The following is a 72,089-nucleotide window of genomic DNA, read 5'->3' on the forward strand; positions in this document are numbered from 1 at the left end:
TGTGTTTTTGTGATGATAACATGAAAATCTTAGTGAAGTCTTGATAAAACCCTTTTCATGCTAAGTGATCATCTAGATATAACTTATTATAGGCTTGCATGTCAATTTCATGGTAATATATATTTAGAAAACATGTTGCTTTGATTGGTAAAACTCGAAGACATGCATGCATGTAAATTTCTCTTGGAATATTGGAAGATTTTGATCATTTGGAAAGATTTTGTTAGTAAGATTTAATTTCAGTAGGAATAAGGTGTTAATATTGATTAATGCTCCTTGATACATGGTAATAATTCTTGGTTATCTTTTATAAAAATGTATATCTTGTTGTTTCAAAAACTTGATGATTTGTGAGTTGTGAAGTGTAGTTTCTTTTGTTTTGCCATAATTGCACCTTAGGTAAGGATGATCTCCACCAAAGTTATTTTGAGAATAAGGGAGTTATTTCAGTAGATCACCATGATTAAGTCTTGGTTTGGGTATTGGGTTGTTGGTAGTTGAGTTTGTCAAGTCAAAACCTTGAAGAAATGATAGTTATAATTTCTGCAGAAAATCAGTTTAGTACCCTGAGGTTTAGAGTGAGTTTTGACCATGTCATTGATGTGCACTTTGAGGCCCAAGCCACCATAAGTTATTATTGGGAGTATATAAAAGGTTTTAGGTGTTGGTTGGAGGTTTGCATGTCATTTGGTTAGGTGCACAAGTAGAATAACAAAATATGTCCAGCAGGGGACAGTTTTGTTGCAACTTAGAAATAGGGAGATTTGACCATGTCATGGGTAGGCCCTCATTAGGCCCTGTTGGGCCTTTGTTAGAGGGAGTGTCAGAGAAGTTTTTCCAACCATAGTTCATAGGATGTGAGTTAGAACCATGTGTCACAAGTTAATTCAAGTCAGGGCGTTTTCTGCACAGAAAAACAGGGGAACCTTGGCATTTTAACTTAGGCCCAAGAAGGCCCCAAGTCAGGCCCTTGAGCCACATCAAGTTTGGGAGATGCCCTTAGGTCAGGAGAGTCTTGTGTAAAAGTTTTAAAGGAAAAATTGTAGTTTAAGAGTGTCTAATGCACTCAAGAAACCATAGTAGTCATTCTGAAATTTGCACCAGTGAGCACTTTCACTTATCACATAGTTTTAGAACACTTAGGAATGAGATTTAAGTTGACCACCATAGTTGTAGGATAGTATAAGGTTAAATGAAGTTCAATTTTTGGGACATGTCATTGGAAATGAAGGAGTTAAAGTAGATCCATCAAAGATTGAGGCGATTATGAGTTGGGAGAGGCCAAAGACACCTACAGAAGTGCGAAGTTTTCTAGAATTGGCAGAGTATTATAGAAGGTTTTTCAAGGATTTTTCGAAAATCACCACGCCATTTACTAAGTTAACCAGGAAGAATCAGAAGTTCGAATGGAGTGCAGAATGTGAGGATAGCTTTCAAGAGTTGAAACAGAGATTGGTAACAGCTCCGGTGTTAGTACTACCAGATGACCAAGGAAACTTCATGATTTTTAGCGACGCTTCACGTAAAGGATTGGGCTGTGTGCTAATGCAACACAATAAGGTGATCGCGTATGCATCAAGATAGTTAAAACCACATGAATTAAAGTACTCGACGCATGATTTGGAACTAGCCGCCATAGTGTTCACACTTAAGATTTGGAGACATTACCTCTACGGAGAAAAGTGTAAAATCTACACGGATCACAAGAGTTTAAAGTACATTTTCACTCAGAAGGAGCTCAATATGAGGCAAAGGAGATGGTTGGAATTGATCAAGGACTACAATTGTTCAATAAATTATCATCTTGGAAAAGCGAATGTTGTAGCCGATGCTTTAAGTAGGAAGGAGAGATTGTATATGATATCAACACCAAAAGAATTGTCTGAAGTGATTAAGAGATTTGGATTGGAACTTTGTGATTGTGGAATAGTTGAAGAAGTTTGTCGTGCAATGACTTTTCAGCCAACACTAGTGGAAAAGATAAGGAAATGTCAGGAAGAGGTAATGGAGAAAGAGAAGAATCAGCTAACTGGAGAAGAGATTGGTACTCAAAAGGATGAGCAAGGTATACTAAGGTTTTCCTTAAGAGTTTGGATTCCTCATGTACCTGAATTGAAGAATGAAATCCTGCAAGAAGCCCACAATTCAAGATTTTCAATCCATCCAGGAAGCACCAAGATGTACCGGGACTTAAAGCAGAACTTTTTGGTGGCCAAATATGAAGCGAGAAGTGACATAATGGGTTGCAAAGCGTTATACTTGTCAGAAAGTGAAGGCAGAACATCAACGACCAAGCGGATTAATTCAGCCCCTAAAGATTCCAGAATGGAAATGGGAAAATATTACTATGGACTTTATAGTGGGACTACCGCGAACGAAATCCGGACATGACACTATATGGGTTATAGTTGATCGCCTTACGAAGTCGGCGCATTTCCTTCCAATTAATGAGAAGTCGTCATTGGACAAATTGGTTCATCTGTACGTGCGTGAAATCGTACTAAGGCATGGAGTACCCGTATCGATAGTTTCAGACATAGATCCCCGATTTAACTCGAGATTCTGGAAGAAATTTCAAGAAAGTCTTGGCACGAAGTTGAACATGAGTACGGCGTACCACCGGCATACTGATGGTCAGAGCGAAAGGACAATTCAAACAATCGAAGAAATGTTGCGCAGTTGTGCAATCGATTTTGCAGGAAGTTGGGATGACCACTTGCCATTGATAGAATTCTCTTACAATAACAGCTATCACTCCAGTATTAGCATGCCACCATACGAAGCTTTGTACGGACGAAAATCTAGATCACCGACAAGTTGGGGTGAAGTAGGAGAAGGAAGGATTCTAGTCTCGGAATTGGTACAACAGTTGCATGAGACAGTCAAATTAATTCAGAGAAGGTTACTTGCTGCTCAAGATAGACAGAGGAAGTATGCGGATCCAACGCGTAAGGATGTTCGATTCCAAGTAGGCGAAGCCATTTTGTTGAAGGTGTCACCAAGAAAAGGGTTGTCTAGATTTGGCAAGAAAGGGAAGTTAACACCTAGATATATAGGTCCTTTTGAAATTTTGAGTCAAGTGAGGAAGGTGGCCTACAAGTTAGCCTTACCACCTTAGTATCAGCATGTGCATAATGTGTTTCATGTGTCGTTGCTTAAGAAGTACAATCCTGATGCCAGCCATGTGATAGAATATAAACCTATAGAAATTCAGGCAAACCTGTCATTTGTGGAGCAACCTGTCAAATTACTCGACTGGCAAGTAAAGAGTCTTAGGAATAAGTCGGTAAAGTTAGTGAAAGTACTTTGGAGGAACCCCAAGGTCGAAGAATCAACTTGGGAGTTAGAGTTTAATATGCGTTCCCGGTATCCTCATCTGTTCTCTTAGATTCCGGGGATAGGATCCCTTAAGGGGGAGATGATGTTACGACCGGCATTTTCGTGTAATATTATTTGTGAATTTGGTATAATTTTAAAGCCGAATGCAAATATATTTAATTATTGTACGTTTGTGTAAATGAAAATTTCTGCATTTTAAATTTGCTTTATATAGTATATGATTTTTCAAAGCAAAAGTTTATTTATTTCCTTTATTTTTGATTTATAAGGAATATTCTAAACCTTGGAGAAATTTTCTTTTAAAAGTTATATTGTTCACAAATTTCGAAAGTGATTTTATAAAATTTCTGAAAATCCAAGTTATTTTATGGTATAAATTTTATAATTTTTGAACTTGTATTTTATTTTATAAAAATAAATCTTTACAAATTTTAGTTGTAATAATTAGCAAATTACAAGGAAGCCCTTACATGCAAACCACCCTTCTATTCTCTTCAAGGACAAAGAAGACATTTCTAAACCCACTAACTCATGATTTATTAGCCAAATTACCTCATTGACCTTGCATGCAAGATAGCCTAACTCTAGATAGAAGGTTACTCTTGTCATATCCCAAACCCACTCACATTATAGTCAAATCAAGACATAAAAACAAATCAAAGAGTGATCACCACTCCACTTTCACGCCACCACTTCACTCTCCTCTTCTTCTCCTCCCTCCCTCTCGGCTTTCTCTCCCTCCCTCTCGGCCCTTCTAAAACCGAGGCCCCCATTCCCTTCTTTCTTCATTTTTTCACTCAAATAATCATCCCATAAACAAGTAATCTTACTCCCTACATGTTGTTCATGTATATCTCAAGAGTTTAGAGTAGAAAACTTATGTGTTGACTTTGCATGGTGGTGTGTTGCACTTATGCAAATGTTGTTTTCACCCTAATCCATTCGGCCATGACTTGATAGGAGCCGAATGGATGGTGTTTTGGTTGTTTTGTTTCATTTTGTGTGTTTTTGTGATAATAGCATGAAAATCTTAGTGAAATTTTGGTAAAAACCTTTGCATGCTAGGTGGTCATTTAGATATAATCCATGATAGGCTTGCATGTTGAATTAAAATGAAAATTTATTTGGAAAGCATGTTGTTTTGGTTTGTAAGACTCGAAGTCATGCATGCATGTAGATTTCTCTTGAATTTTGGAAGTTCTTAATCATTCAGATTGATATTTTGTTAGTAAACCTTAATTTTAGTTAAGTTAAGATACTAATTAAGAATTGTGCTTCTTAAAATGTGATGTTATTTCATTTATATTTATCATGAAAGTTAAAGTTGTCGTCCTTGAAAACTTGATGACTTGTAATTTGTGTAATGTGATTTCCTTTGTTTTGCTATATTGCACCTTAGGTAAGGATGATCTCCACTAAGCCTATTTTGAGTGTAAGGGAGTTAGTTCAGTAGATAACCATATTTAATTTATGGTTTGGGTATTTTGGTTGTTGGTGGTTGGGTTTGTTAAGTGAGAACCTTGGAGAAAGGAGAGTCTTAGTTTCTGCAGAAAATCAGTTTGGTCCCCTGAGGTTTAGAGTGAGTTTTGACCATGTCATTGTTGTGCACTTTGAGGCCCAAGCCACCGAAAGCTAGCACTAGGATTATATAAAAGGTTTTAGGTGTTTGTTGGAGTTTTATAAGTCGTTTGGTTAGGTGCACGAGTGGAATCACAAAATCTGTCCAGCATGGGACAGTTTTGTTCCAACCTAGAAATAGGAAGTTTTGACCATGTCACGGGTAGGCCCTCATTAGGCCCTGTTGGGCCTTAGTTAGATGGAGTGTCAGAGGAGTTTTTACAACCATAGTTCATAGGATTTGAGTTAGAACCATGTGTCGCAAGTTAGTTCAAGTCAGGGCGTTTTCTGCCCAGAAAAACAGGGGAACCATGGACTTTAAGCTTAGGCCCAAGGAGGCCCAAGCTAGGCCCTTGAGCCACATCAAGTTTGGGAGATGCCTTATGGTCAGAAGAGTCTAGTGTAGAAGTTTTGGAGGTAAACCTGTAGTTTAAGAGTGTCTAATGTACTCAAGAAACCATAGATGTCATTCTGAAATTTACTCCAGTGAGCACTTTCACATACCACATAGTTTTAGAGCACTTATGAGTGAGACCTAGGTTGACCACTATGGTTGCAAGATAGTATAAAGCCATTAGAGTTAAAGGCCCAAGTGAGGGTCAATAGGTTTTGGATAGTTTAGTAAAGGCACATCGAGTTAGGAAGCCAAAATTTGGAGACTTTGTCTAGTTTAGCGATCAAGTGACTTAAGTTGGGGATTGAGATCATCCAAGCCTAGTGTTGCATTATGGTGTGTGTGATATTATTTGATATTAAAATATGATATGTGATTATATGTGGCTATGTGGACTATGGTAATTATAAGGTGATTATAAATTGAGTGCATATAGGTCTAAGTGCCATTTGTGTTTAATTTCGGGTTGTAAATAGGTTGAGTTGGTGAGAATATATTATAATGAGGTTATTATTATTTATTTAGGATCTCGAGACGAGGGTAAACTTTCCATAAAGGTCGAGTAAAGCTTCCAGTTGCTCCTACCAGCCAGACCAGACCAGCCTTTCTCAAGGCAAGTGATTCAACCTTTTTTTCGTTTACACTGCAAAATGTGTGTTAATTACTTCATATATTGATGCGAGTATCCTGAGTAATCTTGATATACTTGAACCGAGTGATACTTAAATCTATCTTTGTATTATATAGAAATGCCATGAACCCTCAAGTACTTATTGATATTGCAACATTCGTATCACGCTAGTATATCAAAGTAATTAGAATGTCATGATAAGATAAAGATTTGATATAATACTAGATTGATCCTCTTGATTAACATGCTATTGATTCCTAAAATATTGACATCTCACCCTAATGCTTAAACCTCAATAGAAACTTTCCCTTGATACCTAAAAGCCAGATATTCTTCAAAGTTGTTCTTAATTGATTGATAACCCTTTTTCTTACCCTGAAGATTGACAATCCTGATATACCTTGAGCTAAAAATCATTTCTTCATAACTTAACACCTCTAGTATTCATGAAGCTTAACTTCTTGATGTTCTAGTACTTGTACCTTGTCGAAAACCATTGCTTTAAGCCTAATTTGGCATTACTCTTTCATATTATCCAAGAGCCTTGCTAAATCTCCTTGTCAAAGTTCTTGAATATGGAAACCTTTCAATTACCCTAATATAGTGAAGTCTAGTGGATCACGGCCCTGAAATTTGGTGACATATTCCCAGTGTTTCAAAGTTGATCTATAATCCCTTGATAAAAATGCTTACTAATTAAGAGATTTTATTATAAATCGGCATCAGCTTTTGAAATGATTAAAATATGGATTTTCAGTCCCAAAGGGGGATAAATGTTTTCTTTGAATGGTGGATCTGGACTAAGATGCGAGTCCCTTCCACACTTATGTTGTAGGCTTAAAAGTTGCCTAGGGATCCCATTAATGTTTTAGAACCCAACGAGATTCGGGATTACTTCGCGGCTGATCACCGGCTGTAATCCGTAGCGTCATAAAATAATTTTGACTAAGTTATGATTTTGAAAATGTTTTGATTCAAGAAAATGATGCCATCACCCAAAATTTCATTTCTTGTTATTATTAGTTATATCTTCACATTGTCATTCTTTAATTTATATCTCGATTTATGTTTCGCATCGTACTGTTTAGCAATTGTTGAGCATTTGGCTCACTCCTTGCTTTACCATAATATTACAACTAGCAGCTATGGTTAGATTCAAGCAGACAACACGTAAGACATGTGACGCCGATGCGTATGTCCGAGCTCAGGTAGAATAAGAGATAGTTTTATGTGAGGACTCGATATAAAAAAAAATTACTTGTAATAGATGGTAGTGTTGGGCTGTTCCAAACCCTAAACTATAAGACCTTGGATTCGGTTATGTCTACTTCCTTTTAAATATTGTAATAGTTATTTATTTTGTTTGTTAAGTTGGGGGTGTGACATCAAGGGCTCCCCTTGGATTCCCACCCTCACACACTCACCTTCACCATCTAAGGTCGGACTCCTCTCACTCACTGTTGCCATGATGGAAGAAATAACATGCATTTGGTCACTCTTTTCCTCTCCTTTTTCCTGAGAGAAACTCAGCCTCTCACTCAGTTCACTCCCTTCCCTCAATCCTAATATTGATTGAATAATCATTAAGTCATCTATACTTGTAACATTTATAGAAATTTCAAGTTGTGTAGAGACTTCTAACGGATTAGGAATATCCGTCGAAATAGTAGTTGTGAATGTTGACGGATAATTGCTATGAAGCTTATCCGTCGAGAGACAATCACTAGTCGACGGATGAGGAATATCCGTCGAGAGAGTAGAAATGACAAAGTTAGGAGTTGAAACTACTATAGAATCTGTGGTGATTAATTTGAGATTATGAACATATTTCTCAGTAGAATCAGAAAGAAATGGCAAGTGAGACAACAAATCATCTATAAGATAATGCTCGCTTGCTTTGGATTTTGGCTCCTCCATGAGTGTCAAAAATGGAGAATCAGGGATTGATGTGTTTATCATATCCACACCCAGTGAGTTTGTGTGAGAATTGTGTGTAAGAGGTGGTTCAATTATGAGAGATTTTGGCCGTGACTCCATATTTATTGGAGCCACATCAACCTGACTTTGTGATTGTTCAATAACTGAGTCTTGGACTGCAGTTGGCAATGTGTGTGCACCCTGTGACTCCCCCATAGGTTTAGATTTCTTCTTTCTTATGTAAGTTTGAGGTTGGTCTGTAGCCCTTCCCTTTTTGGCCTGTGCTCTTGGATGAGAGCTTATTTCAATAATCACATCCTTTTGGGAGGATGCAACTAGTAATGAGCTTATTTCCTTATTAAGCACTACATTATATTGGGAGACTGTAGTGTGGATGGTTTGGGCCACACAAACCTCACCCTTCTTGTCCTCAGGGTTTCTTTATTTTTCACCATGTCCCTCACTTGTCACATCACCCTTCAAACTCACCTCTTGTGTTTTTGTTATTTTTGAAACTAGTTTCTTTTTAGAGGAACTAAAGTGGGGTTTCTTTGACTTGGATTTAGAAATTTTGGATTTTGTGGCTTGGGTAGGCATTTATTTGGTCATTGTCACAGAAGCCATAACCACAGAAATTTGCAATGAAACTTGAGGTTGGGAAATAGCAGAGAAAGAAACATTTACCTCACTTACCTGAGCTGCCTCCATGATTGGCAAGTAATTGAGAGGTACCTCACTGTGGAGATTGTTCCTATTAAGATCAGCAAGAACCCTCTTTTCTTGGACCCGACAATCAAGCTTATTTGTTGGGTTCTCAATTAAGAGGTCTTAGACACATGGTTTGTTATCATCATAATAAATATATTATAGTATATGTTCTTAGACATCTTCTTAATGTCTCCTAGCTTAAACCCTAGTTCATACATGACAGAACTAATGAAATCGAAGTACTTGTCACTTAAAATCCTATAAAGCATGTTAACCATAGAATATGTAATGGCATCAACATTGCTAATATTTCCCGAAGATGCTTTGATAGAAGATTCACAGAGAAAGCTCCACTCTTTTCTAAGGCCCATTCTCCTAACCTCACCTAATTTGGAAAAATTAAGAGAATAACTCATAAATACAAGCATAATGCTAACATATGTTTCTATGTGTGGGACAAGTGTGTTGTTTTTAGGCAATTTAAAGCATGCTTGAATTTTATCACAGTTAATGCAATAGTCATTACCTTTGAGAGAGAAGGCAATGGTCTTATCTTTAGAGTTGTACAGTGCAGTAGTCCAAATCTCCTCCATAACTTCGCAGTAGATGACTGAAGATTCAATCATAGCATAACTTAGTTTACAACTTCGAATGAAGTCCATCATCTTGTGATAGTCCTCGGAAGCATCAATATCTTTATTCACCAGTGCTACAAAGTCGTTCTTTTCATACACAAATCCATATTGAGACATGATTTTTACTACAGGTGCCACTGTTGTGATTGATAGTAGTTACAGAGAAAGGGGTTTTTGCTTTGGAGACGAAGAGAGTAAAAATGATTTGAGAAAGATAAAAGTAAAATGGAAAAAGAAATAGGCCTTTTATACTTTCTCATAAATAAACAAGTAAAAATTAAGAAGTACAATAAAGTACCCAATGGAATTTGCCCAAAATAGCCATTTAAAAATAAAATAAATTGTATAAATTTTAGAGATCAACCATCGACATGTACTCACATACTGTAAGTAAATTCAACGGATAAGGAATATAATTAATGGGTATGATTAAAGCAATTAAACGGATATAGATTAAACTGACATTCGTCGAGATGTAAAGTACCTAGAAAAATATTTGATTTTCAACAGATAATGAAATTCAACGGATATTCATTTTCAATGGATAATGAACGTCTCTCGAGATGTAAATTTTGACTTAGCCAAAATTTCATCTTTTTAGGAAAATTCAAATTTGTTTCTGGCTTCATTACAAACTTCATAGACATCAAAACAATTTAGGTATAATTAAGCATACCTAAATCACTTACCAACCTAGTAAAGGTGGACTCATCAAGAGGCTTGGTAAAGATGTCTGCAAGTTGCTTCTCACTTGGAACAAAATGAAGTTCCACTGTACCATTCATGACATATTCTCAAATAAAGTGGTACTTGATGTCAATGTGCTTGGTCCTTGAATGCTGCACAGGATTTTCAATAATAGCAATGACACTTCTGTTGTCACAGAAAATTGGGATCTTGTCCGCATGTAGACCATAGTCCAATAGTTGGTTTTTCATCCATAAAATATGTGCACAACAACTACCAGCAACAATATATTTAGCCTCGGTTGTAGAAGTAGAGAGTGAATTTTATTTCTTACTAAACCAGGACACTAGCTTGTTTCCTAGAAATTGACAGGTTCTTGTTATACTTTTTCTATCAATTTTACAACCTGCATAATCTGCATCTGAATAACCAATTAAATCAAAACCAGAATCTCTAGGATACCAAAATGCCAAGTTTTGGTGTTCCTTTGAGATATCTGAAAAATTCTCTTAATAGCTATGAAATGAGATTCTCTAGGATCAGCTTGAAATCTAGCACAAAGAAAAGTAGCAAACATTATATCTGGCCTACTAGCTGTTAAATATAAAAGTGAGCCAACCATACTTCTATAGCTTGAAATGTCCACAAACTTTTCAGTAGTGTTCAATTCAAGTTTATTGGCAGAGGCCATGGGAGTTTTTGCAGATGTGCAATCCATTTGACTAAGATCATAAATATATTTGGTTTGACTAATGAATATTCCATCACTAACTTACTTAACTTGTAAACCAAGAAAGTAAGTCAGTTAACCCATAATGTTTATTTCATATTTACTTTGCATCAATTTGGTAAACTTTTTGCAAAGTTTCTCTTCTGTAGAGCCAAATATAATATCATCTACATAAATCTGAACAAATATAAAAGAGTCGCCATTAACATTTCTAAAGAAAAGGGTTTTGTCAATAGTATCTCTTTTGAAATGATTTTGTGAAAGAAACTTTGACAAGGTGTCATACCAGGCTCTAAGTGCTTCCTTTAACCCAAACAGTGCTTTCAAAAGATAGTAGACATATTTTGCAAAGTTGGGGTCTTCAAAACCAGGAGGCTGAATAACATAGACTTCCTCCTCCAAATCTCTATTCAGAAATGCACTTTTAACATCCATTTGATAAATCTTGAAATTGGCATGGGCTGCACAGGCTAGACAAATTTTGATGGCTTCAAGTCTTAAAATAAGAGCAAATGTCTCATCAAAATCTATTCCTTTTTGTTAACAATAGCCCTTAGCAACCAATCTAGCTTTGTTCCTGACTACTATGCCATTTTCATCAATCTTGCTTCTAAATACCCATTTGGTGTCAATAGGATTCTTGCCTTTAGGTTTGGGTACCAGCTTCCAAACCTTATTCTTTTCAAATTGGTTTAGCTCTTCCTGCATAGCTAAAACCCAATCAGGATCCAACAAAGCTTTCTTTACCTTCTTTGGCTCTTCCTGATATAGGAAGCTGTTGTATAGACATTCTTCTTGAGTTTCTTTTCTAGTTGGCACTCTTGAAATGCATCACCAATAATTAGTTCAAATGGGTGATCTCTAGTCCATTTTCTCTGTTGTGGTAGATTAGCTCTAGATGAAGAGGCCTCAAAGTTGTCTTTATGTGTGACCGAGTTTTGATTAGAAGAAACCCCCCCGAGTTTGTGAATCTTTGACTTGAAGTTGGGGTCCTTTCTATGTGTGATCTATTTTAACTTTCAACTCCTATTGATGGCTCAACGGATGTTAAATTTTTCCTCTCGACGGATGATACAGTTTGTCTTTCAACGGATGATGCACCTTATCTTTCAACGGATGTGGAATTATGTTCTTCATTTGTTGCTGACTTTTCAGCACTATCCTTAGAGATTGTTTCTTGATCACTATCATCATCACTATCATCACAGTTCATCTCAACATTTTCAAATTTGAGGCTTTCATGGAAACCTTCATCTTGCAGTCCTTCAATCTTCTTATCATTAAACACAACATGTACAGATTCTATAAAAATGTTGGTTCTTAGATTGAAGACTCTTTATGCTTTTCCAACTGCATACCCAACAAAAATACCTTCATCTGCTTTGGCATCAAACTTTCCATGCTGCTCAGTTTGATTTCTTAGAATATAGCATTTGCAGCCAAAAACATGAAGAAAGTTTAGTGTTGGCTTCTTGTTCTTGAATAATTGATAGGGAGTCATGCATTTTGCTTAATTGACCAAAGCAATATTTTGAGTGTAGCATACAGTATTTACAGCTTCTACCCAAAAGTAAGTTAACAACTTTGATTCTTCTATCATTGTCCTTGCAGCTACAATAAGAGATCTGTTCTTTCTTTTTACTACTCCATTTTGTTGTGGAGTCCTTGTTGCTGAAAACTCATGCATGATCCCATTTTCTTCACACAAAAAAAATCTCATTATAGAATTCTTGAACTCAGTTCCATTATCATTCCTGATTCTTCTAACTTTGAGATCAGGATGATTATTGACTTGCCTTATATGATTGATAATGATTTCAGTAGATTCATCTTTAGATTTGAGAAAATATGTTCAAGTGAACTTTGAGAAACCATCCACAATCACTAGGCAATATCTTTTTTTAGATTGCCGACACATTGACTGGTCCAAACAAGTCCATGTGTAATAGTTCTAATGGTTCTTCAATTGTAGATTCAAGCTTTTTTTTGAATGATGCCTTGATTTGTTTTCCTTTCTGATAGGCATCACACAGTCCATTCTTTGAGAACTCAACTTGAGGAATGCCTCTTACAAGATCTTTCCTGACTAATTCATTTATAGTCTTGAAGTTCGGATGGGACAGTTTCTTATGCCACAGCCAACTTTCATCTTGACTTGCTTTGCTAAAAAGCAAGTGATGGAATTTGCACTTGATGAGTTGAAGTCATCTAGATACACATTTCCTTTTCTCAATTCAGTGAGAACCACTTTGTTGTTCTTTTTATCTGTAACAACACAGACTTCTGAATTAAATGTTACTGAGTTACCCTTGTCATAAAGCTGGCTGACACTCAAAAGATTATGTTTGAGTCCATCCACTAGAGCAACTTCTTCAATGATGACATTATCTTTAGAAAACAATCCATATCCCATAGTATATCCTTTTCTGTCATCTCCAAAAGTAATACTTGGGCCAGCTCTCTCCTTGAACTCCGTGAGCAAGGTAGAATCTCCAGTCATGTGCCTTGAGCACCCACTATCCAAATACCAAAGAATATTTCCGTTTCACTACACACAACAAAATTAAATTAAGTTGATTTTGGTACCCAAGTTTCCTTGGGTCGTGCTTTGTTAGCCTTTTTCTTAGGTTTCTTAGGCTTTTTCTCATTTGACTTAGGAGATTGAAATTCAACCTTAGTCATTCGAGTAGGGATTTGAAAACCATTCATAATTGTAGAATTATCATGCACATGTTGGTTAACATATTATGTACAAAAATGTTATTCCAGTATGGCATGCTAAATGACATTGAGGCATACTGAATGCAGCATAGTAAGGATTTTATGTAAATGGCATATTAGCAAATTGTGCATTCAAATTTTGTGCAGGCATAACATTCATAGGCATTGTGGGCATGTTGGGAAATGAGGGAGGTGTACACATGGGTGCAGACATAGCAGATTTGCAATTATCAAACAACTGATTAACACTACCACACTTAACAGATTTTTCTTGGTGCATATTTATTAGGTGTGTTGTTATATTTGTTAATTCCTAATTTCCATTCATGTTATTTTTCCTTTTGGAGTCTGCTTTGACCTCAATTTTCTCCAATATGTCACTCAGTTTCTTTATTGACAGATGCCCCAAATTGACTCTTTTGTTTTCCATGACTTGACTTGATTCACCTGTAACAAAGTTCTTGGAAACTGATCCATATTTCTCATTGAGTTTGAATATCTTAGCTTTGCTAATTGGTTTTATCTCATTTGACGGATGTGGTTTTTTTTCTTTCGATGGATAATTCCTTTTATTTTTCGACGGATAATCTTCATTATTCGTCAAATCCACATCCGTTGAAAGTCCTTCTACCAAACCAGGATCCAGTTTCTCCTTGCTCTTTTTCCAGGCTTCTTCACAAAATGATTTTATACCTTGAACTTTAGAAATTTGGGTATGAACATCTCTTGATGACTTCCAAGCCTTGATTACCTCTTGCTCTCGTTCAAGCTGCTTTCTTAAAATCTCCTCTTTTTTTAAGGATTCTGTCAGTTCTTCCTTTGCAATTCTACACTCTATTTTCAGTTTCTCAAAATCAACAAATTGAGTTTCTAACACAGTATTTCTTTCACTTAAAAACAAATTATTTTCCTTAATTTAGTGAGAGATTTAGGTGTAACACGCAAGTGATATAATTTTGGTGACATGTCATTTATAGCATCATTACACTCATACTTAGAAAGATGTGCTAGATTGGTAGTCATTACTTGATTGCTTGAAGAACTGACTTCTGTTTCATCTAATTTAGCCATCAGGTCTAGGTGGACATAGCTTGGTTCCTCATCTTCATCTTCCCCATCTGCTGCCCAGACATTTTCTTGGGTCAAGAAAGCCCTTTATTTCTGTTTAAGAAATTCAAAGTATTTCTTCTTATAGTCAACTGGCTCAAACTTCTCTTTCTCAAGATTAGCCTTTCTGCATTCATTTGCAAAATGACCACTCAAGCCAAATTTGAAACACTTGAATTTGGATTTATCCACCATGTTTCTATTTGGCTTGGATGCACCAAAATTCTTTTTGAATTTGAGCTTGGAAAACTTCCTTGACAGAAAAGCTAGATGTTTATCTATGTCTTTCATTTCATCTTGGCTTAGATGATCTTCATGCTCATCCACTTGCCCTTTTCCTTTGCCTTCACAAACCCTAGAGTTTAGTGCAGATTCCACAGCTTCAACCTTCATCTCTTTCACTCTCTCTTGTTCAACCACCAAAGCTATAGATCCTCCCTTTTTCCTTCCTTTCTCTATTTGTTCATCTTTTTCCAACTCAAGCTCATAAGTTTTTAGAATTCTATACAGTCTCTCAAAAGTAAATTCCTTGTAATCTTGAGAATTTTTAAGAGAGACAGTCATGGGCTTCCATTCTTTTGGTAGAGATCTAAGGAATTTCAGGTTTGAATCCTTTTTCTGATAGACTCTTCCATGCAGCTTTAGTGCATTTAGTAGTTTTTGAAATCTACTAAAGATATCACTCAAAGATTCCCTTACGGGAATCACAAACTAAATCAGATACGTAATGGATATGTGAAGACAGCTGATCAGGCTATCAACACCAGACGGCTCCAACTGCCATCCCATAAGCCTGTTCCGAAACTCAGAGACTAGCTAGGTCTCTGACCTGCTAGACTAATCGATTATGTAATGTGCGCAACCGAGTTAGCCTCTTATGCCACCTCAATAGGCCACTCTGGCCCCTATGTATCCAATATATGATCGTTTTATCCAGTTTTCAAATCATTTATACCTATCTCAGTTTGAAATCGTTCATTAAAAGCACGCGTAAAAACTGGTTCACAAATCATTATCATTCGAGATAGGTACCTTTCGAAATTACTTTTCCCTAAAACAGATTTAAAATAATGAGTTATAATTACGGGGATACGAAACTTAAAATGTTTATGTTCCTGTATGAGAATAAAATAATAGTTTATCCATATATACTGAACCATAAAAGAATGGTCAGGGTACTTGCCTTGCAATGCTTTACAGAAACCCTAGGTAGCTTTTACGCTAACTTCGGTCCTTGCGAGACTCGACTGGGATCTACAGTAACCGAATTGTTGGAATTATATCGCAGCGGAGGCATGGTAAAACACTTTTACACATATAAAATCCAAATAAAAGCATATAAATCGTGGTAAAAACATAGGGATCGATTACTAACCTTTAATATGCGATCCAAAAGTAACGATCGGAGATCCTTAGCAGCTGCTCCTCAAACGTGAAGCACTCCACCGGTATCCCCCAAGAAAACGACGTTAGGGAGGAGAAGGTGGAGAGAATTAGGTTTTATAAAATTTTTTGGGGTTTTGGGTTAGAATAAAAATAGGGTTTATAATAGTATATTTATAGACAAAATTTTCAGCTGAAATTTTTCCATAAATATTATTATTATTATCCCATTTATTATTCTCATTAATAATTAAAACACCTTTTAATTATTAATCCTTTTTCTAAACACTTTAGAAATAATTTTCTCTCTTGATTTAATTTCCAAAAAATTAAATCCTTAATTAATAATATTAAGAACTTTTCTTAATTAATTTATAATCAATTAAATCTCATTTAATCAATTATTAAATTTGCCAATTAATTATTTATTTCATAAATAAATAATTATTAGCCATTATTAATTAATTCCTCCACCATTAAGTCATTCTCTTTTATGGTGTAACCATGTAGGTTCAATATTAAGCCGGTAGTAGAAATAAATAATAAAAAAACTATTTTATCATTATTTATATAAATTCTCTAATTTATTAAATATGATTAATTAATTAATCACATTTATTCTACATCATGAGGGATACTTCTCAGCATATCGCGACTATCCGGATAATATGAATTCACAACTTAGAATACCAAGAACCTATTCAGTGAATAGTTACCGTACAATAAACTCCTTTTACCCTACAATGTCCTGATTAAATACAAGACATGGATCTCGTGTCAAACCTATCTAATTTAATCACTTGCTTACCATTTACTATGCTCAGTTCTATGTAAATTAGAAACTCCTTTCTAATTTCATTCACTCTGGCCAGAGATTCCTGAACTAGCATAAGTGGATTAGCCTTGAACATTCGCTTCCTTCACTGGAAGGGGTAGATCCTTTATTGATCATACACTATCTTCGTGTACAAATTCCTATACCCAGTAGAGCCCTAATAATTGTCCCTGGAGACTAAGAACTAAACCAAAGCATAGTTCAGTGTACACAAGATGACTATGATGACCTCAAGTCTAAGGATACTTGTACAACTATCACTATGTGAACAACTGTTGACACGTGAGTGAACTCCATCAGTTGTTCAGCTGTGCGAGTCATGTTTAGTGAACTTATTCTATAATAAGCACCTACATACTAGCTATAGTGTCACCACATAAATGTCTATGAGAACAGACATCCTTCATAATGAAGCAAGCATAGTATGTACCGATCTTTGCGGATTATTAATTACCAGTTAGTAATCCTATGATCAAGAACTATTTAAGTTTAGAGTTATCATCTTTTAGGTCTCACTATTATGATCTCATCATAATCCATAAAAGCACCTTATTCAGTAAATATGCTGAGGTTTCCAATGCGTAACCCCATAGGAATACTGGAAGATTTGCATAGCTCATCATGGACCGAACTATGTCTAACAAAGTTCAACTTCTCCTTTCAGATACCAATCTGGAGGAGTCCACTGGGAGACTATACCATTTACTTTGAGATAATCCAGAAACTCTCCATTCAAGTATTCACCACCTCGATCTAACCGAAGAATTATAATACTATGTTTGGTTTGTTTCTCCACTTCATACTTATACTCTTTAAACTTTTCAAAGGCTTCAGACTTGTGTTTCATCAAACACATATCCGAATCTAGATCTATCATGAAAGTAATGAAGTATGAAAATCCACCCATGGCTTGCTTAGACATTGGTCCACATACATCTGTGTGTACCATTCCTAGCAAATTTGCAATCCTCTCTCCATGTCTTCTAAATGGAGACTACAGTGCCACTATAAAGTGAAATTTTCATCATCCCTTTTCTTTTATTAGTTTGTTCAATCTGAAGTAAATTATGTCACATATATACAGACCATTATTTAAAGCACCACGTCCATAAAGAATATTATCTCTAAGAATAGAACATTCATTATTCTTAATAATAAATGAAAAACCATCCAAATCCAACATAGGGATAGAAACAATATTCCTCACGATAGTGGGAACGTAATAACAATTATTCAAAATAATAGTCTTGCCCTTAGGCATATGTAAACTAAATGATCCTACAGCTATGGCCGCAACCCTTGCTCCATTGCCCATACGTAGAATCACCTCATATTTTTCAAGATTCCTACTTCCCTTTAGTCCTCGCAACAAATTACAGATATGAGAACCACAGGCGGTATCTAATACCCAAGTAGAAATTTGATTTAATGACATATTCACTTCTATCATGAACATACCTGAATCAGAAGCGGTAGTCTCACTACCCTTCTTCTTCTTCAATTCTACAAGGTAAACCTTGCAGTTCCTCTTCCAGTGCCCCACCTTGTTACAGTGAAAGCAAACAACTTTGCTCTTGGGGTCTTCAGCTTTTGGTGGAACCGGCGTTTTCTCACCTACTTTCTTCTTCTTGGAAGGGTTCCTCTTCCTTTTCTTAGGATTGGAACCTTCATCAATTAGAAGAACAAAACTCTTCTTGGGGGAAAATTTGATTCCGCAGTCTTCAACATGTTGTGGAGTTCAGGCAGGCTGACATCCAACTTATTCATGTGAAAGTTCACAACAAACTGCGAGAACGAACTCGGAAGTGATTGCAAGACAAAGTCTTGGCTCAGCTCCCCATCCATGGCAAAACCAAGTTGTCCAAGACGTTCAATCAAATTGATCATCTTAAGTACATGGTCATTCACATATGTTCCCTCAGATATCCTACAACCGAACAACTCCTTCGATATCTCATATCGAGCTGTCCTCCCTGCCACATCATACAACTCTTGTAGATGGATGAGGATAGTGTGAGAATCCATATGCTCATGTTGCTTCTATAGCTCAATGTTCATGGGAGCTAGCATGATGCATTGAGCAACATTTGCATCATCTATCCACTTACGATACATAACATGTTCATCATTATGCGCATCGCTAGCAGGTTTAGTAGGCTTAGGTGAGTCAATCACGTATTCCAGCTTCTCAATCCTGAGAACAATTCTCAAGTTTCGAAGCCAGTCAGCATAATTAGGACCAGTCAATTTGTGAGCATCCAGTATGCTCCTGAGTGATAGTGCAAAAGACATAACGTACAAAGTAAATCTGTAAATGATAAACATATAACAACACTTAGCAAATATTCGATTTCATTTTAAAACACTATATGAATCGGGTCTTTATTCATAAGTGGCTCCCACTAGTTTATCTAATTTATTCAACCCCCTACGTGAAAAATTAAGCATTCATAATGCTAGTGGGAATAGGGATCCTACATTCCATTACACAACCCCGGCTGTGGCACGAAACGCCATATAATGTTCAATAGGCAGACAACTCTTGTCAATTACATCTAATGTTATTCCCTAATCAAACTTTAGCCTCTTGATTAATTGAGTCATGGCTGTGGCACGACAAACTCAATATTCTAAGTCAAGTCTAACCCAACATTCCATACAATTGAATCAGTCCCCAAAGGCCCACGGCTGTGGCACGTACCGACCTTTAGATTCTAATTCAATGTATACATCTCTATGTAATAGACAAGTATTTTTTATTTCGAAATCAAAGCCCTCGGCTGTAGCACGAACCGACAATGATTCAAAAATAAGAACTACTTTCTATCATGTTGGAAGGCTATGACCGACACAAGCCCGTTGTGTCATTGGCCAATTACTACTTGATATTATTTAATTTTAGAGGGATTATATTACGTTACAATCATAATCATATTATAAAGAGATTCTTCCTTTTAAATTAAATATTTCAAATCAATAATCGATAATCAGATGATTCCCAGATCGGGTGGAGCATTGTCAAGAGGCGTCACTTAATGACCCTTTCTTACAAATAAAAATCTGTTGTTGACAGAATCATCCTTTCTCTCATATCGAAAATTCATATTCAATTATGTGTTTCATAAACACAAGAATCTCATGATTGTATTCATAATATTATTATTAAGGTTATGAAACAATTTCATTATACTAGGTTGTCTAACAAACGCCTTATGTTCATTTAAGTTCACCTAAATCTATCATCGCATGATAAACTAAGCATATATCACATATATAAACATGAATAAACATCAAGGTAGGCATGTTATATCATCTAGCATATTGGTCTAAGCTTTATACATCTCTATGTATCACATGAAGCATTTAAAAGCAGTTAAAACAGTTAAAAACAACTTTAAAACACTTTTAGAAATATAAACAGTTCAAAACTTTTATATAAACTAAAATTGATAACTCCATTAGATCCGTCTCGGAAAAACGAATCTAACGGTATATTGCACGCCTCAAACGGAGTTACGAAACTCCCAGAAAATCATTTTAATGTGGACAGTCGGGCTGTAACGCATTACAGGAACGCGTTACAAGCCCTGTAACGCATTCCGGTGATGCGTTACAACCCTTTTAACCAATTAAAAGGTGTAACGCATTCCGTGAATGCGCCACAGGGTGTAATGCATTCCCGGAATGCGCGACACCCCTTTTTTCCTGCCTACGATGCACGCGCCGTACTACCGCTTCTGCCGCCTGCCTTCTGACATCTGTGCTCACTACAAGAAAAAGGTTAATAGACATCGTACATTAGACATCGGTTATGTTTGCCACTGATGTTAAAAGAATTTATAACATCATCCCGTGTTTTTCTGATGTCATTGTAATTCGAAGACAACAGTTATTTTAAAACCGATGTCTAAAGTTACCTAAAAAAATTTCAATTCGCGCCCATCTTTATATTTCCCCCCTTAGTCAAAATTTTCCCCCATTATCCTAAAATTTCACCCCGCTCATTAGCCAATATTTTGGTTCCCCCATTATTTTCCCTCTTCGGACATAAAAATTCCTCACCATCTCTCTCTTAGCACTCCTCTCTCTCTCTCTCGACTAAACACTCCTCTACCCCGTTCACTTTCACCTCGACAGCTCACTTCACCATCGGAATTCCACTCATCTCACCTCTTCTCACCATCGCACCTTCGCTCACCATCTCTCTGTGTTCATCATCTCAATTCAGCTAAAGCTCGGTTGTTAAGCGTTGTAAGCTTATCTCATCTTTATTCTCAAATCGAACTAGTGTTCTCCACATTAAGAAAAAATTATAAATTGGGATTTTTTTATTCAAAACCCTAATTTATTAAATTGGGTTTTTTCAAATCGGAACCTTAATTTGATTATATGTCCTGTGTATGGTGCTTTTATTTAATTCAATGTATTTTGGAGTTATTAATTCTTTTTAATTTTTTGTATATATACTTGACCGTTTTCTGCATATGGTAGTGGATTTAATCTTTAGGTATTCACTTGATTAAGTTGGATTAGAAGTTGCATTGTGTTACTCATTGGTTTATGCTTTTGTATTTGTATGTTATATGATTTAATTTTTAAGTTAAATTGTGTTTGTCAATTTGGGGATACTACGAATGGGTGTATGTCCAAAGGTTGGATTTTTTATGTTTTTGTAGCTTTGGTAGGCATTTTTGTGTTTTTCTGTTGGCTAATTATATGATTTTGTTGTAATTTTGGTTGAATGTGATGTGGAACTGCAGGACCACATTTCAATCCGGAAGGATTCACACACGGTGCTCCTGAAGATGAAGTCCGTCATGCGGGTGACCTGGGAAACTTTATTGTTAATGCCGATGGTAATGGACTATTCTATTACTCTGGTTAGATTGGTTATTACGGGCTAGTATTTATAATATAAATTTGACAGATTAGTGTATTTAACCTTGAAATAGCTTTGAGGAAGTCAATTACGTGCCTTAATTAGTATTCCAATATTGCTCTTTATTCCTCAAAACAAATGATAAGAATCTTTCCAGGGCTCTCTATTGTGTGAAACTAAGATGATGAGAATTATGCTCATGATTAACTTTGAGCACTAATTAGGGTCCATATTATGGGTTCCAATCAAATTATTGTTTATAAACTTATCCTTACTGATACATTTTCCTTCTATGTAATAAATGCAGGTATGGCAGAAGCAACAATTGTCAATACATAGGTATTTCTCTAGACCTTGGTAATTTTACACTTTGCTATGTTCTAATTCATTCTTAGTTATACTTGAGTGGGAACTTAGTGGGCCAAATGCAGTAATTGGAAGAGCCTTGGATGTTCATGAACTTGAGGATGACCTCAGAAAGGGTAATATTTTATTTTTCTCATTTTGAACTTCTGCCTTGCATGCCTGATATAATGATATGTGAATGTTATGTATAGGAAATTAGGAATGGATTCAATATATCTTCTGTGTGCAAAGATTTGTTTATTCCATGTTCTCACTTGCATTTGTTTATCTATTTAGGTGGTCATGAGCTTAGCCTTTCCACTGGCAATGCAGGAGGTAGACTGGCATGTGGTATGTAATAAGCAAACTCCATTATTTCTCATTACAAATATATTATTACTTTTGCCTTGCATTCTCCTTGTGTAGATAGTACATGGTATAGATTGTGTTGTGTTATATTCTGATATAATGAATAGTTATTTGACAGAATTCGAGTCGACTACTATAAAAGTCATATCAGTTTTAGAATATGTTTGTGTTATAATGCATGCATTTTGGGCTAAATTGAAGGGACGTTTATTAACGCGATGTGCATATTCAAGGAGAGATCGACTAAGTATGTTATAATTATAGTTTGTTTTTCACAAAAATTCAGGATTTTTTTGTACTTTCTTCTGACCTTATAATTTAAAACAAATATTTTTGAATGAGCCATTGAATTGTGAAAAATACCAAATCTATTGATATGTGGATGTGACAAAGTTCAATGAGGATGATACACACATCAAATGCACATAGTCATTTGCCTTTGATCATATCTAAGCTTTGAATCATCCCTGATTTATTAATGACTTAATATATATATATATATATATATATGTATACTGCTAGAGCTCATCCATTCAAAAGTTTTGGCACGACATGGTTATATCTTATATGTGCTTCATTAGATATTCTTTGTGTTGAGATGATTTGTAGACATTAATCATCCCAAGTCCCTAAACTAACAGTTCTTGTGCCTTTATATCAGTAATGGGCTTGTTGGACAGAGCTCCCCTGGATTTAGGCATATTAAGCAAATAGTAAGTATGTCTTGTTTGTCTCTGTGTAAGTCTCTTGTAAGTCTCTGTATAATAGTATGTCTTGTTTGTCTTTTTTTTTACTTGGTCTCTTGTAAGTCTCTGTATAATAGTATGTCTTGTTTGTCCTTTTTTTACTTACACAGTCACTGTCTCTATCCTTATTCATTAATGTTGAGTTCTTATAATTAATCGTGATCATCTAATATGATTTATGCTAATGTATTTGTGATGATGATGTTACAAATGGGTTTTTCTTTGATTATGTTTTATTGGGGTTTTGTTGTTTAGGATCTGTTTGTTGTTTATAATTAATCTTGATCATCTAAAATTCATACTTCTTTGAAATATTTGCTAAAAGTGCTGATTTAAATGGAGTTTTAAAGCTAACTCTAATGTTGCGGGCAGAGTTAGAATTACCTTTACTTTTCATTCTTTTTCTGGGTTCTGTTTTTGTTCTTATGGTTCTATCTCCTTATTTGTAATTGCTATTTTATTTCGAGTCGGGAGTCAGGATTGTACATAACTAGGCAACACTGGTAATTACGCATGCATATCATCTTATGCTCTGCGCTGTTCCAAACCCATGTTTAATACAATCAGTCTAATCAGCTGAAAGAAGCATACACCTGGGAATCCGCATTGTTTTAATTTACTAATTTATTTTGATGCATACAGCCCCAAAACATAGTACCAGCCGCTCCTGCTAAAGAGCTTGCAAACCCTGCAACATAGAGGAAGAAAAAGAATCTCTAGAAGGTTTAACATACTGCTCATCAGTTTCGAAATGTACTAATCTAGTCTGTCTTCCTACTGAGGTTTCTTAACAATAGACTTTATATATGGATTGCACATGTACTAAGGTTTATAATGTGTTGCAAAAACAGCTTACTAGTGCAAACAACTTTGTATCATAATAGGGGGAACTATTGTGACTCATGATTTGGTTGATCCGATCTTGCTAAAAATCCTGTAAATATTTCATCAAAGAATCCTTGTAATTTGCACTGGCAGTGTAGAATTTCAAATATATATTATTCTCAGATCTTCCCATTGCAGCATCCTATTCAAAAACAGAAATAGTGTTGAAATACTCAGATGCAAACACGCATTTTAATAAATTAATATTCATATCAAAAAAATAATTGTACATCACTTTTAATGAATAAATACTGATATCTCAAAAGCAATTGTACATCACTTTTAAAGAAGAAAAAGTGATGTTAAAAAAGTTAATGTACATCGCTTTTTTAAAAAATACTGATGTCAAAGACTGACATTTTCAAGTCTAAATGGTACATAGACATCACTTTGATTAGGATAAAACTGATGTCTATGTTCCACTATAGACATCACCCTTTACTTAAGAAATTGATGTTTAATATCTTAGTTTACATCACAGAAATGAAATTATTCGATGTCTATGTGAAAAAAAACATAACTCATTATATGTTTAATATGTTGTAATAGGTGTATTTTATTTATAAAATTATTTATTTCTAACATTTTTTGTAAAAAAACAATGCATGGACATCAGCTTTTTTTCCAGAAACGATGTCTAATCGAGTAAAGACATCGGGTTTTAACCGATGTCTAGAATAGACATCACCGACATCAACATCGGTTGCTAAACAACATAGACATCGGCCAAAAACCGATGTCTATCGGCCAAGCGCTTGTCTGTCTTCTTTCTTTCCGTGCCATTCAGCACCAGCACACACAACAAAATAGCAGCACACACAATATATATATATATATATACAACAGATTATATATATACATATATTTTATTACGAATTTAATTAAAACAACTTCAAAAATTCATAATAAATAATCCATACATCATAAAATTATGAGAAAAATACCCAGACGATCTACAACACTTGTAGAACCCAGATCAACATTCAAAATTATTATGAGAAACGATTTCTCATCAGACAAAATTAATCCATAATATAACTTGTAAAAATCATAATTAATTCATACAAGCACATAAAATTCTGAAATTTTTACCACAGATCTATATGCATACAACCTATGCTCTGATACCATTGTTGGAATTATATCACAGCGGAGGCATGGTAAAACACTTTTACACATATAAAATCCAAATAAAAGCATATAAATCGTGGTAAAAAGATAGGGATTGATTACTAACCTTTAATATGCGATCCAAAAGCAACGATCGGAGATCCTTAGCAGCTTCTCCTCAAACGTGAAGCACTCCACCGGTATCCACCAAGAAAACGACGTTAAGGAGGAGAAGGAGGTGGAGAGAATTAGGTTTTATAAATTTTTTTGGGGTTTTGGGTTAGAATAAAAATAGGGTTTATAATAGTATATTTATAGGCAATATTTTCAGCTGAAATTTTTCCATAAATATTATTATTATTATCCCATTTATTATTCTCATTAATAATTAAAACACCTTTTAATTATTAATCCTTTTTCTAAACACTTTAGAAATAATTCTCTCTCTTGATTTAATTTCCAAAAAATTAAATCCTTAATTAATAATATTAAGAACTTTTCTTAATTAATTTATAATCAATTAAATCTCATTTAATCAATTATTAAATTTGCCAATTAATTATTTTTTTCATAAATAAATAATTATTAGCCATTATTAATTAATTCATCCACCATTAAATCATTCTCTTTTATGTTGTGACCCTGTAGGTTCAATATTAAGCCGGTAGTAGAAATAAATAATAATAAAACTATTTTATCATTATTTATATAAATTCTCTAATTTATTAAATATGATTAATTAATTAATCACATTTATTCTACATCGTGAGGGATACTTCTCAGCATATCGTGACTATCCGGATAATATGAATTCACTGCTTAGAGTACCAAGAACCTATTCAGTGAATAGTTACCGTACAATAAACTCCTTCTACCCTACAATGTCCTGATTAAATACAAGGCATGGATCTCGTGTCAAGCCTATCTAATTTAATCACTTGCTTACCATTTACTATGTTCAGTTCTATGTAAATTAGAAACTCCTTTCTAATTTCATTCACTCTGGCCAGAGATTCCTGAACTAGCATAAGTGGATCAGCCTTGAATATTCGCTTCCTTCACTGGAAGGGGTAGATCCTTTATTGATCATACACTATCTTCGTGTACAAATTCCTATACCCAGTAGAGCCCTAATAATTGTCCCTGGAGACTAAGAACTAAACCAAAGCATAGTTCAGTGTACACAAGATGACTATGATGACCTCAAGTCTAAGGATACTTGTACAACTATCACTATGTGAACAACTGCTGACACGTGAGTGAACTCCATCAGTTGTTCAGCTGTGCGAGTCATGTTCAGTGAACTTATTCTATAATAAGCACCTACATACTAGCTATAGTGTCACCACACAAATATCAATGAGAACAGACATCCTTCATAATGAAGCAAGCATAGTATGTACCGATCTTTGCGGATTATTATTTATCAGTTAGTAATCCTATGATCAGGAACTATTTAAGTTTAGAGTTATCATCTTTTAGGTCTCACTATTATGATCTCATCATAATCCATAAAAGCTTTACTCTAAACTATAGTATATCTTATTTAAACACTTAAATAGATAGAGCCCGTAATAAAAACAAAACAAGTCTTTTATTAATATCAATAAAATCAAAACAGATTACATAAAAGTTATTCCTAAATCCTAATACATGATTGGACTTAGGACATATTCCTTTCACGAATACCCTAATTAGTTATACCGACATGCTTGATATCCTTGAATCCTAAATAACCCAATCCGATAACCCGACTCGTATAATATATATACACATAATCATGTAATCGATATTCACAATAAGGGTAAAATGTTTTATATCGTAAATCACGTTTCTCGTATTTTAAAATAAATTTTAGAAAAAATTTGATAGCGACTCCTCTATTTATAAGCCTACCCGTCGAAACATAATCGACGTCAATTCCCAATAAAACACAATACAATTTTTACAATTAAATAACTAGTTACGTACGGAAGTAATCATACATACCATTTTATTTATTTTATTAATTCAGGACTCATAACGCATCATCACGGTCCACCGTTGACTCACCGAAGTTCATCGTTAACGGCGGTAAAATTTATGGGTACCCGATATATTTCGGGTTTCCAACGCAAATTTCACAGATTTAATCTAATTATTTCCCGCACGAAAAATACGATTATTTCATGAAATCAATCAATAAAAGTTCCTGCATAAATAAAAAAAAAAAGAAATCAGAAAAATCCAATCACGGCCCAACATGCCCAACAACAGGAAACAGAACAAGCCCAACAGAGAAGACAACACAGAACAACCACCAACACGGCCACGTGCCGCCACACACAAAACACACACACATGCACACACTCACACTGAACACACACACAAGCAAATATATGCATACAAGAATATATATATATATATATATATATATATATATATGTATATCAACAAGAATCAGAACCAGCCATGTCAGAAAAATAAGCGGCGGCTCACCGGAAAACAAGAACAACGGTGGCGAACGAACGACGGGGAAACAGGAGAGAGAGAGAGACTGAGATTTCGAGAGAGAGAGAGAGAGAAAGAAAGAAATCGATAGAGAGATGAGCGGAGAGATTGAATAGAGTGATTGATGTTTATCAGCAAAACATGAGTCACCCGCTCTGTTACCCAGTACCGTCGCGTGTCTTTTAATAAGACACATGTCGGTTTTATCATGACCGTATCGAATTCTGATTTATTTTAACATTATAACGAGTACTGCGGTAAACAATGATTTATCGAAATAGAACCAAAATAGTTTTAAAATTTTATAAATATCCTGAAAGTAATAAGATATAAATCTCGAAATTTTTAAAACACTTTTGAAACGCGCAACATACACGCAATTAACGATTTAACGAACAAACGTGCGGGTGAATTTAATACCAAAAATTTCCAAAATAATTTTAAAATTCTCGAAATATTCCAAACTTAATAAAATAAGAGTTTCATAATTTTTGAAGCATCCTGGAATTAAATACTAATTTTACAAATAAATGTAATCAGAAAATCATTTAAACATAAATAATTACTGAAAAATTGATTTATAAATTATATAAAATCCCAAAAATAACTATTGAAATTATAAAATCATAAAAATAATTTTAGAGACAATCCAAATATTTATGTAAATAAATCTTCAATAAAACCACTTTTAAAAGTAAAAGCAAATCAATACAGCACAATAATTAATTACGCAAATAAACCCGGTACACCAATAACCACACACAAATAATAATAACAACACCCAGCTGTAAAAACCAATACACATACTTTATATAATTAATTATTTAACAACTACACTTTTAAATCATACAAAATATACGAGTCGTTATATCCATCCCCCCTTAAAAAGATTATGTCCTTAGAATCTTACTTAACTAAATAAATGAGGATATTTATTAAGCATGTCTGATTCTAATTCCCAAGTAGACTCTTCTACTCGAGAATTTCTCCAAAGTACTTGCACTATGGGGATTGACATATTTCTAAGGACTCTCTCTTTACGATCTAAAATCAGGATTGGTTGTTCCAGATAGGATAAATCTGGCTGAAGCTCGATCAGTTCATACTCTATAAATTGATTCAAATCAGGAATATATGGCTTCAACATGGATACGTGGAACACATTACGAATGTCCTGCAATTGCGGCGGGAATGCTATCTCGTAAGCGACTTTCCCTATTTTCTTCAATACTTCAAATAGTCCTATATACCTTGGGTTGAGCTTACCTTTCTGACCAAATCGAACTAATCCTTTCCAGGGTGATACTTTCAACAATATTAGTGATCCCACTTTGAAGTTCATATCTTTTCGATGTAATTCCGCGTTCTTTCTCTGTCTATCCTGGGCTGCTTCCAACCTTTTTCGAATCAACACCACTGCATCTTTGGTTTGCTGAACTAGCTCAGGACCTAGCACTTTCTTCTCTCCTACATCATCCCAATATAATGGTGATCTACATTTACATCCATACAGGGCTTCATAAGGTGGCATTCCAATGCTGGCATGATAGCTATTGTTTTATAATAATTCAATTAAAGGTAAGTGCTCATCTCAATTTCCCTTAAAATCCAAAACACAAACTCTTAACATATCTTCTATTATCTGGATGGTTCTCTCACTCTGATCGTCTGTCTGATGATGATAGGCGGTACTCATATTCAGTTTGGTTCCTAGACATTCTTCAAACTTGGTCCAAAACCTTGAATTGAATCTTGGGCCTCGATCTGATACAATGGACACAAGAACTCCATGCTTGGTTACTATTTCATCCAAAAACAACTTAACTAACTTTTCTATAGAATATCTTTCGTTGATCGGGAGGAAATCTGCTGACTTTGTCCATCGGTCGATGATCACCCAAATAGCATCATGATTAGCTTTCATCTTTGGCAATCCCACTACAAAATCCATTGCAATCTCTTCCCAATTCTATTGAGGAATCTCTAAGGGTTGTAACAATCCACTTGGCCTTTCATTTTGGCTTTTACCGTCTGGCACACGTGACATTTGCTAACCCAATTTGCAATATCTTTCTTTAATCCTGGCCACCAGAAGTTTTTCTTCAAATCTTGATACATTTTAGTGATCCCAGGGTGGATAGAAAACTGAGAATTATGCGCTTCGTGTAAAACTTCATTCTTCAGTTCCGTCACATTGGGAATCCGAATTCTGGAAGAGATTCTAAACATACCTTGGTTATCCTTTTGGGTGCACAGTTCTTCTCCTGTCAGGTTATCCAATTATTTCTCCCTAACTCCTTCTTGACACCTTTTTATCTTATCCATTAATGTTGGCTGAAACGTAGTCTCATATAGTTGCTCCTTACCTTTTCTTAGTACTTGAACTTCGATTTCCATATTTTCCAAGTCACATGCTAACTCTTCCGCAATCTGAACCATATTTAGTCTCTCTTTTCTGTTCAAGGCATCATCCACCACATTGGCCTTACCTGGGTGATAGTTATTAGAATAGTCGTAATCCTTGTTTAACTCCAACCATCTTCTCTATCTCATGTTCAAGTCCTTCTGAGTGAATATATACTTCAAGCTCTTATGATCCGTGTAAATATCATACTTTTCTCCATACAAATAATGTCTCCACAATTTCAATGCAAAAACTATAGCTGCCAGCTCGAGGTCATGGACTGGATACTTCTGTTCATGAGGTTTTAATTGTCTGGAGGCATAGGCGATGACTTTATCGTGTTTCATTAGTACACAACCTAAACCTTTCAAAGAAGCGTCACTATAAATCACAAAGTTTCCCGTCTCATCTGGCAATGCTAGTACTAGAGCGGACACTAGTTTTTTCTTCAGTTCTTGGAAGCTTTCTTCTCACTTCTCTTTTTCTTGCAGTCAATACATTCCTTATACAGAGACAACCAATCCATGCCTACAATAACATCGAATTACCCTAACTTAAAAGGTATTAGATCGGTGAAAAAAGAATGACCTGAAATCTCTATGGAACACTTAGGGCAGAATTGGCTTACAGGTACTTTATCTTGATCAGCCACCTCTATGGTCAAAGGTTCATCTAAGTCTTCTAACATTAATTACATTTTATTTACACAGTTCATGGATATGAAAGATTTAGACGCTCCTGAATCAAACAGAACATTAACAGGCACATAATTAAGAGAAAGTGTACATACAACTACATCGGAATCCTGAGTTGTAGATTTCTTAGTCATTTTAAAAGTTCTAGCTCTGGTTGTACTTTTTGCTGGTCCTTGAGATGCACTTCTTCCTACACTGCCCTGGGTAACTGATCTGCAATTCCTAGCAATATGCCCAACTTTGCCGTAGTTGAAATAGGTTACTCCTTGATTCTCAGATTTACACTCAGTGGAATAAAGACCATCCTGGCCACACTTAAAACAATTGACGTTCTCTCTGCACTGACCACTATGCTTCTTTCCACATGTCTTACAATCGATCACCGGCTTGCTGGACTTTGTCGGAGTAGAACTGACTGAGGTAGTACTGGGCCTAGCTTGTGGGAAATTCTTCCTCCTGAATTTCCTGTCTTTATTCTATCCAAACCATCGCTGAAACTTCTGACTTACTCCTTCTTGTTCTGACTTTGCAGGCCCACCTTCAAACTTCCTTTTCTTCTCACCTCTTTCCTTAGCAGCTAATCTCTGGTCACTTTCTATTACTAAGGCAGCCTGGACTACCGAAGTATATATCTTGAGTTGTAGAGCTACAACTCAGCTCATAATCTCTGGCTTCAATCCTTGTTGAAACCGCTTCACTCTCTGAGCTTCCGAACTTGCATACTCTGGTGCTATACGAGACAACTACGTGAACTTGTCTTCATACTCTGTGACACTCCTGTCTCCTTGCTTCAACTCTAAAAACTCCATCTCCATCTGATTCTGGAGAAAATCCGAAAAATATTTTTCCAAGAACAGTTATGTGAATGGGGTCCAGGAAATAGGACCTTCTCCTTCCAATACTTGCGTAGACTCCCACCAATAATTCGAATTATTCTTCAGAAAATAACTAGCATAGTCTGTCTTCAAATCCTCATTCACCTTGGTGAGTGCAAAAGCCTTCTCCATTTCCTTCAACCAGATCCTGGTAGCAACATGATCTACTTCACCTTTGAATTCTTGGGGTTTCACAGCCTGGAAAGACTTAAAACTAACAGCTTGGGTTGTCCCCTCATCTGGTGTTGCTGTTGGATTTGCAACTGCTGCTGTAAGATTTGCTGCTGCTGTTGTTGTATGAGCTAATGTTGTTGTTGTTGCTGCTGAAATTGTTGTTGTTACTGCTGGAATTACCGTTGTTGTTGGGCCAGCTAAGTAGACTACTGAAATAACAAACCTATCAATTCACTCATGGAGGGATCCCCAGCAGATCCGTTGTTGGGTTGAGAATTCTTCTAAAGTGGCATTCTCCAGAAACATAGCAGTCATATATAAGAAAATGGATTGCTCCAAACATTTTATACATATGTATCAGGAGATTGCTGCCACTAAGACAATATCCTCATCCTCATTTAATTGGATCCATCCTGAGTGAATGATTTTATTCTAGAAATACCAGCAACAGAAGCAACAATAATAGTAACAACAATAATAACAACGCACAAGTATATGAAAACTAAACAAAATAATAAGCAACAACAATACATCAACCATACAGAAATCCAACTGATACAACTGATATCCAACTACTAAACCATCCGAGTACACAATAAAATTGGCTGATATAACAGCCTCCAACTACTACAAACTACAGATATAAAGAAAACAACTACAGAAGTCCTGAAGAACCAAGTCTGAGCTCTGTCTAACACTGCTGCAACTCTGCTCTAACCACTGCCACTGCCACCAATCGAGCCTAACTCGAACACCAACCAGTTAACCGAGTCCTACTACTGAATGGCCCTAAACTCAGAGTTAATCAAAAGGTCAATAGACCTAGCTCGCTCAACAGCAGTCCAAGTCAAAGTCCTCACACGGGCTTGGATATCGGGTGAGGGAACATGGATGCCTTGAAAGGGTCCAACTGGTACTTGATCAATGTAATATCCTAACATAGTGTGTAATTATTTTTATCAATAAATAATTAATATGTGATTATTATATGATTTTTGGTGAATTATCTGATGATTGGTGTTGATATGTGGATTTATATATGTGGTAAAGTATCAATATGTTAATTTTATTATTTCCAGAATAAAATATAGATAATTGTGATATTTTTTCTGGTAACTTTTGGACTGTTATATGATTTTATAATGATTTATGAATTTATTAATTATTTTTTGAATAATTATGAAACTATTTTATAAAGCCGGGAATCGTCCAACATCAACTGTTTTTGCATTTTTACAACCCGAAACTCTTCGGAAAACTCATTCCTAAACTAATCTGATTATTCCGAATATTTTCCATGTTGTGACTTTTTCAATCCGGAGTACGGTTTGACCCGTACGCATCCGGGCGTAAATTTTTTGATACAATAACCATTTCGATAACATTATCTTCATATAAAGTGTTTTATAAGAAGCCCAATTTTGATAATTATCCAAAAGTTTAATAATTATCCAAAAGTTTTGATAATTATCCAAAATAGGTTGATATTTATCCAAAACATTATCCAATCAGATCATTTTTGTAGTTATTTAGCGGCTAAGTAACTTATTTTTTCATCCAATACGATCCAACGCGTATTAATATTCTATATATATAAATAGCCTATTTCTTATTTCATTTTATTCGTATAATCATAATCAACCAGTAAAAACCGATAAAATACAGAGAAAACCCTAATTAATCGTCGCGTTCTTGAAAATCAAACTCACAAACGAAGGCGTTATTGAATTCAGAATCAAGCATGTCATATATCAAATCGAAGCTCTCGAAAAGTTCTTTCATAATCAATCACCCATTTCAGTGCAGAAATCAAGGTGATTTTATTATTTAATTATTTTAATTTGAATTATTTAATGATTAAAATAGGAATTTTTGTTCTTGATGTTGTTTGTGTGATTTGATGCTTCAACCATGTAGATATTTTCTTCCTGATCATTTTGGTATATTATACGATGAATTAGAAGTTCAATAACATATAGAAAAAGGGGTTTGATCTTCATATTAATTGAATTAGGGTTTATATAGTATGAATGTTATTAATTGAAATTAGGCATTTTTTCGTTAAGGGTTATTAGTTGATTTGGATGATTGGGTTGTGCTTCTTGCTTGATTTGCAATCGATTGGTATATAGTATGGCATCAAAAGATTCATGGATAGTGTTCATCGAGTTCTTAAACTTTTCACCGGTTTTTATGAATTTTTAGCCGGATTTTGAATTCCAGGCAACGTTTGAATTATTGGTGGGTTGATTTGAGTTCCTGGAGTGAAATAGAATGAAAACCCCATAAGAATTAAGTCCAACAACCCTATTTTTGTCGAAATCGAGCCTCACCGGATTATTTTCCCGCCACCGGATTCTGCAGTTCGTCTGGAGGGTTCTTCAGCTGTTCGGTGACCCGTTCGGGTCGATTTTGACCCAGGGTTTGACCCGGTTTTGATCCAAATTTTCCCAAATCAATTCTCAAAACCTGTTTTTGTAATTCAGTCACTGAAGTTTCAGGAGTTTTACAAATGTTGGATTTCCGTTTATAAAACTTATAAAAATGATATTCTGTTTATATTTATTTTCAGAAATTGTTTTAATTATTTTAAAAATTCCAAAAATCAATATTTTTAATTCTGAAAATTATTTTCAATTCTATAATAAATCTTAATTCATTAATTAATTTTAGTTGATAATTGATTGTTTAATTAGTCAATTAATTTAAATATTATTTGATTAGATAATTTAATTAGTTATTAATTAATTTCAATTGATTATTTAATTAGATTTAATTATTTATTTGGATTTAAAAATTCCGAAAAATAGTTTCGAGCTATAAAATATTTTTTAAAATTACTTTCAAAACTCGAAAATTATTATTAAATCATTTTAAAGTCAGATCCGGGTGTTCGAACTCTGTTATTTATTTATAAAATGATTCGGAGACCCGTTTTAATTCCGAAAAATGTTCAAAAATTCGTATTAAATAACTGGAAAATCATTTTGACCCCGAATCTTCTTTGAATAATTATTGTGATTGAATATCTTACGGGCTATGTGCTATATGTGATCCGATTGCTGTTTAATATGACTGTATGTGCATTGTTTGACGGTTTTTGCTGTTACTTTCAATCCGTATGTCGGATTTGGGTGAAATAAAGGGTAGATAGAAGCTTGTAATAAATAGAATGAGATGAGAAGTAGTATTGATAAGTACATGTGATGTTTAACAGAGGAAGCGATACGTAGAAAGGGAAAACAAGTGGGCAGTGAGTGGGAACCAATTAATAGTGCTAGTAAAGTAAAAGCGGATTGATAAGGCAAGTGTCCCTGAACTTTTTCGTAGTATAATTGCAAGTGTTTCTACTCTTCCTTGTATTATATTGCAAGTATCTTTGAACTCTTTTCGCATATGTCATAAGTAGTTATGTTCATTCTTGTTATATTGCAAGTACTTTGAAGTACTTAACCCTAAACCCTGATTCTTATTGATCTTGAGCCGCAAGCCTGACTTCTTGTAAACCATTGACTGTTGAATTGTTGGATATGAACCATAAATATATGATACTACTCCACAAATACATATCTACCACATACTGATTCTTGATATGGGATTGCTTAACATACGAACCTTTATGCCTTGTATAACAGAAGACCAATCATTATAAACATTGAACCCCTGGTCTTCTACATTCTAATTCTTTCCCTGGATTGAAAGTCAATCTTCCTGTTTACCGTGTTATACCTTCAGGGTATTGTGAATAACCCTATGTTTCAAGATAATTATTGGGTATGGTTCAATTTATTGAATTACATTGTTTATAATGTTATTATTATAGAATTGGATTGTTTTTAAATATCGACCAGATTCGTGTTCAAATCGGATTCGTGGTCATAATAGGCCAATGTATGCCTTGGATCCAGTATATAGAGCAAAGCTAGGAGCCTTGCTCGCGGTTAGTGCGTGACTGATCAGCAGCCTAACCTTGGTTTTTAAAAATGAAAGTGAATATCCAATTCTAATCATTGCTTATTAGGAAACTTGATTCCTTATATCATTTTAATTGATCATTACTAATATCAGTGACTGTCATTATAACTTGCTGAGCTAGTTAGCTCACTTTTGCAAATCTGTTTACGTTCTTTTCCAGTGAAAAAGGAAACTGGTGGTAGTGAGGATCCCCAGTCAAGTGTGCGAGCTAGGTTTTCAAGTTGAAATAGAATAAACTAGAGGAAGATGTGTGGTTTAGTTTGTGTTGAAAGTTTGTAATAAAGTTTTACATCAGTTGTAAGATACATAAATTTAGGATTTGGTACGTTTTAATAAATAAGATTGTGGCTTGTGGACATACTTTGAACTGTTGTGATCCGTGGTTATGGTAAGTAGGGTCATTGCATATATTATTATCATAAACAAATTTATATATGGTGTGTGTGTGTATATTATGGACCCCAAACTTCTGACCCGGGTTTGAAGGGCGCTACAATCAAGATGCGTGACCATCTCCGGGCTCTGTTCTCTAATAAAAGATTTGTTCACCTCCTGATGAACATGATATGGAATCGGGGATGAGGTACCTATAGGAGCAGAAGGAGGGACTAGAGGTCTAGAGAAAGAAAAACTGGGTACGCAACCCGGTGGAAAGTCCCTAATAGCTGACACCGATCTCCGTACCCAACGGGGACGGGCACTAGGTCCAGGCATATCTCTCAGAACAAACTGGGGCACTGGTGGGGGAGGCAAAGGAGTCTCCTCAGCTACAACATCTAAGTTCGTCTCTGAGTCTGAGTTGTCTGAATTAGATCGGTTCTCCCAGGATGGAGAACTGGAGATCACTATAGGCCATTGTCACCAATATCAATATACAGGAAAGACACAACAACATTAAGGCAGTTCTATCAAATCATCAATAGGTGCTAGGGTTACGTCGTCGGAACCCTCGACTGACTCTTAGGGTTGCTCCTCTAAATAAGTTGCTGACTCACACCTTAGGACACAATTTTTATACCTTTTTGACTTGACTCCTAACCTAAATCAGGGACTTGAACCTTGTACCTCTGATACCAACTATGACGACCTCAACCCCGGGGTCAGGAGTTGATGTCACCAAACATAACAATCACAAAACATAAACTACAAAATTATTATTATTATTATACTAACACGACCCCAAACCAAGATCCGATCCAGGTTCAGGTATGATTTAAGCTACTCACTATTACAAACCATTTATTAAAAGTCTGATACACTAAACTTATTCAGCAACTCATTAGACCGCACATGGTCTGATACAAACTACCTCATAGGATCCAGGTCTAGAAAGGGCTGAGACTATAACAGGTTTCAGGGTGAGCATATAATTTCTCAACAGTACAACATATGAATATCAAAATAAAAACAGTAAAGTAAACAGTTATAGGAACAGAACTTTAAATCAACATGAAATCAGTAACCTGTAAATCATTTCGAACCATAGTAAATAATCATCGATAAAGAAACTGGATATCATTGACTAGCATACTCTTTATGAAAGACATAGTTGTGTCCTGTGAAAATATTAGAGTCCAATTTTAGCATGTTATCACATTTGTTATTCAACTATATAAATCACTTATTCCCTTACGGGAATCACAAACCAAATCAGATACGTAATGGATATGTGAAGACAGCTGATCAGGCTATCAATACCAGACGGCTCCAACTGCCATCCCATAAGTCTGTTCCGGAACTCAGAGACTAGCTAGGTCTCTGACCTTCTGGACTAATCGGTTATGTAATGTGCGCAACCGAGTTAGCCTCTTACGCCACCTCAATAGGCCACTCTGGCCCCTATGTATCCAATATCTGATCGTTTCATCCAGTTTTCAAATCATTTGTACCTATCTCAGTTTGAAATCATTCATTTAACAGCACAGATAAAAACTAGTTCACAAATCATATTCGTTCGAGATAGGTACCTTTCGAAGTTACTTTTCCCCAAAACTGATTTAAAACACTGAGTTATAACTATAGGGGATACGTAACTTAATACGTTTATGTTCATGTACGAGAATAAAACAATAGTTTATCCATATGCACTGAACCATAAAAGAATGGTCAGGGTACTTGCCTTGCAACGCTTTACAGAAACCCTAGGTACCTTTTACGCTATCTTCTACAGTAATAGAATACCCTAATTAGTTATACCGACATGCTTAATATCCTTGAATCCTAAATAACCCAATCCGATAACTAAACTCGTATAATGTATATACACATAATCACGTAATCGATATTCACAATAAGGATAAAATGTTTTATATCGTAAAGCACGTTTCTCATATTTTAAAATAAATTTTAGAAAAAATTTGATAGCGACTCCTCTGTTTATAAGCCTACCCATCGAAACATAATCGACGTCAATTCCCAATAAAACACAATACAATTTTTACAATTAAATAACTAATTATGTACGAAACTAATCATACGAACCATTTTATTTATTTTATAAATTTAGGACTCAGAACGTATCATCACGGTCCACCATTGACTCACCGAAGTTCATCATCAACGGCGGTAAAATTTACGGGTACCCAATATATTTTGGGTTTCCAACATAAATTCCACCAATTTAATCTAATTATTTCCCGCACGAAAAATACGTTTATTTCATGAAATCAATCAATAAAAGTTCCTGCAGAAAAAAAAAAGAAATTAGAAAAATCCAATCACGACCCAACAGGCCCAACAACAGGAAACAGAACAAGCCCAACAGAGAAGCCAACACAGAATAGCCACCAACACGGCTACACACCGCCCCACACACACACACTTGCACACACTCACATTGAACACACACACAAGCAAACATATGCATACAAGAATATATATATATATATATATATATATCAACAAGAATCAGAACCAGTCATGCCAAGAAAAATAAGCGGTGGCTCACCGTAAAACAAAAGCAACAACGGCGAACGAACGGCGGGGAAACAGGAGAACGAAGAGAGAGAGAGAGAGATAGCGAGAGAGAGAGAGAGGGAAGAAAACGAGAGAGAAAGAGACTGATATTGAGAGAGAGAGAGAGAGAATGAAACCGAGAGAGAGATGAGCGGAGAGATTGAATAGAGAGATTGATGTTTATCAGTAAAACATGTGTCACCCCCCATGTTACCCTGTACCGCCGCGTGTCTTTTAATAATACACGTGTCGGTTTTTATCCCGACCGCATCGAATTCCCATTTTTTTTAACATTATAAAGAGTAATGCGGTAAACAACGATTTATTGAAATAGAACAAAATAGTTTTAAAACTTTATTAATTTCCCGAAAGTAATAAAATATAAATCTCGAAATTATTAAAACAGTTTTGAAATTAGCAACATGCCCACAATTAACGATTTAACGAACAAACGTGCGGGTGAATTTAATCCCAAAAATTTCCAAAATAATTTTAAAATTCTCGAAATATTCCAAACTTAATAAAATAAGAGTTTCGTAATTTTTGAAGAATCCTAGAATTAAATACTGATTTTATAAATAAATGTAATCAGAAAATCATTTAAAGATAAATAATTACTGAAAATCGCAAAAATAACTATTGAAATTATAAATTTATAAAAACAATTTTAGAGACAATCCAAATATTTATGAAATATTTCATGCTCATGTTGTTAGTTGCTTTGATCTAAAATTACAGAAGGGGGGTTGAATGTAATTCTTGGTTTCTTTTCAATCTTTAAAACTTCTTACAAATATAAATACAACTGTATATGAATATGCTAAGTGCGGATAAGAAATATTCAAGTATTCAAACACAAAGTAAATAAACAAGGATGTTTAAAAACTTTCTGGTGGATTGTTGTTTCCACTAGAGATATATATAAATGTAGAAGATCTCCGTGATGCAAGAATGCACACAGCTGCTTACATGTAAATTTACAAAGAGAGAACTACGAAATTCTTAAAAAATTATGCCTTATCTATTTCTAAGTACTTTCAATCGATATTTTTCTACTTGCTACTCTTGGTTTATACATTACCAAGTTACATGTGAAAGAGATAAACTAATAAAACAAACATGTCTAAGTCTAATCACAAGTTTCTTCATTTCTCCATCTAGCATCTTTGTATTTCTTCAAGTTAGCATGGAAATGGAAATGCTTCTTAATCTTCATAATCCTGATTACAGGCTACCACATTTCTTTTGTGTACAATCAACCAATGTGATTGTCAAGTCACTATCAACTCCTATTTGAATTTGTTGTCCGTCGAGACTCTGTTTGATCATCCATTGAATGAGACTTGGGTCATCCGTCGAAGCCTTGTAGAAACATCCGTTGAAAGTATTTCCATAGAAGTTGACTCAATTTCATTTATGCAAAATTACAAGGCATGTAATATATACAATTATCCAATATATTCTGCATATCATTCTTGTAGCCAACATGACTTAGAATATTCTACAACTTCTAATTCTCTAAGACATTATAGTACACAGGAATGTGATACAAAAACTTATTTAATCATAAGCTACTCTCTCAACGGATGTTAAGTAAGATTATCCGTTGAGAGCAACAACTACACTTAATTAAATCTACTAAGGTGTTTTGGTAATATATCATCAAGCCTACCACATAATCCTAACAAGAATTAATCTGCTGCAACATGTTAGCTGATTTTTTTTCTTAGGATGAAGAATTAAGCATACCAATTTCACTTACAAGTCTTGTGAAAGTTACTTCATCCAAAGATTTAGTGAAAATGTCAGCCAACTAATTTTCTGTTGGAATATAAATGAGCTCAATGGTACCATTAATAGCATGTTCTCTAATGAAATGGTACCTTACATCAATATGCTTTGTTCTAGAATGATTAACATGATTAGAAATAATAAATATTGCACTAGTATTTTCACACATGATAGGAAACTTCTATAACACTATTCCATAATCCATTAGTTGATTTTTAATCCAAAGCACTTGAGCATAGCAACTTTCAGCAGCTATATATTCAGCTTAAGCTGTGGAAGTTGACACAAACTGATGTTTCTTACTATACCAGGATACAAGTCTTTGACTAAGAAATTGACAGCTTCCATTTCAGCTCTTCTTGTCAACCATGCATCCAGCAAAATCTACATATATGTATCCAACAACTTCAAAACAAGTTCCCTTAGGATACCATAATCCCAACTTAAGAGTACCCTTCAAATATCTTAAAATCCTCTTGACAGCCATTAAGTGTGATTCTTTAGTATTTTCTTGAAATATTGCACACGGACATATGGCAAACATGATGTCTATGTTGGGTTTTAGCGCATTCACGGAAGCATGTATAATAACTAAATCACAAAAAAACTTATATTAATCGCATACGGTTCGTGAATAAAATGAGGGATCGATCACTAACCTTTAAAGCGATCCAAGGATGATGAATGAAGACCCCTAGCACCTGCTCCTCAAATATGAAGCACTCTACCGGTATCCACCAAGAGATCGAAGCAATGGAGGGATGAAGAGGCTGAGAGAGAATTAGGGTTGCCTTTTTCTTTCTTTGTCAAAAATAGGGTTAAGGCTAATAGGGTTTATAATAGTATATTTATAGACAAAAAAATTCCACAAAATTATTTATCCCATATTTTAATTAATCTCATTAATCTATTAATTAAAAATAAAAATTCTTTTTTATCATTAATTTATTTTCTGAACTATTTAGAAAATAGTTATCTCCATAACTCAATTTCACAAACTGAATTCTTAATTAATAATATTAAGAAAGCATTTTAATTATTTTATAGTAGAATAAATCATATTTAATTAATTATATAATTGCTAATCAGTTATTTATTTCATAAATAAATAATGACCAGCTATTATTAGTTTAACTCCTCCACCAATAAATTATTCTCTTTATGGTGTAACCTTGTAGGTTCAATATTAAAGCCAGTAGTAGAAATAAATAATAATAAAACCATTTTATTATTATTTGTATGAGTTCTTTAATTTATTAAATACAATTATAAATTATTCATATTTATTCTACATCGTAAGAAATACTTTTCAATATATCATGATTATCCGGATAATATGAATTTACTGCTGATAATACCAAGAACCTATTCGGTAAATAGTTACCGTACAATAAATTTCTACTGCCCTATAATGTCCTTATTAAAAACAAGACATGGATCTCGTGTCAAGCCAATCTAATTTATTTATATATTTTTCTCTTCACCGTGTCTAGTTCTGTTTAATGTAAATTAGAACCTTCTTCCTAATTTCATTCACTTTGGCCACAGATTCCTGGACTAGCATAAGTGAAATAGCATAGGACATTCTTTTTTCACTAAAAGGAGCGGATCCTTTATTGATCATTCATTATCTTCGTGTACAAATTTCTACAACCAGAAGAGCCCTTATTATTGTCCCTATAGACTAAGAACTAAACCAAAGTATAGTTCGGTGTACACAAGATGACTATGATGACCTCAAGTCTAAGAACACTTATACAACTATCACTATGTGAACAACTACTGACATGTGAATGAACTCCATCAGTTTTTGAGCTGTGCGAGTCATGTTCAGTGAACTTATTCTATAATAAACACCTACATACTAGCTATAATATCACCATACAAATATCTATGAGAACAGGCATCCTTCATATTGAAGCAAACATAGTATATACCGATCTTTGCGGATTACTAATTACCAATTGGTAATTTTATGACCAGGAACTATATAAGTTCAGAGTTATCATCTTTTAGGTCTCATTATTATGATCTCATCATAATCAATAAAAGATTTACTCTAAACTATGGTATATCTTATTTAAATAATTAAATAGATAAAGCCCATAATAATAACAAAACAAGTTTGTTATTAATATAATTGAAATAAAAATAAATTACATAAAAGTTATTCCTAATTCATCATACGTGATTGGACTTTGGACACATCTCTTTCAATCTCCCACTTGTACTAAAGCAAATCACTATAGTATCTAATACTCATCTTATCTTTATGATGATCAAATTGACTTTAAGAAAGTGGCTTTATTAATGAGTCTACCATGTGGGTCTACTATGTTGTTATGTGCATCAACTTTCTTGATGTTTACATCTCCTCTTTCAACAATCTCCCTAATTAGATGAAAGCATCACAGGACATGCTTAGAATTATTTTGAGATCTTGGTTCCTTAGCTTGTGTTTGTTAGGTCACACAATACTATAGAAGGGGGTTGAATATAGTGTTAATACAATCAAATCGATTTCAACACAAGTATGTAACAAATATCAATTATACTCAAATAAACTCTGTTATAATAGAACCGTTGTTCTCTCTCAGTGATGAACAATATCACTAAGAGCTGCTAGGTTACAATGTATAATGTTCTTGATAATGATAGCACATATAGTGTAAACTCTAAGCTGTGTTTATATAGTACACAGTTACAAGATATCTTCTAATTGATATAGAATATAATTTTGTCTCCTAAAATATATCAATCAGATATCTTCTACAAGTCTTCTAGTCCTCTAACTCTTCATGCATATCTTCTTTTGTTTTAGTCCAGATCTTCTCCTATAAATCAGCCACATTCCTTATCTGAAGCATTCCCGCACTTAAGTCCTGATATATATCTTCTGACGCCTTAAGTTCTGATATTAAGTTCTGACTTCAATAAGTTCTGATTTCAGTAAATCCTGATAAATCCTGTTGTTAAGTTCTAAAAACTAAACACATATCAGATTAGACATGACATCTCAAATATATCTAACAATCTCCCCCAACTTGTAAATTATGAAAAATATACAAGTTAATAGATTTGATGATGTCAAAAACATTTAAGTACAAATGCAATGAGAGTTTAATTAGACAACTAACTACAACTTATAGTCCTTGTAGCTTTAACCAATCTTATTGAGTCAATCTGAATCCAAAGTGATTCTTGACAAAGTTTGATATCAGCTTTTCTTTTTTATTCCTCAGGACTTGAGATAGTGTACCTTTGACTTGCTTCAATTCTTCACTCTGACTTCCAATCTGGTAGATTGCAGTCCTAAGTGCTGAGATGTGATTTCTTTCTAAACCATCACCAAGTCTGATCACCCTTGGATGAGAAGAGTCTTCATTGTAGCACAAACATTTCTCTTTCAGAATCACTTCAAGTTTAGCAGAATCCTTTTTCATTGGAATTTCACTTCCATCATCTTCAACTATATCAGGAATGAATTATGTAACCCTTGAACCAGAAATTCTTACTTTATCCCTTATGGTCTTCATTATGAAATTTGACCATCTCCTAGTAATCTCATACTTTATCTCTAAAAGATAATGAAAGAATTGAAGTTATTTCAGAGATTTGTTCAGCATATCTGATTTTGACATTTGATAAGTTCTTCCATCTTCAAAAAATAGAATCAGATTTTCTTTGAAATTATGCTTATCATGAGCATCCGATACCACTTGAACAGATATAACCTTGTCAAGGTGTTTCTGTGTAACTTCTTCAAGAGGTTTGTCAGTCAATAAAAATGGATCTCTTATAAGCACTTCAACTCCTGTCTTGATTTTGGCTTCTTCAGAACCTAATCCAGCTCTGTCTCTTGCTTCTCTGGCTTTCAATCCAATAGTCATGAAATCAGATAGCAGCTGACTTTTCTTAGGATCTGATGGATTAACACACAACGCCATAGATTGGATTCTGCAACCCCAAGAAACCGTAAATAAAGGCCAAAAAAGCAATGCTAAAGGCCAAAAAAAGGCTATGGCGACTCTTTTTTGGGGTTGCAATTTTAGGCATTACAATATAGTTTTTTGCAACCCCGGTGACACCCTATTGCAACCCTTGGTCATCCGTTACAGAGACGTGCTACTGCAACACCAATGGGGTTGAAATAGTTCTTGAAAAGTGTTAGAGTAGGGTTTGGGCTATCAGTACAATATTTGTGGGCCCCACAATGGGGCCCACATGTGGGGTATTGATGCAACCTTTTCGCAACGCTTTTTAGTGTTTTTTGTAATGTTTTTAGTGTTTTTTGCAACATTTTACACTAATTATTAGCAACACTATAAAGACATATTACAACGCTTTTACAAAAAAAAAATACTAGGAACTGTTTGTAAATTAGCATGCCCATAAATAAGACATTGTCTTAAAACCAACAAAATCCACCAACCATAACACCCGTTACCCCATCAGAACCTTCATTGTATTCAAAGATAAACAAAAGCTATATATCATACACTAAAACCTATACTAGACTGTGAAAACTCTGTTCTAGTAGAAGAATAGATTGAACCTTTGACCTGCTTTACAAAATAAAACCATAATCGATATTATGGTTAAAATCAGACGGCAACTGAAACTTTATTTGCTGATATTTCTTTCTTCTTTAGTGATTCTAGAGGTTTCTGTACAGTAACAACTTTATTTGGTACCATTACTAGAGTCATGCTTCTTTCTCTGAAGCTTTTGCTCTCTTCAACTGCAAGCTGCAAAGGAGGCTGAAAAAAAAATACAAACAATTCAGTAATGAGAAAAAGGGAAGGTCTTAAATATGATGTTAAGTTAATATATAACTTGATAGATTTATAGCTTTGGAAATTGAGAATTCATATTAAAACACTATCTGTGGAAAGAAAGTCACGAGTTGCTTCCGCTAAAAACTGCTCTGCTTAGAATAAATATTAATGAAATGATTTTTGTTTCAGGTGAAGTAGTGAGCAAAGAGAGCATGGTAACCATATTCTTTGGCTTTGTGCAAAAATCAAGAGAAACGTGAAAGAGAAGTGGCTTTTGTAACTGATTTGGTGTTTTAATACTTTTGTTTATAAAAAATGATATTAATGATTAAAATAAGCATAATTGAGGGACATAATCAACTGATCGAAAATACTCTCACCTTGAAGAGCCTCATTTACAAAGAGAAGTGATTCCCTCGTTGTCCCCCGTCTCATATATGCCTTCACAATCTTCCATAGGAGTTTTCTCTTATCAGTAAATGTTAATTTATTCAAATCAACTTGAGCACTATCAGAGGTTGATGTCTTGATGACTTGATCACGATTTGCTGTTTCTTCTATAGCTTGTTGTTCTTCATTCTGAACAACTTGAGCTGTGTCAGAGGTTGTTTTAGATTCTTCAGTTATCTTCCTTCTCTTCAGAGTTTGAACAGTTTCATCTACTGCAGCAGCATCATCAAATACTTGAACCAGTTTGCATACAAGTTTCATCAGGATTTGAGAAATCTTCATCTCATGTGGCTTTATTGGTTCATCAATTTTTCCTTTCCCCTTATCTGTGGGATCAGTTTCAACTTGTTATCTTGTCTTGGGCTTTGAAGCCTCATAATTGACTTTTCCTTGATCACAATGCCTTTTACCTTAGGCCTTGGAGGTTTCTTTGCATTAGAAGCTTTACACTTAAGATTTGTCTTCTCAGCTCCAAATTTAGCTTCTTCCATCTTTAAAGTCTCTAAATCCATTCCAGGATTATGCTTGAGAAATAGTCTTCTGGCAATATCTTCATTAAGTGTCTGAATCTTAGGATCTTTGTAGTAGACAGTAGTCTGCTTTCTCTTTAGCTTCAGAGTTTGTAAAAACTTCTGAGAGTCTTTAGATCCTGACTGAATCAGGATATCAGAACTTGACATCAGACTTTTAGCATGCACAACATCAGAACTTGACTTCTTCTATATAGAATATTTGCTAACATCAGAAATTACTTTCTATGAAGATTTTCCTTGACCTTGACTCTGACCTCTACTCTTATCATAGTTTCCCTGGTCATCACCTTTATCATCCTTTTTCTTCATAATTTGACTAGTTGAGCATTTGGACTTAACTACCTTCTCCCCCTTTTTGGCATCATCTGGTAGTAGGAGAGAGAGAAGAAGTTCTACTGAAGATTGAATTTCATTCAGTTGAGCTTGTTGAGAGGCTTGATTCTTCAGGACCTCAATAATTTGGGCCTGTTGCTTTTCTTGAACCTTCTCAATAGCTTCAACTTTCTCATGTATAGGTCTGATAAACCTCTTTTTTTCTAGCTTGATCTCCATATCCAGCTTATCAACTTTTTCTAGAAGTTTGTCAACTTTTTCATGAGTTGTGGAGTGCAGACCTTGAAGATGTTTAGTACTTAGAGCTGTGACTTTGAGTTGTGTCTTGAAATCAGAGTTTGTTAACAACTCATCAGCTTTAGCAATATGCTTTGTCATAACTTTTGAGCTTGGAATGAAATCAGATTCATTCCACTTCTTGGTCCACTCAACCGCTCTATGAGTTTTTTCCCAAGGAACATGAGCTTCTTTTTCAACAAAATTTTGAATCAATGCCTCCTTTCCAAGAATGGGAGCATTTACTGGAGCACTGTCTCCAGAACTTGCTAACATCTCCTCATCTTCTGATAACACCAGAGTTTAGGAGATGTTCTAGCAGCTTCATCTAAATTCTGATATTCAGGTTCCAGATCCAGAATTGGTGTAGATGGTAACTCAGCCTGTAAGATTGGAGAATTAAAAGTAGATGGCTGAGCTGCAGTTGGAGCTTCTAGATAGAGCACAGTTGGAATGTTAAGCCTGTGGATGTCAATTTCAGGACTTAATCCTGAATCTTCAACTGTTGTTTCTTTAACTGGAGAGATAGGAGGTGTAATCACTGTTTCTGGAACAGTGTCTTTAGCTTGAGGTGGGGATGGCAAAGCTTCAATTATAACAGGTTCTGATGAGATCAGAGATTCCTGATCCCCTTCCTCAGCTTCTTGAGTATCCTCAGAGTGAGGTTATGCAAAATACCTTCTTGCTCTCTATTTCTTTGATCTTCTAGATAGCGAAAGAGTTTCCTGAGCAGCATCAGAACTTATAGTTCTTTTCCTCTTCAAAATATCTAAACCCTCAGCTTCAGTTTTTTTCTGATGGGTTGACCCTTCAGCTTCTATTTTCTTCTGAAAAATCACATTTTCAGCTTCAACTGTCACAGGTTCTGATGCATGAACCTGGACTTGCTCCTCTTCATCATCAGACTCATCCCTTAGAATCATCCTTCTTCTCCTTAGTGGAGATTTAGGAACAGATTTTTCTCTTGAAGGTTTGGGTCTTGATGTTGTAGCAGATGGTTGTGGGTGAGAGGATTGTGCTAGTTTGAAATATGTTCTGATGGTAGGTTGTGGTTGTGGTAGAGAAATTTGAGCTGTTTGTGTAGTGGTTATAGGTGTTGATGGAGGTTGAGATGGTTGTACATCAGGATATATGGCAGTATAGGTGTTTGGATCAGAGTTTACTAAGACTTGTTTAACTGAGTGAGGAATTTGGAGGGGTCTTAGTACAGTCTTCTTATCATCAGTAGATAATAAGTCAGTGAAAGCCCTTTTAGCAAGTTTAAAGGGTTCAGTTATCTCACTAAAATTCTGAGGTGCATCAGGACAACAGAAACTATATATAAGCTAACAGAATCTAGAAAAATAAATTGTGTTTCTATCTTCTATCATCTTATCACCTATGAAACCTAGCACAACACTAGCAAAATCAAAATGAGTTTGATGAATTAGAGCATACCCAATTTGCTGACTCAAGATTGGTATAACATCAAAGTTGGAGCACTTGTTGGTGAAAGCTTTTGTAAACAGTCAAAGAAAAAGCTCCACTCCCTCCTGATGTGGGGTCTCTTTAATTGACCCAGCTTTGCCAAAGACTTTTCATAGCCCAGACTTGCCATCATTTGTTGAAGGGCTGGCTCCTCAACTGTTGAATTGAAAATGCAGTTTTCTGGCAGATGTAATGCCTGTCGAATAGTTGACAAAGTCACCACATGCTTATCCTCCCCTGTTGTAAATATGATGCTTGGGGACCCATTTGCACCACCATCATCATATACTCCTGACCTCCAAAACTCTAGAATTTGCTTCCCTGAGAGAGCCTGGGGTTGGGTCAGTACATAGCCTATTTCACTTCGAGCAAGAAAGTCTTGGACGAAATGAAGTTCTAAAGGAGCCTCGTCCTTAGAAAGAATAGCCATGTAATTATTAGGAACAAAATTGGCTCCATCATAGATTAGATCTTTGGATGCCATTTCTGTAGAAAAAATCAAGTGAAAAAATGTGTGTATAGAAGGTGTTTGACAAAATGCCTGTTAGAAAATAGCTTCAGAGAATATTAGAGAAAGAGAAAATAAGAGAGATTAGAGAATTAGAAAAGTAGGTAAAAGATTGTAAAATCTTTTAACTCCAATATATATACTCTCTCCACTCAACAGCTCTTTTTGGAAGTAAAACAGACACTGTACACCTGTCAGCCAGTAAATATTTAAAGTAGTAGTTAGTGGGCACGAGAAATAAGCAGTAATTATTGTGCACATGCAGTTGTAAAGGCAAACACGTTTCCCACTAACCAAATGATTATGACTATTTTTTACTCAATTATTTTCTAATAAAATATGACCGTTATAGTAAAACCACAAATAAGTCAAGTAAATAAATAATGCCATGTAAGCATCAGAGTTTCCATCAGGATTTGCATCAAAACTTGACTAATATCATAATTTAACGGTCTTCAGAATATGGCTTCTGTACTCAAAAAGTGAATGTATGTTACTGTGATTCTTCATACAAATACTGACTTGTTTCTTTAGAGTTTAATCATCAGAACTTTCATCAGAACTTGTCCTCAGAATTTATGCAAATAATACTTAATTATTTGTCAGAAACAACTTGATCACCACAGTAATTTTCATCGATATGGAGTGAGAGTGTGTGCATTTGCAAATGATCTAGATAAAGATTAAAGTCTGATGAACTTCAGTATATCTTAGAAATAAGGCATAACTAAGAAAAGTGCTTAAAATCTGTCTTTAATTTTGAAGTCTGCTATAGAATAAATTTATGCAAGAGTCCACCTCAATTGTTTGTGCTCATTTTATGCATATTTTGACATTCTTTTTACAGTGGCTTCTCAGTGTAAGTGAGTCACAACTGCTATCAGAATTTATGCTATTATCAGAGTATTTCTACAGTAATCAGAGAATGTGAAAAGTCACCAAGAAAAATTTATTTGGTTTTCTAATGCATATAACTTAATACCAGCAATGCACTTGGGTCTTCCCTTTCACATATTTACTCTAGATCTCAAAGGAGTACCTGACTTCAATTTCTTTTCTTCAGATAACTGAGGCTTATCAAGCATGTAGTTCATCCTTAAGATTTACTGACATCAGAATTTGACAGATAAGAAGCAAAAATCTAGTTTGTGACTTAGTAATAAGATACACAAAGTAAATTTAACTAAGCTCAAAATCAGAATTTGCTTGTGTAATTGATTTCCATATAAACAACTAATTCAAACATAGGATTTCTAGTATGTTTGTTAGATATATTTGATAATGTCATGGCTAATATGTTTTATGTTTAGAATCTTACGTGAACAGGATAAATCAGTACTTAACTGTTGATCAGTACTTATACTGGAAGTCAGGACTTAAGGATATCAGTACTTATATTATCAGGAGATAATCATCAGAAGATAGATATCAGAACTTAAGTGTTGAAGGATAATCAGATAAGGACAGTAGCTGATTAAAGGAAAGAAGATCGAGATAAACATAAGAAGAGATATGCATGAAGAAGGAATTCCGTGAAGAATGGAATACTTGGAAGAAAAGATATCTGATTGATATATTTTAGGAAGCAGAATTATATTCCATATCAATTAGCGATTATCTTGTAACTGTGTAGTATATAAACACAGACATAGGGTTTACACTACAAGTGTTATCATTATTAGAAAAGATTATTCATTGTAACCCTTGCAGCTCTCGTGATATTTGTTCATCACTGAGAGGTAATAGTTCCATACTGTAACAGAGTTTATTGTTTCAATAAAGTTTGTTTTCTATTACTTAAGTTCTTAAAGTTCGATTTGAGTGTACTATACACTGTATTCACCCCCTCTACAGTGTGTGTGTGACCTAACAATTGGTATCAGAGCCTATCTGTTAACATACATACAGTTAAAGATCCAAACACAATCATGTCGGACACAGAAACTCCAACTAAGCCTACCATAACTGAGGAACCACCAAAGACACAAATTCAGAGTCGGTATGAGACCATCAGAGTCCCCATACTGAGACCATCTGAATATCCCATATGGAAGGTAAGGATGACCATGTTCCTGGAAGCAACAGATCCAGAATACCTTGATAGAATCAAGGAAGGTCCTCACAAACTAACCAAACTCACTGTTGCAGTTGCAGGTGAAGCAGCAAAGACCGTACCAAAGGAGAAGAGTGATTACACTGCTGAGGACATAACATCAATTGCTAAGGATGCTAAGGTACAACACTTACTGCATAGTGCCATTGATAATGTAATGTCAAACAGGGTAATCAACTGCAAGACTGCTAAGGAGATATGGGATGCTCTGGAAATAAGGTGTCATGGAACTGACACAATTAAGAAGAACAGGAAGATAATACTCACTCAAGAGTATGAACACTTTGACTCAAAGACTAATGAGTCATTGAATGATTTATATGATAGATTTGTCAAACTTTTCAATGATTTGTCATTGGTTGATAAGGAGTATGATCTTGAAGATTCAAACCTTAAGTTCCTGTTAGCTCTTCCTGAATGCTGGGATTTGAAGGCAACGACAATAAGAGACAACTACAATCTTGATGAAACAACTCTTGACGAAATCTATGGAATGCTCAAGACTCATGAGTTGGAGATGGAACAAAGAAGCAAGAGGAAAGGAGGAAAGTCAAGGACAGTTGCTCTTAAGGCTGAAGAAGAATTCCCCAAAGCAGCTTCCTCAAAGAAAGACAAGGGTAAAGCTCTTTTCATAAAGTCTGATACTGAGTCATCAAGTTCTGAGAGTGATGATGACTCAGATTCTGAAAGCTTGCCTGAGACTGATGCTGATGAGGAGATGATGAAGCAGTGTGCTCTTATGGTGAAAGGAATCACAAAGATTGTATACAAGAAGTTCAGGAAGGGAAAGAAGTTTTCCAGGAAAAGCATAAGTTCTGATAAGAAGAATTTCAGAAGATCTGAAGGCAGAGGAGGAAAGTCTGACAGAGGAGATTACACCAATGTTAAATGCTATAACTGTGGTGAGAAAGGCCACATATCTCCTGACTGCAAGAATGTAAAGGGTGACAAAGGCAAGGCTCTTGTCACAAAGCAGAAAAGCTGGACAGACACCTCAAACTCTGAAAGTGAGGAGAACTATGCATTGATGGCAAATGCTGATAAAGAAAGTGCTGAGAGCAGTTCTGAAGCTGCTGAAACAAAGGTACCTCAGACTACTTATGCTTTTCATACTGATGATATTAATGAGTTGAGAAGATATCTTAAAACCATGTTTGTTAGCTATAGAGATCAAACTTTAACATGTGAAAGATTAACTTCTGAAAATCTTGCATTTAAGAAAAGGAATGATTTCTTAGAAAAAGAGTTAGTCATGTTCCATCAAACTCAGAAGGATAGAGATGATGCTTTTTATGTTAGGAATGAAGTGCTAAAATTAAATGAATCTCTAAAAACTGAGTTAGAAAAGGAAAGAGAGATTATCAGGACTTGGACTAACTCTGGCAAAACAACTCAAAATTTGCTAAGTAGTGGAAACTGGAAAGAGGGCTTAGGTTATGGAGAAGATAAGAATGATAAAGGAACTGAAGAAATTAAGCCTATTGTTAAGCAAAAGCCAAAGTTTAAACCTGTTAAGTTTGTAACTGTAAAGTCTGAAAATGAGAAATCAGAAGTTAAAGAGGAATTAACTTCTGACAAACTAAAACAGGAAAAGACAACTGAAGTGAACATAGGCTTAATGACAAAGAAGCAGCTTAAGCATAAGCTGAAAGATGTCAAGAATGCAAACAAGGTAAAATCACCTAGGAAAAATAGGAATGGAAAGGAAGGTGTGAATAAAAGCAATGATTATAAACCTGTTCCTGATGCTCCTAGGAAAACATGTCATAACTGTGGAAGTTCTAACCATCTGGCTTCTTTTTGCAGGAAGAATAAGAATATTAACTCCTTACCTTCAAAATCAGGAGTTAAGAGTCAGTCTGTTAGATACAAACCACAAAATCCTTGTTTTCATTGTGGTAGTTTATGGCATTCCATTTATACTTGTAAGGAATATCATAGTTTGTACTATGATTATTATCAAATAAAACCTTCTTTGAAGAAAGTTTCCATTGTTCCTTCTAGTGTAAATTCTGATTCAAAGTCTGATAGTGTAAGTTCTGATAAGAAAAATGTTAACATAAACTCTGATGCTAAATCCGCTGCAAATGTTAACAAACTTAATAAGGCCAAAGGATCCAAGCAAGTCTGGGTCCTTAAAACTAATAATTAGTGGTCTTTGTGATTGCAGGGCAACAGGAAAAATATTCTAGTTCTGGACAGTGGATGTTCAGGACATATGACTGGAAATAAGGCCCTGCTATCAGACTTTGTGGAGAAAGCTGGCCCAAATGTTTCTTATGGAGATGGCAACATTGGAAAAACATTGGGATATGGCAATATCAATCTTGGAAATGTCATAATTAAACAAGTAGCTCTGGTCTCAGGACTTAAACACAACCTACTGAGTATAAGTCAAATCTGTGACAGAGGTTATCATGTTGATTTCTTTGAAGAACACTGTGAAATTGTGAGTAAATCTAAAGGCAAAGTTGTTCTGAAAGGATACAGACATGGTAACATTTATGAAGCTAAGGTTTCAACAAGTACTGATGGTTCTGCAATTTGTCTGTTAAGTAGAGCATCAATTGAAGAAAGCTGGAATTGGCATAAGAAACTCTCTCATTTAAATTTCAACAATATAAATGAACTGGTCAAGAAAGATCTTGTGAGAGGATTGCCAAACACAGTATTTGCTCCTGATGGTCTTTGTGATTCATGTCAGAAAGCCAAACAAAGAAAATCTTCATTCAAGAGCAAGACTGAATCATCAATTCTTGAGCCTTATCATCTTATACATGTTGATCTATTTGGTCGAGTAAATGTCATGTCCATTACAAAGAAGAAGTATGCGTTGGTCATAGTGGATGAGTTCACCAGATACACATGGGTGTATTTCTTGCACACAAAAAGTGAAACTGCATCTATCTTGATTGATCATGTCAAACAGCTGGATAAAATGGTCAAAGATTCTGTGAAAATTTTAAGGAGTGATAATGGCACTGAGTTCAAGAATTTGATAATGGAAGAGTTCTGCAAAAGCCATGGAATAAAGCAGGAATTTTCTGCTCCTAGAACTCCACAGCAAAATGGAGTTGTTGAAAGGAAGAATAGAACTCTCATTGAAGCTGCACGTACAATGCTTGAAGAAGCAAAGCTTCCAACCTATTTCTGGGCTGAAGCTGTGCAGACTGCTTGTTTTACTCAAAATACAACACTCATTAACAAGCATGGAAAAACACCATATGAGATGGTGAAGAAAAAGAAGCCAAATCTGAAATATTTTCATGTATTTGGATGCAAGTGTTTTGTTCTCAAGACTCATCCTGAACAGCTATCAAAGTTTGATCTAAAAGCTGATGAAGGAATCTTTGTTGGATATCCACTTTCCACAAAAGCCTTCAGAGTCTATAATTTGAGAACAAAAGTGGTCATGGAATCTATCAATGTCTCTTTTGATGACAAGAAGATCACTGGTCTTAAAGATTTCATTGACCATGATCAGCTGAGATTTGAAAATGAAGACTCATATTCTGATACTGAAAATCCTGACAGTCTAAGTCCTGATATTGCAAACTCTGATGGATTAAACTCTGATGTTATTGAAACTGTGGTGACTACGTTAAAGGAAGATGCACCTATGCAGGGTGAGCATACTCAAGATCCTACCACATCTCAAGAAACATCAGAACATGCATCTGGCTCTTCAAGTTCTGATTCGTCAAGTTCTGATAAGCCAAGTACTGATAGTGCTGAAAATCTAAATACTGAAGAATCCAACTCAGAGAGCATAGTTTTAGGGGGAGCATCAGAAAATGAAAATGAAGATAGCATGGATCATGGGGGAGCATCCAGTTCTAGAGAAAACCTTCCATCTGCAAGGAAGTGGACAAAATCATATAAACCTGATTTGATAATTGGAAATCCTGATGCAGGTGTCAGAACTAGAACAGGTACTTCAAATGAGTGTCTTTACAATTCTTTTCTCTCTCAGACTGAGCCAAAGAAAGTGGAAGAAGCTCTTCAAGATGCTGATTGGGTGCAAGCAATGCAGGAAGAGTTGAATGAATTTGAAAGAAACAAAGTCTGGACCCTAGTGCCAAGACCAAAGAATAGATCTGTTGTTGGTACAAAGTGGGTATTCAGAAACAAAACTGACAGTGATGACATAATTACAAGGAATAAGGCAAGGCTGGTTGCAAAAGGATATTCTCAACAGGAGGGAATTGATTATGATGATACATTTGCACCAGTTGCTAGGTTAGAAGCCATAAGGATATTTTTGGCTTATGCTGCTCACAAAAAGTTTACTGTCTTTCAAATGGATGTGAAAAGTGCTTTTCTCAATGGAGAATTGGAGGAAGAGGTATATGTTGAACAACCTCCAGGTTTTGTAGATACCAAACATCCAGATTATGTCTACAGGCTTGATAAAGCACTTTATGGACTTAAGCAAGCTCCTAGAGCATGGTATGAGACTTTAGCTCAGTTTCTTCTGGAAAGTGGATTCAACAGAGGGACAATAGACAAAACACTGTTCTACCTCAACCATGGAAAGGACTTACTTCTGGTCCAGATTTATGTTGATGATATCATTTTTGGATCTACAAATGACAAACTTTGCAAGAAGTTTGCCAAACTAATGTAGTCAAGATATCAGATGAGTATGATGGGGGAACTTAGCTATTTTCTGGGCCTTCAAGTCAAGCAGAATGAGGAAGGCACTTTTATTTGTCAAACCAAGTACACCAGAAACTTGCTAAAGAAATTTGGAATGCAAGATTGTTCAAGTACATCCACTCCAATGGCCACTGCGACAAAACTGGATAAGGATACCGGTAAATCAGTAGATATTACTGACTACAGAGGTATGATTGGCTCTCTACTCTATCTAACTGCTAGTAGACCTGATATCATGTATGCTACCTGTCTTTGTGCAAGATTTCAAGCAGATCCAAGAGAACCTCACTTAACAGCTGTAAAAAGAATCTTTAAGTATCTTAAAGGAACAGTTGCTCTGGGATTATGGTATCCTAGAGAATCAGATTTTAAACTAATAGGTTACTCAGATGCAGATTTTGCAGGTTGCAAAATTGACAGGAAAAGCACAAATGGAAGCTGCCAATTTCTTGGAGGCAGATTGGTTTCTTGGTACATCAAGAAACAAAAGTCAATTTCCACATCAACTGCAGAAGCAGAGTATATTGCTGCAGGAAGCTGTTGTGCACAGATTCTTTGGATGAAGAATCAGTTACTGGATTATGGGTTAACATATTTCAAAATCCCTATTTACTGTGATAATCAAAGTGCTATTGCTATGACAGGTAATCCAGTTCAACACTCAATGACAAAGCACATCAGCATCAGGTACCACTTTATCAGGGAATATGTGGATGAAGGTACAGTGGAATTGCATTTTGTTCCCACAGATCAACAATTGGTAGATATCTTCACAAAACCATTATGTGAAGCTACTTTTACAAGATTGGTAAATGAACTTGGAATGGTTTCAGGTTCTTTCTCTAAATCTTCTTAGACTTGTTCTATGTTATTAGACTTTATGCTCAGTATTTACAGAATTAATCTCATTGTATATTATGTGCTTAATTGATAAATGTCTTTAAGTACTGACTGTTGTCTGATATATGTTTCTAAACTCTGATAAGTGATATGTTTGTTCTAGTACCTATTCAATCCTATGAGGATAACTGTGCTAGATAACTGACCTAATAGTCTTTAATAAACAAATGATTCCATGTAAGAAGTAATTATTTCGGTGGAAATCTTATGACACTAGCAAATTCTAATAATTGAGCTTAGTTAAGTTTACTTTGTATATCTTATTACTAAGTCACAAATTAGAATAATGCTACTCATCTGTTAAGTTCTGATACTAGTAAAACTGATGAATGTACTAAGTGCTGATAAACCTCACCTATCAAAAGAAAAAGCAAAAAGATCAAAGAATAAAATCAGGTACTCCTTTGAGATCTAGAGTAAAAATGTGGAAGGGACGACCCAAGTGCATTGCTGGTATTAAGTAAATATGCATTAGAAAAGCAAAATATTTTCTTGGTGACTTTTCACACTCTATGATTACTGGAGAAATACTCTGAAAATAGCATAAATTCTGATAAACAGTCGTGACTCACTTACACTGAGAAGCCACTGTAAAATAGAATTGCAAAAGATGCATAAAATTAGCACAAAACAGTTGAGATGGACTCAAACATGAACTCATTCATCAGTAGGTTTCAGGACAATGACAGATCTTTAGCAAAATTTTAGTTATGCCTTATTTCTAAGATGTACTGAAGTGAATCAGACTTTACTCTTTGTCTGTTTTTAGCTTAATGCACACACTAATCACTCCATCTGAATGATGAAAATTTCTGTGGTGGTCTATGTTATTTTAGATAAACAGTCATAGTGTCATTATTGCACAAATTCTGAGGACAAGTTCTAAGTTACACGTTCTGATGATTAAGTTCTGACGTCCATAACTCAGAACTTGTATGAGGATTTACTAAGATGGGCATTCCTTTTTTGAGTTAAGAAATTATGTTCTGATGACTGTTAAGTTCTGGTATAGGTCTAAGTTCTGATTTCTCAGTCTAATCCTTTACTTGGCTTATCTGTGAATAAAATTTGATAACAGTCTCAGTTCGAACTAGAATATGTTGAAGTGGAAGATTAATAGTCACTATGATTAGGATTAATGGTATTCGTACTTGAACAGTCCACTGTTTCTTGTGTCTTGTGCGGTCTAGACCATGATTCCTCTTTCCAATGTCTGTTATTCTTTTTCAAAGTCTAGGGAGATGAGGTAGAATTAATTCTACCTGTCAGCATTAAATATCTTTGCGTCTCTTGGCATTCTCTTGCCTATATAAGCAACCACTTCACATCAGTCTTTCCATCATATTCTTCTCACACACTTATCCTCCTTTTTCTGTCAAAAACATAATGGTCCGATACAACATGTTTTTGAACTACCAAACCTTCAATATGGAGCTAATTTGTGCCGAGTGGCAGCAGGAGTGGCATGTAACAGCCATTCCTGAGGAGATCTGGGATTCTGTCCCACAGGAGGTGCTGACTCACCTTCTATTCTTCTATATGGATTACCATCGCCATCTGGAGCAATTGGAGGAGGCGTCGAAGATAGGAAGAGGAAGATGACTTAATCTTGTCTTCTTCCTGTTCTTCTTCATCCTCAGCTTTGTCAGGCTTCTTAGCTAGGACTAAAGCTGTTGATGTTAGGATTAGAAGCTTAGGGAAAATCTTGTATAAGTATTGATGTAATTTCCATTTCATAAATGTATTGTCTTGATATATTAATGAAAGTTGTTTTTACTTCAAGATTTTGTCTCTGAGTTATTTCATCTTGTGTTGATAAATCCTGATTGATGTTTTGATGACCATATATATATTGTTTTATATTAAGTTCTGATTCATTTTCAGCACTTACATATTTAATTTATCTTGGTCATTTTCATGTGATGTATTTTCAGAATTTCAATGATGCAGTGAAAAATAATTCAATCAGTGCTAAAGGTTTAAATTTTGAATTAAAACTGTTTCTCTTTATAAATGGAACGGTTTTTCCTTGAAACTAGGCAACCGGGTAAGTAATGATTCCTGTTTTCTCGAGCCCAGTAACTGTCCGTTATTACTGCATGTCTGACAGGTGTCCAACGGTAACATTTTTGTTCAGAGTATAAGTACAACAGAGAGAAAATTTCTTTAATCTTTTATTTTCTTTATACTTTATCTCTCTCCTTACTTTTACTCTCCTTCTCTTCTTTCTCACGTTCGTTTTTCATACAGATATTATCTCAAACACCTAACAGGCATACTTGAATCTTATTTTTTTTCACATGGCACCAAAGGATTTAATCATTGATGGAGCTAAGTTTGTTCCAAACAACTATGCTCCAATTTTTGATCATGCTGAAGCTCCATCTGAATTGCATTTTGTGCAAGATCTTCTTGCACACAGTGAGATTGGGTACGCATTAACACAGCCTGAAGTCTTTTCGAGTCAACAAGTTCTGACATTTTGGCGGACTGGGCACTTTGATGATGGTGGTAAACATGGCACTCCCAGTATTGTTTTTGAAGTGGGTGATTCATCTTATGTAGTCACTCCTGGTACAATACACAAAGCTCTACATCTCCCAGAAAATTGTACTTTTTCAACTCCAGAGGAATCAGCACTTCAGGAGTTAATGGCTGATTTGGGATATGAAAAGAGTTTGGCAAAGCTTGGGCAGTTAAAAAGGGCTAATATCAGAAGAGAATGGAGTTTCTTCTTTGACTGCATCACCAAAGCTTTTGGGAACAAATGTTCGAATTTTGATGCTATCCCAATTCTGAGTCAACACATAGGGTATGCCATTATTCATCAAACTCATTTTGATTTTGCAACTGGAATAATTGGTTTTATTGGGGATAGGATGACAGAGAATAGAAATATTGTCTATTTTGCTAGATTCTGTCAACTTTTATATACTTTTTATACTGATGAACCTCAATTAGTCAGTTCCTCAACCCCACCTTTTAGAGTTGCAAAATGATACTTTAATGATTTGGTAAATGCTGATACAAAGAAAAAAGTGGTTAGACCATTACAGATTCCTCAGTCTGTAAAACAGATCCTAGTAAATACTGATCCTGATACTTATAGATCTGTTTACTTTGATTTCCAACCAACCACAAACACCCAAAAACCATCATCCTCAGCACCTACCACTCATTCTACTCAACCTACCCTTATAACTTATCTCAAATCCTATCTCTCCACTTCACAGACTGCTCAACCTTCTTCTTCAGCACCTACTGTGAAGCCTACATCCTCTAAGCCAAAGAGAACAAAGACTGTTCCTCAAACACCTCAAAAGAGGAGGAGAATTACTTTGAGAGATGAATCAGATTCTGAGGAATAGATTCCTTCTTCAGAACCTGTGGTAAATGAAGCTGAGAATGCAACTTCTCAGAAGGATTCTGAAATTGGGGGTTCTAGGCTTCTCAAGAGGCTTAGACGAATGATAATTCCTGAAACTCCCAAGGAATCCAAATCAACAAGGAAGTACAAGAAACAGAGGGCACAAAGGCCAGTTTCAGATGATGAGGAGGAAGCAGCTAAGGAAGGAGATCAGGAATCTATGATCTCACAAGACAAGGAATTTGCTCCAGTCACTTCTTCTCCATCAACTCCATCTCAGAAAGCTGTATCTGACAAGGCTAACTCACCATCTGTGTCTCTTGTTGATCCAGGCACAAGTGCTGAAATTGATATTCAGAACCTGGTTGTGCCTGAAATACTTTTCATAGAAGCTCCAACAACAAATAATCCTTCCACAACACCTGTTACTGATGCTGTTCAAACTCCAGAGTTATCAACAACACCTTCTCTGCATCAAGATGCTGATGATCAGATTTTAGGTGAGCATCAGGATATGGCTGTTGATCAGAACTTAGTATCAGATCAGCAATTAGAGGATGCTGAAGCCTCCATTGCTACTCACACTGTTGTCTTATCAGAAGATACTGATTCTTTAAGTTCTGATGCTGTAAATGTTGGAGATGCTGGTGAAGCTGCTCCAACTGTCGATGCTGATGAAGCAGGTCCTTCAGGACATACTCCACCACCGACTCTTCCTAAGTCTGAACTGGTAAAGGAGTTTGTTATCAGGGATGCACCAGTGCCTTGGAGTGAAACTCCTGCAGGTCAGGAGTGGACTAAGGAATAGAACTCAGTTTCATGTGTTCCAAATGCTTTACATCTTGCTGAGCACTTGACTAAAGCTGATGAAATGTTAAATTCTGATGATTTTAAACCCAGCTTAGAGTCACTGCATTGAGTACTAAACATCTACAAGGTCTTCATTCAACTACTCATGCAGAGCTACACAAGATTCAGGAGAACTTTATCAAACAGGAACAAGTTTGGAAAATTGATAAGAAAAAGATTTTTCAACCTACCATTGACAGGATTGCTTATATTGAGAAAACTCAAGAGAAACAACAAGCTCAGATTGATCAAATTCTGACAAATCAAGCTTCTCAGCAATCGCAACTTACTGAAATCCAGACCTTAGTGGAACTACTTATCTCTCTTTTACTACCTGCTGATGCCAAAAAGGGGGAGAAGGTAATTAAGTCCAAATGCAAAACCAACAAGACACTACAAAGAAAGGATGATGGAAAAGATGACCAAGGAAACTCTGGAATGGGTAGCGGTCATAGTCAAGGTAGAAGGTTTACATCAAGACAAGCTAGTCACAGAACAAGTTCTGATACTGGGAAAAGAATAAGTTCTGCTACTGGTAAAAGGATAAGTTCTGATGAACTTCTAGATCTTGATGAGGAAATGTCAAGATAGTTATTTCTTCAAGAAAATCCAGGAATGGATTTGGAAAGTTTAAAGGAAGAAGAAGCCAGACTTAAATCAGAGAAAGTCACATCTAAATCTGAAGCTTCTGGTAAAAAGTCACTTCCAAAACTTAAAGAAAGGACACATACTGAAGCAACATTGGCTAGATCACAACCACAGATAGATCCAAGATCCAAGGGTAAAGAAAAGGTTGGTGAACCTATCAAGGGTTATGTACCTCCTGAGGAAGAAGAAATTGCTGATGAAAAAGATGATCTTGCTCTGACTTCAAGAAAAGTTCTTAAAACAACCTCTGACATGGCTCAAGTTGTTCAGAGTCAAGAAATAGTAAGTTCTGATATTCAGAAGAAGCAAGTAACCTCTGACAGAGCTCAAGTTAACTTGATATCAGAAAATAGATCAAAGATACTCCTATCAGGATTCACTAAAGTAAAACAGACTCAATCTTTGAAGACTACTGCAAGTGGTTTTGAAGCAAGAGTAGTTACTGGAAAGGAAGCTAGAGATAAAACTGGATTGGGAAGTGCTGATGAAAGAAGAGTACACAACACTACCAATGATCCAACTTCCTTGAGTGAACCAGGTATTGGAGCAACTCCTGAGAGATTGAATCAACTGGAATCTGTACAGATGGTTTACCATACCTACTTGAAAGAATACATCAAGTTGTATTTCATGACAGATGGTAGGGTTTATCATATAAGACAAAATGCCATTCCTTTGAAGTATTTTGAAGAATTGGAGCATGTACTTTTCTTACATCAAGTGGATGACAGAATAACAGAGACTGCTGCAAACTACTTAAAAGAACAGATTCAGAGACAGAAAAGGCTTTATTCTGTTAAGTCTGACAGCATATATGTTCCAAAGTACAGAGATCACAATGGTGATATTGTTGATATGAAGCCTAATACTGCACAGATCAGAACGTATCTTGGTATTAAGGGACTTGAATTCAATCTTGAGTTTGACAAAGCTTATGTCATAAGACTAGATCAGGAGTTGAGAAAAGCAAAGATTAATGATCTCAGAGCTGCAATCTTTCAAACTGGTGAAGATACTGCAGAGCTTAAAGATGTTAAAAGGAGAATGATTGATGAACTAAGATATGCTGAGAAATGTTTGTTGAAGAACTATCTTAGAACAACTCCTGACATCAGAGAGATCAGAAAATGAAGAAGCCAAGTCGAAGATCTACAACTGCTTAAATTCTGATATTTATACAGATTGAAGTTGTTATCAGGAGTTGAAATTGGTAAAAACTGTAAGGACTGTAAGTTGTAGTTATCTAGTCTATTTCTCATGCATTTGTACTTAATGTTTTTGACATCATCAAATATCTGTTAAACTTGTATATTTTGTTAATTTACAAGTTGGGGGAGATTGTTAGATATATTTGATAATGTCATGGCTAATATGTTTTATGTTTAGAATCTTACGTGAACAGGATAAATCAGTACTTAACTGTTGATCAGTACTTATACTGGAAGTCAGGACTTAAGGATATCAGTACTTATATTATCAGGAGATAATCATCAGAAGATAGATATCAGAACTTAAGTGCTGAAGGACAATCAGATAAGGACAGTAGCTGATTAAAGGAAAGAAGATCGAGATAAACATAAGAAGAGATATGCATGAAGAAGGAATTCTGTGAAGAATGGAATACTTGGAAGAAAAGATATATGATTGATATATTTTAGGAAGCAGAATTATATTCCATATCAATTAGCGATTATCTTGTAACTGTGTAGTATATAAACACAAATATAGGGTTTACACTACAAGTGTTATCATTATTAGAAAAGATTATTCATTGTAACCCTTGCAGCTCTCGTGATATTTGTTCATCACTGAGAGGTAACAGTTCCATACTGTAACAGAGTTTATTGTTTCAATAAAGTTTGTTTTCTGTTACTTAAGTTCTTAAAGTTCGATTTGAGTGTACTATACACTGTATTCACCCCCTCTACAGTGTGTCTGTGACCTAACAATGTTAAATACTACTAGGTCAGCATCTAGCACAGTAATCCTCATTGGAATGAATAGTCACAGAACATTCAAAACACTATCAGAGTATATAAAATCACATCAGATAACAATCAGTATTTAATATATAACAATTTAAGCACAGATTACATGGAGATAATACAATCTGTAAACACTGATCATAAAGTCTGATGCAAGAGAACAAAAACTAAGCATATTTTGAGAAAGAACCTGAAACCATTCCAAGTTCATTTACCAGTCTTGTAAAAGTAGTTTCATATAGTGGTTTTGTGAAGATATCTGCTACTTGTTGATCTGTTGGAACAAAATGCAATTCCACTGTACCTTCCATCACATGTTCCCTTATGAAATGGTACCTAATGTTGATGTGCTTTGGCATTGAGTGTTGAACTGGATTACCTGTCATAATAATAGCACTTTGATTATCACAGTAAATGGGTATTTTAGAAAATTCTAACCCATAGTCCAGTAACTGATTCTTCATCCAAAGAATCTGTGCACAACAGCTTCCTACATCAATATATCCTGCTTCTGCAGTTGATATGAAAATTGATTTATGTTTCTTGTTAAACCAAGAAACCAATCTGCCTCCAAGAAATTGGCAGCTTCCACTAGTGCTTTACCTGTCTATTTTGCATCCTGCAAAATCTGCATCTGAGTAACCTATTAGCTTAAAATCTGATTCTCTAGGATACCACAATCCTAGATCAGCTATACCCTTGAGGTACTTGAAAATTCTTTTCACAGCTATTAGATGAGGTTCTCTTGGATCAGCCTGAAATCTTGCACAAAGACTGGTAGCATACATGATATCAGGTCTACTTGTAGTTAAATAGAGTAAAGAGCCAATCATACCTCTGTAGTTAGTAATATCTAATGATGCTCCAGTATCCTTATCTAACTTGGTTGCAGTGGCCATGTGAGTGGATGCAGTTGAACGGTCTTGTATTCCAAATTTCTTGAGTAAATTTCTGGTGTACTTGGATTGATTTATGAAAGTACCTTCTTCATTTTTCTTGACTTGAAGTCCCAAAAAATAGCTAAGTTCTCCCATCATACTCATTTGATATCTTTACTACATTAGCTTTGCAAACCTTTCACAGAGTTTGACATTTGTAGAACCAAAAATGACATCATCAACATAAGTCTGTACCAAAAGTAAGTCCTTTCCATGGTTGAGGTAGAACAATGTTTTGTCAATTGTGCCTCTGTTAAATCCACTTTCCAGAAAAAATTGAGCTAAAGTCTAATACCATGCTCTTGGAGCTTGCTTAAGGCCATAAAGTGCTTTATCAAGTCTGTAGACATGATTAGGAAATTTTGGATCTACAAATCCTGGTAATTGTTCAACATATACCTTTTCTTCCAATTCTCCATTGAGAATACCACTTTTCACATCCATTTGAAAGACTTTAAACTTTTTGTGAGCAGCATAAGCAAAAAAGATTCTTATGGCTTTCAATCTAGCAACTGGAGCAAATGTTTCGTCATAGTCAATACCCTCCTCTTGAGAGTAGCCTTTAGCAACCAGCCTTGCTTTGTTTCTTGTAATTATTACATCAATGTCAGTTTTATTTTTGAACACCCATTTTGTGCCAACAATAGTTCTGTTCTTTAGTCTTGGCACTAGGGTCCAGACTTTAATTTTTTCAAATTCATTTAACTCTTCCTGCATTGTTTGCACCCAATCAGCATCTTGAAGAGCTTCTTCCACTTTCTTTGGTTCAGTCTGAGATCGAAAGGAGTGATAGAGGCATTTATTTGATATTGCAGTTCTAGTTCTGACACCTGCTTCAGGATCTCCAATTTTTAAGTCAGGTGTATGTGGTTTAGTCCACTTCCTTGCAGATGGAAGTTGTTCTCTATAACTGGATCCTCCCCCATGATCCATGTTGTCTCCATCAGCATTTTCTGATGCTCCCCCTGTAGTTATGCTCTCTGAGACTTCAGAATTTGAGTTGGATCCTTTATGATTTGAAGAATCAGAGTTTCCAGAATTACCAGAATTTGGCTCACCGGAACTTAATGAATCAGAACTTGAAGAGCCAGTGACAGGTTTTGATGCTTCTTGAGAGTCTTGAGTTGTGGTAGGATCTTCAGCTTGCTCCCCTTGAACAGGTGCATTTTCCCTTGGAGTTGTTACCACAGTTTCAATGACATCGGAATTTAACCCGTCAGAACTTACAGGATCAGGATTTAAGCCATCAGAATTTACAGAATCAGAATTTAAATCTTTATTTTCAAATCTCAACTGATCATGATCATTGAAATCTTCAAGTCCAGTAATCTTTTTATCATCAAAAGATACATTGATAGATTCCATGACAACCCTTGTTCTTAAATTGTAGACTCTGAAGGCTTTTGTGGAAAGTGGATATCCAACAAAAATTCCTTTATCAGCTTTTAGATCAAATTTTGACAGCTGTTCAGGATGAGTCTTAAGAACAAAACACTTACATCCAAATACATGAAAGTATTTCGGATTTGGCTTCTTTTTCTTCACCATCTCATATGGTTTTTTTCCATGCTTGTTTGTTAGTGTAGCATTCTGTGTAAAACAAGCAGTCTGCATAGCTTCAGCCCAAAAGTAGGTTGGCAGCTTTGCTTTATCAAGCATAGTTCGTGCAGCTTCAATGAGAGTCATGTTCTTTCTTTCTACAATTCCATTTTGCTGTAGAGTTCTAGGTACAGAAAATTCCTGCTTTATTACATGCTCTTTGCAGAACTCTTCCATGATTGAATTCTTGAACTCAATGCCATTATCACTTCTTATGATTTTAACAGAATCTTTGACCAATTAATCCAGCTGTCTGAAATGATTAGTTAGAGTAGATGCAGTTTCATTCTTCTTGTGCAAGAAATACACCCAAGTGTATCTTGTGAACTCATCCACTATAACCATAGCATATTTCTTCTTTGCAATGGACATGACATTGACTAGACCAAATAGATCAACATGCAGTAAGTGATAAGGCTCAAGAATTGAGGATTCAGTTTTGCTCTTGAATGAAGATTTTCTTTGTTTTGCCTTTTGACATGAATCACAAAGGCCATCAGCAGAAAATACTGATTTCGGCAGTCCTCTCACAAGATCTTTCTTTACTAGCTCATTTATGTTATTGAAATTTAAATGAGAGAGTCTCTTGTGCCAATTCCAGCTTTCTTCAATTGATGCTCTACTCAACAGACATATTGCAGAACCATCACAATTTGTTGAAAGTGTTACGACCGGCATTTTCGTGTAATATTATTTGCGAATTTGGTATAATTTTAAGGACGAATGCAAATATATTAAATTATTGTACGTTTGTGTGAATGAAAATTTCTGCATTTTAAATTTGCTTTATGTAGTATATGATTTTTCAAAGCAAAAGTTTATTTATTTCCCTTATTTTTGATTTATAAGGAATATTTTAAACCTTGGAGAAATTTTCTTTTAAAGGTTATTTTGTTCACAAATTTCGAAAGTGATTTTATAAAATTTCTAAAAATCCAAGTTATTTTATGGTATAAATTTTATAATTTTTGAACTTATATTTTATTTTATAAAAATAAACCTTTACAAATTTTAGTTGTAATAATTAGCAAATTACAAGGAATCCCTTGCATTCAAACCACCCTTCTATTCTCTTCAAGGACAAAGAAGACATTTCTAAACCCACTAACTCTTGATTTATTAGCCAAATTACCTCCTTGACCTTGCATGCAAGATATGCAAGATAGCCTAACTTTAGCTAGAAGGTTACTCTTGTCATTTCCCAAACCCACTCACATTATAGTCAAATCAAGACATAAAAACAAATCAAAGAGTGATCACCACTCCACTTTCACCCCACCATTTCACTCCCCTCTTCTTCTCCTCCCTCCCTCTCGGCTTTCTCTCCCTCCCTCTCGGCCCTTCTAAAACCGAGGCCCTCATTCCCTTCTTTCTTCATTTCTTCACTCAAATAATCATCCTATAAACAAGTAATCTTACTCCCTACATATTTTTCATGTATATCTTAAGAGTTTAGAGTAGAAAACTTATGTGTTGACTTTGCATGGTGGTGTTTTTGTTAAACTCAAAGTGAATATCCTTGATTCTTGTGAATTCAAGGCTTTCACCATGAGTTATAATATCATAGGGCTGAGAATGGCTAGACATGAGTGTGTTGCACTTATGCAAATGTTGTTTTCACCCTAATCCATTTGACCATGACTTGATAGGAGCCGAATGGATGGTGCTTTGGTTGCTTTGTTTCATTTTGTGTGTTTTTGTGATAATAACATGAAAATCTTGGTGAAATCTTGGTAAAAACCTTTGCATGCTAGGTGGTCATTTAGATATAATCCATGATAGGCTTGCATGTTGAATTAAAATGAAAATTTATTTGGAAAGCATGTTGTTTTGGTTTGTAAGACTCGAAGTCATGCATGCATATAGATTTCTCTTGAATTTTGGAAGTTCTTGATCATCCGGATTGATATTTTGTTAGTAAACCTTAATTTTAGTTAAGTTAAGATATTAATTAAGAATTTTGCTTCTTAAAATGTGATGTTATTTCGTTTATATTTATCATGAAAGTTAAAGTTGTTGTCCTTGAAAACTTGATGACTTATAATTTGTGTAATGTGATTTCCTTTGTTTTGCTATGTTGCACCTTAGGTAAGGATGATCTCCACTAATCCTATTTTGAGTGTAAGGGAGTTATTTCAGTAGATCACCATAGTTAAGTTATGGTTTGGGTATTTTGGTTGTAGGTGGTTGGGTTTGTTAAGTGAGAACCTTGGAGAAAGGAGAGTCTTAGTTTCTGCAGAAAATCAGTTTGGTACCCTGAGGTTTAGAGTGAGTTTTGACCATGTCATTGTTGTGCACTTTGAGGCCCAAGCCACCAGAAGCTATCACTAGGAGTATATAAAAGATTTTAGGTGTTTTTTGGAGGTTTATAAGTCGTTTGGTTAGGTGCACGAGTGGAATCTCAAAATCTGTCCAGCAGGGGACAGTTTTGTTGCAACCTAGAAATAGGAAGTTTTGACCATATCACGGGTAGGCCCTCATTAGGCCCTGTTGGGCCTTAGTTAGAGGGAGTGTCAGAGGAGTTTTTCCAACCATATTTCATATGATTTGAGTTAGAACCATGTGTTGCAAGTCAGTTCAAGTCAGGGCGTTTTCTGCCCAGAAAAACAGGGGAACCATAGACTTTAAGCTTAGGCCCAAGCGAGGTCCTTGAGCCACATCAAGTTTGGGAGATGCCTTATGGTCAGAAGAGTCTAGTGTAGAAGTTTTGGAGGTAAAATTGTAGTTTAAGAGTGTCTAATGCACTCAAGAAACCATAGATGTCATTCTGAAATTTACTCCAGTGAGCACTTTCACTTACCACATAGTTTTAGAGCACTTATGAGTGAGACCTAGGTTGACCACTATGGTTGCAAGATAGTATAAAGCCATTAGAGTTAAAGGCCCAAGTGAGGGTCAATAGGTTTTGGATAGTTTAGTAAAGGCACATCGAGTTAGGAAGCCAAAATTTGGAGACTTTGTCTAGTTTAGCGATCAAGTGACTTAAGTTGGGGATCGAGATCATCCAAGCCCAGTGTTGCATTATGGTGTGTGTGATATTATTTGATATTAAAATATGATATGTGAGTATATGTGTCTATGTGGACTATGGTATTTATAAGGTTATTATAAATTGAGTGCATATAGGCCTAAGTGCCATTTGTGTTTAATTTTGGGTTGTAAATAGGTTGAGTTGGTGAGAATATATTATAATGAGGTTATTATTATTTATATAGGATCTCGAGACGAGGGTAAACTTGCCATAAAGGTCGAGTAAAGCTTCCAGTTGCTCCTACCAGCCAGACCAGACCAGCCTTTCTCAAGGCAAGTGATTCAACCTGTTTTTCGTTTACACTGCAAATGTGTGTTAATTAGTTCATATGTTGATGCGAGTATCCTGGGTAATCTTGATATAATTGAACCGAGCGATACTTAAATCTATCTTTGTATTATATATAAATGCCATGAATTGTCAAGTACTTATTGATATTGCAACAGTCGTATCACGCTAGTATATCAAAGTAATTGGAATGTCATGATAAGATAAAGATTTGATATAATACTAGATTGATCCTCTTGATTAACATGCTATTGATTCCTAAAATATTGACATCTCACCCTGATGCTTGAACCCCAATAGAAACTTTACCTTGATACCTAAAAGCCAGATATTCTTCAAAGTTGTTCTTAATTGATTGATAACCCTTTTTCTTACCCCGAAGATTGAAAATCCTGATATACCTTGAGCTAAAAATCATTTCTTCATAACTTAACACCCCTAGTATTCATGAAGCTTATCTGCTTGATGTTCTAGTACTTGTACCTTGTCGAAAACCATTGCTTTAAGCCTAGTTTGGCATTACTCTTTCATATTATCCAAGAGCCTTGCTAAATCTCCTTGTCAAAGTTCTTGAATATGGAAACCTTCAATTACCCTAATATAGTGAAGTCTAGTGGATCATGGCCCTGAAATTTGGTGACATATTCCCAGTGTTTCAAAGTTGATCTATAATCCCTTGATAAAAATGCTTACTATTTAAGAGATTTTATTATAAATCTGCATCAGTTTTTGAAATGATTAAAATGTGAATTTTCAGTCCCAAAGGGGGATAAATGTTTTCTTTGAATGGTGGATCTGGACTGAGACGCGAGTCCCTTCCACACTTATGTTTTAGGCTTAAAAGTTGCCTAGGGATCCCATTAATGTTTTAGAACCCAGTGAGGTTCGGGATTACTTCGCGGCTGATCACCGGCTGTAATCCGTAGCGTCATAAAATACTTTTAACTAAGTTATGATTTTGAAAATATTTTGATTCAAGCAAATGATGCCATCACCCAAAATTTCATCTCTTGTTATTATTAGTTATAACTTCGCATTGTCATTCTTTAATTTATATCTCGATTTATGTTTCGTATCGTACTGTTTAGCACTTGTTGAGCATTTGGCTCACTCCTTGCTTTACTCTGATATTACAGCTAGCAGCTATGGTTAGATTCAAGCAGACAACACGTAAGACCTGTGACGCCGATGCGTATATCCAAGCTCAGGTAGAATAAGAGATAGTTTTGTGTGAGAACTCGAAAAAAAAAATCAGTTGTAATAAATGGTAGTGTTGGGCTGTTCCAAACCCTAAACTGTAAGATCTTGGATTCGGTTATGTCTACTTCCTTTTAAATATTGTAATAGTTATTTATTTTGTTTGTTAAGTTGGGGGTGTGATAGGTTTTGGTATCAGAGCTACGGTTTAGAGTCCCTGGACAGCCCAAATAGGTTATAGGATATAAGTATAGGTTATAGATAATATGCGAGAGAGTAGGTTAAGTAAATTTATTATTATTAATACCCCTCTTATTGGTTTGTCAACAAAGGGCGCATTCCTCGTCATCCTCTGGGTCGGACGACACTATTGCTTTCTCCGTGTATGCTGAGTTGAGGTGCGAGTTTGACATGCTTCAGGGCAAGTACGACCAACTGATAGACCGACTAAGAGCGTGTACCCAGACAGCCGAAACTATGAAGGGAAGCCTAAGGAGCAGATGACTGCGAGACTTGAGACTTTGGTTCAGTACGTCAACACTAAGCTTGAGGAGATGTCATCGCACCGAGACCGCACCAGCCAGTATATCATCCAGATGGTGGCGGATGAGCTCCAGAGCATTGTGAAGATGCTTCGAGAGGAGAAGACTACCAAGCCCCATTCCGATGGAGTGGAGCCTTAGTTCTTTCCATTATCTACCTTCCATGTTGTTGTATTATCAGACTTCGTAGAATTCCCAGTTGTTTCCTTTAAATAAGCATGTTATTCCTAGAATCAGACTTTGTCCTAATCCCGATGTATTGTGACTTTAAAATTTCAATTATTATGCACTATTGTTCCATTTGCTCTCCACTGTTATTTTACGTCTTTATATGCATCATCATATCTGTTTAATTTGAAACTTGACCTCATATGTAAATAAGAATGCCATGCGATACCCTCGAATTATTTCATTATTCATACCTGTTTTGATATAACTCTTATTTCAGGATCATGCCACCCAAAAAGAAGAACCCAACAACCACATCCACCACAGACCCAAATATTCTTCGATTACTGGAAACCTTGCAACAGCAAACCAACGCTATAGCTCAACAACAACTAACTCTTCAACAACAATTTGAAAACCAAGATAACCGTGAACCATACCAACCACCTGATCCACCAGTACCACCTCGACAAGTTGTCACTTTCAAGGCTTTTCAGAATGTGAATCCACCTGCATTTCATGATACCACTGATCCAGTAATAGCTAACACATGGATTAAGGAAATGGAAAGGGCTTTTGAGTTGGTACAGTTAGGAGACGATCAGAAGACGCCATATGCTACTTACTTCTTGAAGGGTGAAGTCATCTATTGGTGGGAATCAGTAAAAGCTATGGAAGTAACTCAGCAAGTTTCTTGGGAAAGATTTAAGAAGTTATTTCTCGAAAAGTATTACCCTAAGTACATGCAGAATCAGATGGAGCTTAAATTTCTTGAGTTAAAGTAACAGAACATGACTGTACTGGAGTATGAGAAGAAATTCACAGAGTTGTCAAGGTTTGTGACAAAGTATACCAGCAGTGAGGAGGAAAAAGCGAAGAGATTTTAACAAGGATTAGAGCCTTGGATCAGAGATAGAGTGGCTATGTTTGAGCTTGATACTTATGCAGGAGTAGTATAGAAAGCTGCTCTGATTGAGAACAATAGGATGTAGTCCAGAAAGGAAAGAGATAATAAGAAGAGAAAGGTTCCATTTTATGGAGAAAAGTCGGAAGCCGGAAATTT

General features: G+C 35.3%; 1 pseudogene; it reads left to right on the plus strand.

The window, feature by feature from the left end:
* The first annotated feature begins 20,418 nt into the window (after positions 1 to 20,418).
* On the plus strand, positions 20,419 to 31,803 carry LOC141696243 (superoxide dismutase [Cu-Zn], chloroplastic-like; annotated as a pseudogene).
* The last annotated feature ends 40,286 nt before the right edge of the window (positions 31,804 to 72,089 follow it).

Source organism: Apium graveolens, chromosome 2 (genome assembly GCF_009905375.1).
Source record: "Apium graveolens cultivar Ventura chromosome 2, ASM990537v1, whole genome shotgun sequence".
In the NCBI taxonomy this organism is placed as follows: Eukaryota; Viridiplantae; Streptophyta; class Magnoliopsida; order Apiales; family Apiaceae; genus Apium; species Apium graveolens.